This window comes from Macadamia integrifolia, chromosome 14, assembly GCF_013358625.1.
Source record: "Macadamia integrifolia cultivar HAES 741 chromosome 14, SCU_Mint_v3, whole genome shotgun sequence".
NCBI lineage: Eukaryota > Viridiplantae > Streptophyta > Magnoliopsida > Proteales > Proteaceae > Macadamia > Macadamia integrifolia.
The window spans coordinates 22,112,647-22,183,492 of record NC_056570.1 but is presented as its reverse complement, the minus strand read 5'-3'; the positions used below and the strand labels follow the sequence as shown (position 1 = coordinate 22,183,492).

The following is a 70,846-nucleotide window of genomic DNA, read 5'->3' as shown; positions in this document are numbered from 1 at the left end:
CTTAGCCTGCGGTTCCTTGAATTAAGTTCTAATTAATCCAGTCTAAGTCTTAGTCAAAGAAAGGCCAAAGGTGATTAATGCATGTGTGCAGAATTTGAGAGGAATTATCTAGTTGGTTCCAACAATTATCTGAAGTCTTAGAAGATATTATTTCAGCAATAATTCGTTCATTGATGGTTGTGGAAGCTGTTGAAAATGTAAATCAATTCATTAATAATTGTGTGCGTCCTTGAACATTTGTAGTTCATTAAATGGTCAAAGAGTCTAGGAGAAAGTCCCGATGAGAGTACCAGCCACTCTATAAAAAAAGGTTACCTGTAAGTATTTTGAACCAGTTAAAAAGATGCATAAGATTTCTGGTTTTATGCCAATAGCTGTGAGATGAAGTGGAACCTAGCGAGATGCTGGGTTGCTTCGTGAGATACCTTGTTCTAGTTGGTGAGATGCTAACCTTGACCTTGGTGAGAATTCTTGGTCGTATCCCTCTTATCTCTTTCTTAATTTTTCCTTTATTCTGCAATTTTTTCTTCTAAATTTATCCACCTATATGTTCGTAAGTTGATCTCGTAGTTTGTTGTTGTTCTGGCAGATTCCTGAATGTTCTTGGTTGCTGATAATAAGGGACAAACAGTGCTTAAACTGACTTCAGTTTTGTAGTTCTCACCTCCTTGCGATCCTGTCTATTGAGGATTCTGACTTTCAAGGACTGAACCAAGATCCCATTACATGGAACCAACACAGACTAGAATTGTGAAATCTCCTTAAAACAAGCATATACTATTCACTTCTTACCTACCTATAAGCTTTGCAGAAATTAACCACCTACAACAGGACGTAAAAGTAACCGACTGATGCAACACCTACATAATCACATAAACATCATCCTCTAGTTTTTGTTTTAGGATGAGAAAAGTGCAGAAATCTGTTGAAAATTCTTAACCAATTGTCCTTGGCAGGACTTCTGAAAAGATAAATAGTTGTAATACCCTTTCACGATGTCCCTTCTCAACACATGGAAACAGAATAGAAAAAAAAAATGAAGAAAATTCAAAATCTCAAATAATTAAAGAACTATTCAAAGACGAGTACCACTATATAAGTAGTCAATATAAACATTCCATGAAAATTAAAAACCAAACTAATAATCACATTAAGACTAGCACGCCAAATAAAAAACACATATATCAAGACATAAATAACTGAAAACTCATTACGTAGGTGAACTGAAGTTGGGTCTATGGACTTCATAAGCTAGTTTCAGTAGCAATTGGTAAGCGTGATAAGCAAAGCTGAAAATGGGTAGCTCATTTGGAAACATGATTGGGCTTACTGGAATCTCCCTTGAACTCCAACATGATAAATAGAGTTTCCAGGACAAACTAGAGACTATATGACAAGGCAGACCACTCCAAATAATATGTTTGTGTCATAAAACGCCACTTATAACTTCACAGCAAGGCATAATTGAGACATCATTTTCTCCCAAATCCCCATATATTTGTTGTACTAGATCTCCTACTTCACGCTTCAGAGCATTTCCTTTGGCCTATGTCTATGAAAGATAAATAGCAAAACACAGCATTGGTTTTTTGCTATCAAACTAACTACCAAGAAATCAATAGAAAAGATTACAATGGAAGCATAGTGGCCATCAATTTCAGCACCATTGATAATTCAGTCCTTTATGATGGCTCTGTTACCTGTTCATATAGTACAACTACAACTACAACTAAGACTACAAAAGGTCCAGCAGACCAAATAAAATAAAAATTGCATGTTTGACAATGTGTACATCATAGATGCACAAATAAGACATGGTCTAAAGGAGATAATACGCAGCATGGACAGACAAGAGAGAAATTAAAACCGGTCAATTTTAAAGCAAGAACATAACTCTGATAGTAGTGTGTAGACAACTATGACCATAAATTCCTCTAACAAGAAGCCCCTTGATGGGCTTCAAAATCTTTAGTGCAATCTGGTTCAATCAAAATTAAAAGAACTTTTTTATTAAGCAACACTTTATCGTAGGGACGTCACTAACATTGCATTTGTCACGCAGAAGAAACAATATGCTTCATTATGATGGGTAACAGTATTATAGTATCCTCTCATCAGTTATAGACTTAGGTCTCTCCTCATATGTCCCAAAGGAGATAACATCTCAAAATTATGAAAGAGGACAGAACAGGGCAGCAGTTCAGAAGAAATCCTGATAGAACATTCCTAAGATACTACATATGCACAGGAATCACAATCCCTGCCACCTGGATCTTGTCAATGAGACCAGAAGTACTGGAAAAATTTTCCTGTTCAATGAAGATGCCCTCAAATAAGTTGTTCCTTTTTAATGACCAGACATGTGTCTGAGGGCATTCATGCCAATAACAAGCTCATAAATGATTATCAAGTTAATTACAAACTGAAATTGAAAGAGTGTTAAAGCGCATCCTCACTGAACTAAAACCATAAATGGAAAATGACTAGCCTTTGCCTGCATAGATAATCAAATAGCTTTTTGATAAATTGAAACATGATGGTTAAGAAAGAAAACTTATGTTAGTAACTCACTTGTATCCCTGCCACAATTGGCTCTGTTCAACAGCAAGATCTGCATTGCTCTGCTCTGAGAGAATGACCACAGTCTTGAATATCCGCCCATAAAGCAATCTCCATTCTAAAGCAGTGCGTTCCACTGGCCCATTACAGAACAAGATGAGCACAACATTGCCAAAATTCTTCCTCCATCGGATCAGGTTCCCTATCTCGTAATTTACAGTCCCCGTTTCCTCAATGCCAAGGTGCACAGAAGGAAGCTTCCGTGGCATGAAATCCTTTCGATCCCCATGACCTATTGTTGCCCGTGGCCGATCCAATTCCAGCGACATCAATCTCGGCTGCTGGTACCTAACAGCCAGCAAGTCTTGAAGCCAAGCTGCAGTGAACTTCACATCCAACTCAGTCCAGAACCCCTCCTCTGCCATCGCATAACTTAATTGCAAGATCTTCTCGAACAACCTGTGCTTGGAAGACCTCCATGAAATCAAGAATTTAATCAAACGACCCACATTCACATGAAGATCCTTCTCCTCTGAAAATGGGTATGCCTCAATCCTATCATATCGATGAACAGTAGGAGGATAAACAACAGCGTGACCACCAATTTCCCACAAAAGCCTCTGTGCCCAGTAACCTCTCAAGACATCGGAAGCCATTGTACTAACAGATACAGGAAGCATCAAACCCCAAAATGCAGAAGAGTGAAAAATCGTATTGAACGAATTCAGTGGAACCATCATACCTTGTGGCAAAGCCACTTTCGGTGCATGTTCATCAAACCTGATATCAAAAGCTTCCAAACCAGACTTTCTCGTAAAATAAAAAACCGAATCCACATCAGGGAGACCATTCGAAATTCCTTGCTGGATGAACTGCTTACCATCATAAACTTCAGTATAGAATTCCTCGTGTGCGAGCTCTCCAACATTTTCCAATGGCAGACCCCTCGGCCAGACCGACCGCTGCCCGAAATGAATATATGGGTTCACAACCGTTCGATTTGGGTTCTCGTGGCTGTACTGCAAGATCGGCTCCTGCCTCGCTTCCTTACCAGTCAATTCCAAATCGAAATGTTTGCCAAGATCACCATCGATCACTTCCCCACGGTCATCTGCATCGAAGATCGTCTTGGCTCCATGCTGGATTGCGAAGAGATACCCAACATTCTTCCTAATATAGGAATCATAAGGGAGATGATCGACAACTCGGAACCCTAGGTTAGCCTGTTGTTCTAGAGACAGAAAGATTGCACCTTTGAGGTTCCAATCCGAGGGGGTCTTGGAATTGCCGATGGCGAGGACCTGCCAACCCCTGATTTTCACAAGATTGCGAAGCGAATCTGTTGGGTAATTAGAGACAGAGACAACGATCCAACGTTCGGAGCGAAAAGCTGCGTAAGGTGTGGACTTATCTTTAATGGGTCGAATCCCATTCCAGTTAATTTTAGGGTAAGGTATCTTTTCAAGCTCTTTCGCTCTCGCTTCAAGGAGAGTTGCAGAGTTGCCCACATTGTTGAGGAAGAATAATGCAGCGACAGTGGCGACTAGAACCGCAAAAGCAACGATTTTGCAGAAATTCACAGAGACCCATGTTGAGAAATAGAACCTTTTGGGCTCAGAGAAGCGATCTGGATAAGCTCCCATCTGGGATTTAGGTGGTTTTGGCAATGAACGATCTTGAACCAACATTGAAGTACACCGACCCAAACCCCAAACTCAAAACTGAATTGAGCTGAATTAGAACTCTTCACTCTGGGTTTCTTCAATTTTACTCACCAATTGAGCTGAACTGAAACCTCCGCCTCCCCTGCTTTGATCTTTCTTTTTCTGAAGATCTCTCTCTTCTGGGTTTGATGATTGTCTGCCGACAGTTGTGGTTTTGGTTGCTTGCTTGCTTAGTCTTGAATTTAACTACTGGGTAGTTGGTGAAGTGAGGTGGGGTTTCTTTGTTTTCTCTTTCTTTATTTGGAGAATTTTATTCTCTACAATCTTCTTCTACACTTTCAAAGCTGCAACCTCTTCTTTGAGTATTAATTAACCAAGAAGTAATGAGTCGCGAAGAGAACGAAGACGAAAACGATGGAATCTGGTGGGTGACTCACTAACTTGTTTGAAACGCGAAGTGAAGTTTGTTACTGTACAGTGTGAGTATGAAAGTCTCCTGTGACGCTTGTGGTGTACATGGGTCAAATCTTGTCCACTGAATCAGAACCAGATCCGGTTCTACACCTGGGGGGAGAGAGTCTTGTCAAGGTCGGTTTAGTATAATTTCTGATTTTCTAGCTAGAAGTGTTTTAGAGTTTATTTGGGCCATTTGGCCTAGGTGGTCAAAATAGATCCCAAACTGAAAAAACTGATCGGATCAACCGATAAGATGGATCAAAGCCAATCAAAATGAATCGATATTGAAAAAAATCAGAGAAATCGTGATAAAATTATGTTATATTTGACTCAAATTCTTGATCTTTCGAAAATTGTCCCATTCTGACATATTTTGATGGTGATCTAAATTGGATTTTTTTTTAGATCTACGATAGTAGCCGATGGATTAACCCAACTTGGAAGAATATATGATGTATTAGTCTTGTTAAGCAAGTAGTGAAAATTGAGGTTTTTCATATTAGGGTTTATGGGCTAGTTTTCTTGTCCGCGATTTGGGTGCTATTGAGAGAGATCTCCTTTTTAATTTTTCTTCAAAGATAGTGAATCATCTTCTTCTTCGCATGAGGACGTAGCACATTACATTGGTGTATGAATCTCATTAAATCTCTGTGTTGTGTGAAATTGGATTTTTTTTCTTTGTATTTATTGCTGTTTGTTCTAACAAATTCATATATAAATTTCTGGAAAAAGATTGGTATGCTACAGATATATTAGATTTGTGTCTATCTCTCCCCTCTTCCCCTTGAAAATTGAAAAAATTGGGTATGTCGCAGCTAGTATACCCATATCTGTATCTATCTCTCTCTTTCTCTCCTTGAAAATGTCCTCTATACACCTCCAATCCCAACCCTCCTATTGATTGAACCGTTAACTACAAGAAAGTCGAAGGCATACCTAACTCCTTTTTTGTTTTTATATGAAATATGGAGATTGAACTGATAATAGCCCAATAAAAGATCTTTAAAACAAACCGATTGGATCAATAACTCTTCGTTCTGGTTTGGACTTTATAGACCAACAACTAATTAATCTGATTTCGGTCAAACCTTCAAACCCGATATATACAGAAAACCAAAAAATTGAATGAAACCAAACCGAACAAACCATTTGACACCCTTCACTAGCTAGTAGATGTAACTAATGTTACTAGCTTGGTCCCTCTAAATTGTGTAGCTTTCAAATCCTTCAAATTGGACGTTTAACCATCCTGTTATCTCTCTTGTGTCAATTTCCAAAACAGCTCACTAGATCTTGACACTTGTCTTCCACAGAGTTCATCCGCTATTATCCATGGCATGTAGTTTAATTAAAAAGAAAAAAATTGATGAGAGGGATAGGCATGTTACTTGTGTGTCAAATATTAACAGGTGGCACCAATGGGGGTGTGAGATGGGGCATCATACAAAAGCGATAGATGGATCATTTCAAAGATAGATAAATATAGTGCCCACTAAGGTATGACATATCGATCATTTTTCCAAAATAATATTATGATTAAGGTTTTTTTTTGGGGGGGGGGGGGAGGCGGAAGAAGAAAGCAAAGTCATATTCAGTACGAGATTGTTTAAATAACACCTCTACAGGTGTAATTAGCATGTGATACATTTTAATCGATAATTGTAGGTACGGAAGAATTTTTAATAATAACTTGAAAGTGTCATTATCATAAAAATGTCATTGTCTTACACATTTTTTTAATATATATATATATATATAATGGAATTATTTACTTTATTAAAAAAAATATTATATTAAAAGTGTAAAAATAATATTATAATTATTTAAGTGTCAAAAAGAAAATCTCATTAACTATAATAGATCTCAAACCATAAAACCCAAAAGATGCCAAGGAATCTGTTGCTTAATTTTTTTGTTCGTAAATATGATATATGTCTTATAAGAGAAATTATGTGTAAGTGAATGCGCTTCATAAATAATGATATCTTCACGCAAATCCCATGAACAAGAGAGAAACTATATGTAAGTGGTTCGGCCAAAAAAGAATCACATAGTCATCAACAAATACCATGTGAGATTGATTTGGAAGACCAAAAAGCCCAAATTCTATGAATATAAGAGCTAAGGTGAAAATAAGGGAGAGAATCTACACAAAAGATGACGAGATAAGAGGGGGATGAGGGATCACCCATATGGAGACCCTTAGATGGACAAAAGAAAAGACGGAGGGAGGGAGGGAGGGAGGGAGGGAGGGAGGGGGGGTGGGGGACCATTAATTAAGAAGGATTTTCAGTTGAGTAGTCTCCTCACAAAACATTTAAGCCTATTGTAAACTTTACTCATGTGTAACTTGATAGACATGCATACCAAAAAACAAAGATAGACATGCCAACCAAATTTGCCCCATCCTCTTGCCCTCTATCAAATGAAATAGTTCGTGACAAATAAAATGTTATTATAAATATGACAACCTTTAACAAAAACTATTTTGATTAAAAGAGATAATTTGTAAATAATGGGAGGAAGCTTATTAACCATGATTTGAGAGATGACCTTATAATTTAAACTGCAAAGCCTATTAACGATATTCATCATTAATAGAAATAGGAGACTCAACCTTGGGGATCAATGAACAGGTCAGATTTGACCACCTTCTTTTGCTATGGTTCCCTACTTTAATAGGGTCAAGGTAGAAAGCTATGGTATCATAAAAACCAAAAGGCAACAAATAGGGTTTTGCTAGGTATAACCACGGCGAGATCTGGAGCGACTCAACAGATCTACAGTTTTTGATTGTTAATGTTAACATCGGAACATAGCCTTGGAGTTCTGTTCTGTTATTCCTTGAAGTCTATGACACCTTTTTTTATTAACTTTTGTCTCAAACCTACTACCAATGTGATGTCTTTTGTTAAACATATGGCTTATCTAGCCTGACACAAGAGAATGAGTATTTTAGATACCAAAACATTTGATGGTATAATTAATTTCATCTAGCAATAAAATGTCTTTATCTTTTACATAAAAAAAAAAAAAGTTCGACCGAGTTTGACATCATTTTTTTTAATGATAAAATCACATTCCTCAATGGTCAACTAGAAGCACAGAAGCGATGAAAGCATGTCCACTCCCATCGGCTATTACATTGCATCAATGTTGGAGAGAAATTCTGAGAAGTCCAAGCTACCCCAACGGAGTGACGTCTTCTTATCGAGATGAACATGAATAGTCAAGCTTTATAATGAGATCATGTGCCCTAAGGCTAGACTAGTGTATGTATTTTAATTCTTCCAATGAAAGCTTATTTTCACCTTAGTACAATAAAAGATATTTTGATTAGTTAAAATATCAACACAATAATATTAGTTTGTCTCATACAGAAAAGGCTTTTGTCATTTGTGTGAGGCATATGTGGGAGGATAATTAATGTTTATTGTCATTGTGCATGGTTACACAAAGAAAAACCCAACAAAAAACAATAGCCTTGCCTTGCACATTAATTAGATATGTGAATAATAATTTAGGCATGTGGAGCAAGAACCAATGATTGAAATTGTGAGAAGAAGGAATATAGTACCAAAGTTGGGAACTCTTTTTTTTTTTTTCTCTTGCCCAAATTTAAGGACCCGAAAGCTATACAGGATGACCTACTTTAGGGATCAATGCCAAGATAGCCCAAATATATCTAAGTTGATTGGGCCTGGGGGATATAAAGTTACGATGCACTTTCCAATAATGGTTGGGAACTTCGGTCGGTTCAGTATTTAACAAAAACTAAGTCAAGGGCCAATTCAAACCTAAATTAGATATTGGGATTTCAAATTCAAAACTAACACTAGCCTCACCGTGTTAGATTTTGTAGGTTTAAATGCAATGAATGAAATTCAAAGGAAAAGGATATGATAAAGATAAATGTGAGAGGATGTGGATGTAAATTTTTCTTTATTTATCTACTTTTTTTCATAACTAGAGAGGAGTTCTACCACTAGACTCATCACCATGGTTTTAAGAATCGGATTGATTCAGTTTCAGTTATTTTTTTATTTTTTACTATATCAATTTGTTTTGATTTTGGTCCAAATGGATAGTTTTGATCAGTTTTATCAGATCGATAGTTTCTAAAACCAATATTAAATCAATAAGGAGTACGGTCAGTCCATTTTGATTTGATTCGATTGATTCAAATCAGTTCAATCAATCCAACCTCATTTTTGACATCCATGGTGGAATTCATGTGAAAATGAGTTAGCATGAGAGTGAGTGAGCTCAGGTTCAGAACAAATTTAAAGTGTTCTTCTATCTACAAATTAATGGCTAGTTTAGTTGTCAAGAAATAAATAGAAAAGAAAAAAAAAATCCAAAAAAAAAATTTAAATGTGAAGAGAGAGAGAGAAAGAAACACATAAGTCAATCATTGCATCATTATGAAAAAATATTATCTTGATGCAGTGATGATTTATGTGTCTATCATTCTCTTCAAGTTACTTTTTTTGGAATTTCTTCTTTTCTTTCCTACTCATTTCTTGACAACAACCCTAAAATGAAGCCATCCTCTCCATGGGGCAGAAATAATGAAAGTTACAGTTTAGTGTAAGAGCTTCAATTGCTTATCATAGGTTATCACAAGGTCTTGGGATTGAATAACACAATTTAAACAAATATATTTAACGGGTTAAAGAATACTTCTTGGTTGTGCGACCCTATGCTAGCACAAAGCCCTCATGGGTCAATGAGGGAGTGCACATGGGTATCAACGAGGGATGGGTTTGTAGCTTTTCACAATAGTGAGGGCATTATTTTGCACCCTATGTGTCTCGGTGTAGCCATGCGAATGCACATCCTCTCTAGCTGTTGCTGGGACACCCAACACAACATCCGATGGCTGAAAAAATCCGAACACATACCCAAACACATGGATGCATGCCCTCAAGTCTTTTCAATCATCGAATGCAAATTGAATGGCTCAAGAACTGGAGAGGATCTAAGACCCAACCGCGCTAGGGCTCACTATCAGAGAGCATTCATTTCCCCATATTTAATTTTGAGGTTTTATGGCATGAGGAATTGTCTTGTAACGGAAGGTAGGCTGGTGGGTAAGTTGGCGTTGTTATCAAATTAAAGAAATCTCCCATCTTTTGTATAGGTTGATTAGATTCCCTAAATAAATTATTTTTATAAATTAATTGACAATGAGAAACAATAAAAACAAATTAAACGGAAGCTGATGTTGTTAGTTTGTATGTCTCTCTTGTGTATAAATGAGATGGGTGTGGGCCAGCATTCCCCTAATGGATCAACCCAAATCCCCGAACCGAACCAGCCATTAACTCGACTTAACCCAACCAGGGTTAGTAAGTTGCAAAAGAATTTGCTGAGTTGAAATAAGGTAGCACACTATGGGGATGGAATTTTTCATGAATTGGGGTCCATTTGTTTCTAGGGATATAAATGGATAGTCGAAAAATCGTATTCGATTAGGTTCGTATTTGTTTAGGGATATCCATATTCAAAAAATGCATATTCGAAAATTATTCGAACCAATTCGAAAACTAAGCGGATACGAATATGATAATCCTAGTTTCTGACCGATTATTATTTTATTCGTTTAACTATCCGATGGTAAAGAATATCCATATCCATTTCTCTGAATCTGTTTCTTTCATTATAATATTACGTAAATATATTAATTTTTATTACATAATAGTAATGTAGAAATATCATATGTGATGTTCATTAGAATGAATTTGTGTTGAGTTCAGTTGGTCAAGATAGATTTGTGTAGTTATTGAAGTACCAAATGTTTTTTTTTTTTTTTTTTTTAAGATAGATCTACTCTTTATGTCTAATAACCTCTCAACATTTGAATCAAAAACAGATTTGGATTAAGCTCTTAAAACTGGTTTTTGTTGTGATTCTAGGCTATGTGATTCCAAACTAAATTGCTTGAATTGATTTCTGTATTTGTTATGAGTGAGTGAGCATGTGTGATGGCTTTCATTTAAAATTATACATTGGCAAACAAAGAAGTCTAAATTATAATCAGATAATCGGATTCTTAGATTCATATATTTGTTATCCGTTTGTTAAACGGATTGGATCAGATACTATCCGATTACCATTAAGATAAGCGAATTTGAATTTAATAGCATTTTAGATATCCGATCAGATAAACGGATTGAATTCGGATAGGCTTCTATTAAATGGATTCGAATTCGGATAGGCTCCTATTCGAGCCGAATCCGATCCATTTACATCTCTATTTGTTTCCATGTAAAATGATGGAAAAAGAAAAATTTCTGTAAATTAGGATTTCCTATTATTTCTTTTAACGTAAAATAAAAACAAGCGCATTGAAAAAGTAGAAAATTTTGTAAGTGGACTTTTTTTTATGTAAAATATCATCTACATAGGATTATATAACGAAACAAATGTACTTAAAACAAATATTGGGATCGGATAGGTTGGATTCTCCTATGTGGATTAAGACTACGAAATAGGGGTGAAACAGAGCCGGGTTTCTTAAAACCCTAGCCCAATCCTAAGTCCCCAAAAGTTAATCCAGACCCAACCCAATCCTTTCGGATTCATGCATAGGCCCAAGTCTACCAGGCTCATGCCAACCCAACCCGGCCCTAATTGACCCTAATTGGGTCAAGTTGGGCCTGGTTGCCCCCTAATTGACCCTGATCCTTGCTAAGGTCGGGCGGCTAACATTAATTGATCTTGTTTTTACCATGTGTCCTATACATTAAAAAAAAAAAAAATGATAGACACACAATTAGAATTATGAAGTGCAATACAATAATAGATGTTTAGGACACCTAACCATAAGAATCAATGAACCAAATTCCATTATTCAAAATAAAAGGATAGGGTGATAGTCCTAAATTATATTACATAAATCATGATTAAAATTAGGGTTAGATTGGATCGGACTGGGCTGGGCTGGGCCTAAGCCTCAATATAAGCCCGACCCAACCCTAACCAAGGGTTAGTGTTTTTCAACCCTGATCCGCCCTCAGAGTTAGAAATCTTAACCCAAGGCCTTGTTTGGGCTCAGTTCATGTTTAGGCCATAAAGACCAAACTGGCACCCTACTAGGAACAATTCAACAATGAGACACTAAAGCCCATACTATTTCAAAAATTCTCTGGTCTGTGAGTGAGCGTTTTTAAACTTTGAGAGAGAGAGAGAGAGAGAGAGAGAAGGCAAATAAACAATCATCTCCATCTACTCGAACTTCTATTATATGCCATCCTTTACGTAGAAAACTTGTTCTTTTAATTTAAAATGTTCATTCAAGTTTCTGTTTGGTTGTAACGTAAATGTAAATATTATCATAGGAAGTGAAATATATTTTAAGGGAAAAAGAAAGGAATGCTAGTGGGTTACATAGGTATTAGGAATGCTAGCATCTATTGGCCATTAGATTAGATAGATCAGATCTATACCATTGATTATCTAATGGCCAATAGATGCTAGCATTCCTAATACCTATGTAACCCACTAGCATTCCCCTTTTTGCAACTCTATTGCAACTCTTTTCCTTCCCCTTCTTCTTCCTCTTCGTCTTATTTCTCTGGCTCTGGTTCTGGTTCCCCCTCCCCCTCCCTCCTCTTTCGTTCCACCTACATCCTGCGTTTCCCTCAACCTCGCCCCCCTACAGCTCGCGCCAAAATTTCTTGATTAATCAAGCTTAGAACACTAGATTAAGTCATACATAATAGAACTTCTCTAGAACTTCAAAGATGGAAGAAAGAGAATCAATTCAGTTATGTTCATTACAGCTAAGACATCCACTAAGATGAGAAGACCCGCTTAGCAATAAAGGGGATCCATTGAAAATTAGGAAATAATTAAATTCAAAAACAAAATGAGAAATGAAATTGATAGATGGATTATAAAGTTTCAGAAATTTACCGTCACCAAAACCCAAACCCATTTCCATTTCCTAGATACCAAAATCCTAACCTAATCCCGATCACCAAAATACCCTAATTTTTTGGAACCAGTTGCTTCTTTTATTCTTACTATCTTATATACATACAGTTCAGAGTCTACTCTCTACAACCTACCACTTCCGGCGTGGTTTGAATCGTTAGACCATCATAGAACAATTGGAGAGGGGAGGGGAGCATCGGATGATCCCAAAACAACCGAAACCCTATGAAAGTTACTTACGCTGCTTTCCTGTGTGGTCGAAGCAGCGTTCTGTCATGGCTTGAATCATTAGACCGAGGGTGGAGATAGAATTAGGGGAGAGATAAGGTATAACAGTGGTGGATTAAAGGTTTAGACCTTTTCTCTCAATCCAATGGTTATGTTTAGGATGAACAGATCTTACGGTTAATATCCAGCTAGCATTCCTAATTCTATTGTAACCTGCTAGCATTCCTAACCCACTCCCATATTTTAAAGAAAAAAGTCATTAGTGATAGCCGGAAAAATGTAAATTTTCTTGAGAAGTGAAACATATTTTGGAAAAAGGAGTGCTAGCATTTTCGGTTCTCCATGTCTCTCCTCCTCATAGGCAATTAACCTCTATGCCCGAAGAGAGATAAAGAATGGGAAGTGCTAATAAACCCTCTGGTCTCGGGTAGAAAACATCGTCCCATATATCTTATAGGAGATGCACATATTTTCCTTTTCTTCCTTTTCCTTGTTACCCATGCTTGTGCAGTCTCTTCGGACCAAGAAATGGGGTATTTTTGGTATAGGTTGAGGCATTGAGCTAGCCCATCATTTAACTTTGATTTTTTTTTTTTTTTTGGTAGTAACTTGACACTAAATTAAGAGCTATAGAAAACAAAAAGGGAAATGGAAAGGCATACTTATACGCCTAGCCATACTGAAATATCCAAGTTTTTGCTTGATTATTGACCACAGTTTTAAGAATTGGAATCAGACTAAGGCATAGATAAGAATTGGCTGGATTCAATTCCCTAATCTAACCAATTTTTATTCGAATAATTGACCTATTTGCATATTTGGTTTTTAAATTTCATTTTACTTTGCATTCGAAATCCTTTGCTATAAAATGTAAAATAAAAGGTTATATGTAAAAGATATACAGTCACATGGGATGATAATTACAAAAGTTTCTCTTTTAAGTTTGAAAATTTCACTTCCTTTCACTCTAAATGTTTGTTGCAACCAAACAATGCTTGACATTAGAATAGGTGAAGATCGATTCCATTTCCAGTTTCGCTTACTTGAATCTTGTTGTTGATGATGGTAACTAGCATCAAAATTTTAATTACAATTTTGGTTTTTAACTTCACTATTGTACTCATTTGATCTCAAGTTGTCTTAAAGGTGATAGAGAAAGTTTTCCTTCTCCTATATAGAAAGATAGAGGATTCATCCATGATCTAACTGCCACTATTACTACTCCCCCCCCCCCCCCCCCCACATGTATGTCTCTTAAGCTCGAGGTTGGATCAGGTTCACATACGAGAACCATAGTGCATTCCATGTGTACAAGAACCTGATCCACACTCCTAAAGGCAAAAATATCCTCTACAGTGAGTGTAGTGATGTAGTGAGAATCAGATGACCGAGAGGACCTTGGGTGCATGCCCGGATGCTCTCAACTATCTGATGCTCACTGCATCATTGCACTCACCGCAGAGAATAATCACTCCTACTGAAGCTCTCCACATGATAAATGCCAAAAGTAAGTGGGTGGGTGGGGGGAAGAAGGGTCTTAACCTTTAAATTTTTACCCACAAAGAGAGATTAACATAATCCGGGCTTGCCATAAAGCCCAACAAAGACAATTAGTTTGAGAGACCGATGGACCAGACCAAGCCCAAAAAGGGATTAACATAATCGAGCTTGCCATAAAGCCCAACAAAGATTTATCTTGATTTGATAAATCTCTCTCACCCTCTCCATCGGTTGGCTTCCCACCCCTCCAGCTCAAAACTCAAAAGTAGACACTCCCTTACATTCTATAAACCATGAATATAGGTTCATTACACGGAAACTATGTGTTCAGTGCACCACACATATGCGAAAAAGAATATTAGCTTGTTTGTGTAAGTAATCACTGAATGTGCATTGTGAATGGACTCATAGCAGTCAATTCTAAGGATCGTATCCGCATCTTACTAACACTAATAGAAAGCGGCTGTTCACGTCAAGATCCAAAGGAGTTATTGATTCGTTGCTTGTACTTTTCTTTTTTATTCATCGAGATTGGGTTAGTGTTCAGTGTACCTTATTCTATCTAAAAAAATGCATTAGAGTAATATTACAAGATTTCTGTGGCAATTCAAATAACTGTTTAAGGGAAAATTACTATCACTATTATTATATGGTTATACTTGCCCTACATCTACTCAAGCTCCTTACCCTAAATTTCTATTCTGATTTTCCCAAGAAAAATCTTCCATTGTAATCTTAAATTACCAATGGTCCTCTCTTACTCCCATGCTGAAAGGGAGAGGAGGACACTACGGGTAATTTAGGGATTTTGAATTGCTATTGGAAAAAGTGGTGGGAATTTGCTTTTCTAGGGGAATAAATATAGAACAAGGAAAATTTCCCTTTCCCATTATATATTTAAGGGAGAAAATTTCCCCCGCACACAGTGTGAGGAGGAAACAGTGAACAGAGCCTTCATGTTTGTCAGGCAATATAGACACAAGATACTTGGGCCTGAGGCTTGAGTTTGCTGGATTTGTACTTGGTCCTTGGTCCTCACGTACGTACGTGGTGGGTATCACGGCATTTATGATTTTACCCATACAATTAGCTAGACTTTGTACACGAACCTGGCACACATTTGATGAACGTTGAATGGAAATGGCCCATCTCCTATTTAATGGGCCAGCTGACACTGCACGGAAAAATTCATCCACTTGTATTTATGCCAAGAGATGGGTGGGTTAGCATTGTTACAAAAATACCCATATCCTGCAGCTCATTAAGGCGATCCAAGTTGCTCCAACATGTTGGCAGACTTTCTAGCCCAAAGGCCTTCCCGTACACTGGCGGGTTAGCATTGTTAAAAAATACCCATATCCTGCAGCTCATTAAGGCGATCCAAGTGTACGATAATCTGACCAAACTTCAGTCTGTTAAGATTAACAGATATTTATATTCCACCAACCCCGAGTTCAACACAAGATGATCAATAGATCTTTTTTATAAAAAATATATATATATATATATATAAGTATGAAAAAAATAAAAAATCAATTTGGTGCGAAGTACACTAGAGAAATATACCCCCAAAAAAATAGGAGGAAAAAAAAAAGAGTAATGGGTCATTACCCTATGTTTCCCTAGCTTCTTCAAGATCTGGGAGGGGTGAATTTGGAGAAGGTACTAATCTTTGATTTTTTTTTTTCTACCCTTATGTTCCTTCTTTTTACCCAAATGACCTAAATTTTGTGTGTTCTATCACCTATGGCCCCAAGTCCAACTGCAGCTTCTCTTTCAGAATAAAAACTTCACAGCCCCTAAAGTCTATGGTCAATTGTTCCCAAAGCCGTTACTAACATTTGGGGTCTCTCTCTCTTTCCTTTCTCTCCTGAAGCATTTTTGTCAGTTTCTTTCACTTCCTCAATTTCGCATGTGGGCCGAAGGCTCAAGAGGTCTGAACCCGAGACCCACCGGTCACTCTTCACAACCGTGGTTGAGCAGTTCTGGTCAAAGTCAAAGTGAGTTCCAGTGAAGTGGCCATGTAGTCATTTGATAGCCTCTTGCACGACCAACTTCCCACTCACGTACAGCTGCCTTGCAATATCCCACTTCTGAAGACCGGACACTGCTTCCTGTTTGGTCAAAGTAAACGACTCAGTCAATGCAAGTAAAGGCTCCAGCAGAAAATTTTGACTCTCCACCAAGTCCAACGAACTCTCTCTTTTCTTTTCCTCCTTTCTCATCTCTTTCAACAAAGCGTTGCTTGTGTCAATGCCTGCCATGAACAAACCCAATAGCAAAACTAAAATGAATATCAAACTAAATGAGCCTGCTACTGTACTAAGAGACTGCTTTAGGGGTGTCAAATCCTAATCCAAATTGGCAAAACTTGATCGAACCAATCTGAATCAGCTCGAGAATTTTTTTTTTCTTTTAGATGGCTATACTAATGAAAGTGGAAAGTAACAGACAAAAAACTTGAACTCAAGACCTCTTGATGAATGTAGGTTTATGGCATCACAACCTCAACAACTGTGCTACATAATTTTGTTAACCCAAGCTTATTGTATTGACTTTGAATTAAAATATGTGAGAAACCAAATCCAAACGGGAGCACATTGAAACCAAACTAATACCAACCCAATAAAAAAACCCTGTTTTCTTTTTTGAAAATATATATACATGATACAACCAACCCAAATCAAATCAAACCCGATATCATAAGAGAAATCGAATTGACTTTACCCTTATTGGTTTGATTTCAGGTTAATTTATTCTCATATGGAAACTGAAGAAACTGAACCAAACTAACTGATTGGCACCCCTAGACTGCTTCATTTTAATAACTCACCTGATAGGTAGCCGCCATGGACGTAACCATTAAATCTCTCATTCGTGTGTTCTCCACTGAAGAATATTGGTCCGACTGGTGCCTAACCCATAAAAAGAAAATCCAAATCCCATCAATTAAATTAACCAAACAAAGGTTTATAAGTTATAACTGAAGAATTATGAGTCCAGATCCTGTAGAAGTGAAGAGAGACCTTAATGTCAGTGAAGTCTTGTTTGGTGGCTAAGAGGGGGTAATTGCTATAGCTTCCTCTTTGGAATCGGTTGTTCCACCAGCGAGGAACGAGCAACCGGGTTGCATCGGGTATGTCTGGTCCAAACATGTCCCTAAGTACCCCCATGGCCTCCTCCATCGTCTTCTCATCCGATTGAGCCTCGACACGTTTCGACTCGCCATTGGTTAGTGTCACCACCAGAATGTTGGACCCTGGGTAAGCATTCTCCATGTGCTGGTAACGTGCAAGCATTATATGATGAGTAGTAAGTGATGCGTGAATAGATGATTAACTCAAATAAAAAAAAAAAAATCCAAAATTCCCAACACATTATATATAATCTTCATCTTAATTTTAGTTTAATTAACATGTAATTATATAAGCAGAGAATCCATTTCGATTGAATTAAAATAAACAGAGAATGACAATGGTGGAGAAAGTATATCCCTAAAGAAGTCCATGGCAGGCCACGTGTGGTGATTTTATAACCGAGAAAGATGGAATTTCTCTTATCAAGTCGAGCATTCAATATAATATGAAAACGAAAATACAAGACAATCCAATGTATAAAGTTTGAATGAGTCTTACAAAATTTTAAAAATTATGAAAATGGAAAGAGAGGAAAACGATGTGAGACAAGAGATTATGTTATATATTCATAGTGCAGTCAATGTTTTGCCAACTCAAGAGTCCTCTCATCATCAGTGTGCGTCATGGTTAAAAGGAACCTCTCCATTTTTCAAAACCAATAATGCTGCAATTAAAAATGCAAGTTGCCTGTGGAAAAAAAATAATAACCTCTCTCTCTCTCTCTCTCGCTCTCTCTCTCTCTCTCAAAAAATAAATTGTCAAAAAGTCTCTTCCCCAGCACACAATGATGTGATTTTTATCATCTGGGTTGTAGGCAAAATGGGTAATTTCCACAAACTTTCTTTAGGTTTTAAAATAAAGGATACCCAAAAACCTAGTTCAGTAATGTCTGTGCTTTCACAAATTCTTGACAATGGCAATTTCTTAGCAATTCTCAACCATCCTAAGCATTAAACTCTAGCACTTCCCCTCTCTCTCTCTCTCTTTTCTGATAGTTCTGTGCATAGTGTGACAGTCCTCAAAGATTCAACTATTATTGAGCTACTCATTATGTACAACACTGACAAGTGACGGAACATCTGAAGTCTAACAGAATAGATCAACCCTAGTAATTATGGGCCTCGGTTTTCTGAATAGAATCAAAGATGGTTAAATATAATAATCAACAATTTAATGAATGAGATTTGCAACTATTGAGTTCATGAACCTATTCCAACATCAATAGAACAATGTTGAATCCAGAATTCCATGCAGATCAAGTCAAAAGGACCAAACTTGAGCCAACAAAGCTGGCCGACTTCACGGGTGTACCAGGTTGGCAAGATTGTCTTAGCCAGGTTGTACAAACAACAGTTGAGAAGACCTCCATAACGTTAAAAATAAATTGGGTTTCACTTCATTGGAAAGAGACAAGAACCTAGGTTTGTTTTAGTTGAGCAAGTAATTACTTATTATTTCCATGAAAAAAAATTGCTAGGGTTCTAAAAAGGTAAATCTACAGTGAACCCAATCATGCGTTATCATTCATATTCAAACGTAACTAAACTCTCACAGATCAAACACAAACAAAGGTGCACATGAAGAGGGTCAGAGAAAGAAAAGAAAACAAACCTGCCAAAACGTGTAGTAGCCTCTTCTCTCGTGGGCATATATAAAGAACTCAGTGCCTGGCCCACATGGCCAGAACTTGGAGGGGAACTTGAGGAAGATCTTGGTGTACACGATCACATCGCATTTCATTATAGCCTCCGTTTTCCACTTCTGTACATTGCTCAAATCGATTTTTATTTGCCTCAGTTTCAAGTCAGATTAAACTAAATAATAATAATAATAATAATATAGAAGATGAGACAGAGTTACAAACAAAAACAAATCTCTCTAAGCTGGCCATTCCCAACCTTCCTTCGTCCTGAGGTTGGGGATGGGGGACCACTACCAAACTGTGAGAACTCAACTCGTGAAGGGGTCATGGATGCCATTGTAACCAGCTGTCTCCATGCACCAATGGCAACCCTTCACTGTACGCCTGGTGTACCGTACCGTCCAAAATAATAAAAAATCTTGATATTCTATTTTGGAATTAACAAAAAAAAAATCTATTTTGGCATTTAGGCTTGAGTATCAGTCAATCGCGTAAACCCACGTATAACCCGTTTTATAAGAATAAAAATTCTACGTTTTTGGTAAGAATAAATATAGAAATTCTATACATACAGTTATGGCCTCGTGGGATAAAGCCCCAAAGCCAACAGTATCAGAAATCAGAAAAGATAATTATGAACGTTAAAAACGAAGAGGATTCAAAAAAAAAAAAAAAAACTGTTTATCTCTTGCCTTCATAACCTTTTATATTTTGATTATTTAAAGATGATAGCTCGTTTCCCATCACATCAGGGAAATAGGGTCTCTGAACCCAATGCCCCCAATACCAATTAAACAGGTTTGACCCTCTGTCTTGGTCAGGGTCTCAGGGATTTGGACCCTCTGCATCACAGTGGGACCATGTAATCTTGTACCAGCTAGGATTTTCCCACTGGTAGGCCCCATCATTCCGTATTGCGGACTTATTATTAAGGGCCATATGATCAATACTTTATTTTTTTTTTTGGTAAATATGATCAATACATTGGCCTGAAATTCAACTGATTAATGGTCAGTAGCTACATTAACAGTTTATGTAGTCAAAAAAATATATATGTAAAGGAATCTACCAGAGGACCTGAAACGCTTGACCAGCCATTTGAGTGGATTCCTTGCTTATGTAATGGTTTTGAGGTTTAAGAGGGATTTATATTATGGGGTTTTTTTTTTAAGTAATAAAATTTTAAGGAAGAAAATGTTACCTGTTTGCATGTCTCAGTCTCTCTTTACTTATGCATCAAGGTATCAAAATACAAATAAGTAGTGTTCAATAGGACATATATGTCTTTTAATAGGGTGAGGAAGAGAGTGCCAAGTCTGGACAAGCCGGCGGCATTCCAATCTCAACCACTAAAATTTTTTTAAAGAACGGTTTGCATATAGCAGGTCTCATCGAGGAGATATCGGTGAAGGGATCATTGTTCCTTGGCGGTCCCCGGTACCTTGTCCATGTCTCTCAGGGAAGAGACCAAGTGTCCTACCGTGCCTTAGGCGGATACGACGGAACAGATGAAGACATTTTACGGTTAAAAATGGGACCTAAAAGGCTAAATGTGGTCTAATGCAGCCCAGACAACATATATGGTGAAGACTTTGCGATTTGGAGAGAGAGAGAGAGAGAGAGAGAGAGAGAGAGCGTACAGGCAAGGGAGGGCAAATAGAAATAAGGTCGCTTTGAAGAACGCCAACACTAACAGACAAAATCACGTAATTGGCCTCGTAAACGCAACCATCCTCCGTTTTCACCGTAACGCCGTTTCTCGAGTGCTGTAATTCCCGAACAACCTGCTCTCACATGGATCCAATGGAACAATAAATAATTAATCCAAAGTTTATTAGTTTAAGCCCTCAATTTAATTAATAATTAATTAATTAGTTTATAAAGAAAGGATAGAATCCGAGGCCGACAGGCCCTGGACACATCAAATTCTGCGCATAGTCAAACCAAGAACTATGTGGAAACTGTAAACGAATGCTACATTAATATATGACAAAAAACACAAATAAATACAACATCAATATGTGACCAAAACCCAACCCTGCTCTTGTTTTTATTTCACATTTCATGGTGGGATCTCATAATAAATTGCACCTATACGTCGACAAGAAGTTCTATTTCAAGTGGGAGAGATGGCACTGCCCTACTGTTCCCTTGATTCATTTTTTCACTTGACTTCTTTACTCTGGTCCATGGAAGAAGCAATCACCCATTAAATGAGGAAAGTGACAAGACCTCCTACACCCTATTCTATTTAAGCATCCGGTTTTCGGAGAGTGTTTTTTGGACACTCTATTTTACCAAAAAAAAGTTTTTTGACATTGTGGAGTCATCTGACCATGATCTCAAGTATGGTATTGTATTTGAAGTATCGTATCAGTATTAGCTAAGACTAAGTCTTGATTCATGATTGATTTAGATTGGTTATTCGTACTGTTTCAAGGTTAAAACAGTAAAAAAATGTTTTTTTCTCTTTAAATGAAAGGCAAAAGTGATCGATACAAATCAATCCTTTTCAATACCAATCCGGATCCAATACCAATACCAATAGTGGAACTAAATCCATGCATATAAGTACACAAAGTTCCCACTACTGCAGAGTTTGGGAGAGAGAAATATATGCAATCTTACCATTTGCTTCCTAGAAGAAGTTTTTCTAAGTTTTGACTCTGATCAACATGTTGTTATAATACAATTTAACCATTGTGTCCCGAGCAATACCCAATGCCCCTTGAAAGATATTTTAAAAAATACAAAAAATTTAAGAGAGTATTTGTGAACCCAAAGGGAAAGTGATTGATTAACAGAAAAGTTTCTACAATCAGAGAGCAATTTTTTATTATTCCCTTTCATGCCCACAGATTTCAATTTCCCAATTTAAAAGAAACTCATAAACTAGATGAACTCATTAGTCGAACTGCATTTATTTAATAATGATCATCAAGAATGAAAATTTTTCTATAAAAGAGTTGACCAATTGGGTGGGAAGGGGAGGGGGGAGGGGGGAGGGGGAGGAGATCTTTTTTTTAGTGGTTTTGAAGAGAACGTCGTTATCTAAAAGACCAAAAGTCGGTCAAACCCAGCAAGAGAAGAAAGTGCATGCATAAAAAAAACAGTTCACAATCTTTTTAGTTTCCTCTCTGTTTTCTCAATCTGATGTTTGGAAAAGAACTGATAACAGCAAATAGAAAGAGTTTAGAAATGTTACCTTGTTTAGCTTAAGACGATTGTCCACGATTTTACCTTCAGAGGTGAAAAGAAAACTTTCCGCCATCTTATATAGCAAGAATTCGTATCCTCTTTCATCTGCTACAAGAAATTCTCTCTCCCCAAAATCTGTATATGTTGATATTGGTTCTACCTCTGTATACAAAACCCATTTTGTTAAATTTCCAACAAAGACCCACATCAGGAATCAAAGAAAAAGATGAACAAAATTGAGTTGATACTGACGGTAACTGACCTGCCATCTCAAAATCATGGAGGATGAAATCGATGGCTAGCTCTATTGGAGTCTTTGGTGCCCTGAAAACCCCCCAAAAATGAAAGTTAATCTGCAAAACTTAATCTGATAATAAGATGATCAAGGGAGTTAGAAGAGGATTACGATGATGGTTCCGGTCCTGTGGAGAGGCCACTTAGCATAGCCTCCTGATTCCTGAGTTCCTGAATCGCCGAGTCCACGGCTTTATTATACGAAGCCGCAGCTAAACCGCTTGGGAATATCTTCCCACTGAAACCGATTCAAAAAAACCGAGTCAGATACCAAGAATCGTCCGTGTTGTTTGAAACCCCATCATATAAAGAAAAAGAACTACAATAAGAACAGCACGAAACACAATTGCGACACAAACATCGTACGGCCGATGCTCTACTCAAAATATCAAATCGAATGTTTCACGTCGTAAACCCTAATCGTTTCTCGTCAGTGACAACTGGACATATGAAGAAAATGCTAAATTACGCCGGGGGAAGTACAATGGTTGACCATAATTGAAATACTAAACTCCACCTGTCCATCGATAGACATCTCACTACCTCAGAGTAAATGGCGTTCAGGCGTTGTCATGCGCACCTCTACAACCCCCGGCGTACTCTAGCGAAACCCGTGACAAAATAACTCGCAGGAAGAGAACAAGAAAGAAGAAGAAAAAGAGGAAGTAACGAACCTTCGATCGTAGATGTTGAAACGAGCATTACTGTAATCGGAAAAGCAAGTGCGAAGACCTGATTCGCAAGCTAATTCCCAAACCGGATTAGATTCCTTCCCGCCAACGCCTTGGATCCAACCGGCACCCAACTCCACCGACACGTCTCCAAAATCTTCCTTCCGAATCCTCCCTCCGATACGATCCGAAGCTTCGAGTATCACCAAATCATCCACTCCGTTCTCCGCCAATAACTTCGCGGCCGATATACCTTTACACAGAACAAGAACAACAAATCAGATTCAAATTTCAACGAAAGAGAGAAAACCTGACTGTATCGGAGGAGTTTTTCTCACCGGAAATCCCTGCTCCGACGATGATGACGGAACAAGGAGATGAAGAATCCATAGAGCAGCGGCGAGAGAGAGAGAGAGAGAGAGATAGAGGAGAATTTCCGGTTGCTCTGGTTATTAGTTTGTATATGAGAGAGGAAGAAGTAGCGGGAGTTTGGCCTTTTATAGGATGTGTGTGACTCGAATTCTACTACTTGACCTGACGCGTTTGAGGAGGTTGAGCAGGAAAGGGTAGATTGGTCTTTCTACCTCAACAACCAAGTTGAGGCGATCAGTTGGATGGTGAGGTGGAAGGATAAATTTGTAAAAGGGATTAGTCGGGGCTAAGTACACCCAAACCCGAGCCCGAATGTTTTGTTCCTTGTGTGGTCAATGTCGAATGTGGTTAGAACGACTTCCACGTGTCAAATCTATCTTCGTATCTTATCACGTGACAATTATAATAGTGGCCGTGCGAAGCATGTGATGTACAACAAATTGACCCTCCGAGGGTCAGACGTGTGACAAACGAAAGGTGGGCAGTGGTAGAACATACACAAGGGTTGAAATCGTCTGCAATTCCGATCTCGTATAATTTCGTGCAATACCACCTTTAGGTGGTGACACGTGTATTGATACCAATACAATGGTCCAGATCTGCTACAACTAATAAAACATTAAATTAGTAAAGAGACATTTAAATCAGATCTGGACCATTGTATTGGTATCAATACACGTGTCACCGCCTGAAAGTGGTATTGCACGGAATTGTACGAGATCGGAATTGCAGACGATTTTTTTCCACATACACAAACGTTAGTGGTGCTATGAAACATGCTGTTGATGATTTTATGTACTCTCTCATTGGACTTATATCGGTGTAGAAGCCATGCTCTTGAATAGAGAATTCTCTCCTTGGCAAAAAATTAAGGGCTTGTTTGATAACGTTTCTGCTGTTTCTGTTTCAAGAAACGACAGAAACAGAAATTTCCGTTTATGGGAACAGAAACATAAATTTCCGTTTCTAAGAACAGAAACAGAATTTTGGGTGTTTGATAAGAAAGCCAACTGAAACACTACTTAAGGTTAACGTGGGAATAAAGTTCGCTGAAACGCTCAGAAAGCCAACTGAAACACCTCCATCTTTGAAGCTCTTTCGAAGAGGAGCTCCAACAATGGCGGCTGGACGAGAGGTTTTAGTGGTAACGATAGGAGGTAAAGGTTCTTCTCTTTCTTCGTCATCGGTCTTCGCCATTGCCAATGTCTCCCAGGTAAGAATTGATTCTGCCGTCACTGATAAGCTAACTAAGAAACACTCCCTCTCTACGGTTTCTCTAAACAACTCAGAATCGAGATTTCTAACCCTAGAAGAATCTCGAGCTGCTCTTGTTGTCCTACTAAACAAGCTCGCTCTATCCAACGCTAGTATTCGTGACTTTCTTCCCGATTCGATTGTAGAAACCCTAAATGCTGGATTTAACCCCGAAAGCTTGGACTTTGGTTCTGTATTTGCATTTCTGGATTCCTTGTTTGCATTGAAATCGAGGAAGCCCGAGGAGGTTGGGGTGACGGATGGAGATCTGGCTGTGTTGGAAAACTCTTCTGCCGCTTTGGTTGGCATTTCTGCGCTTTTGGATCACTCCTCTTCAGTTTTGTCTACTGTTATTGATGCAGGTCGGAGGCGGAGGCGGAGGCGGAGGCGGAGCGCTGTATGCCTTTCTCAAAATCTTTGTTCTACTTCTACAAAATCGCAGGGGTCGGTGATGACGCAGAGAGGGAGCTTTGCTTGGTTCGTGTGAGACTGAGCGGAGATGAACACGATAACAACAGCGGAGTCGACGAGGAAGATGACAGTGCCTCATCGGAATCTGCAGGAAGAAACCCAAATCGACGACGGCTGACAAGATGGAGAGGAACTCTGTAGACGGAGCTAGTCGGAGATGGTGGTGATGGTAGTGATGCCAAACTCCGTCTTCAATATCGATTTTTTGTGCCCCATTTTTGTTTCGAGAAAAGAGCGAAACAAGTAAAACTTGTTTCGTCATTCATGTTTCTTGAAGCATAAATTGTTATAAATTTCAATTTATGTTTCAAGAAACAAGTGGAACGGAACACTTTTACCAAACGGTATTTATGCCGTTTCTTTGTTTCTGAGAACAAGAAAACACAGAAACACGTTTCTGGTTACATTATCAAACGGGCCCTTGAAGTTGGGGAATAATGTCTACTTCTCATGGTGGTGATATTGCATGGTTACATGGGCATCCTATGTCCGATGACAAGAAAAAGTCAAGGTGTAGATATTGGCAGAAGATAAATTTTGGAGGTGCTACTAGGTTGAAGCAGCATTTGGTTAGGGGGGTATAAGGACGTTGCCAAATGCCCCCAAGCACCATATGAAGTCATAAAAGATATACAACGTAGTCTAGGAGGTGAGAGGTGAAAGGTGAAAGGTTAAAGAAGGCAGAGAAACAAAGGTTGGACCAAGAATTCAATGAGGCAGTCTTAGAGAGTCATCCTCACCCAACAACAGTGGATGTTGACTCTGATGACTCTGATAGTGATTACAACCCAGAATCAGGTATGTCAAGGGTAGAATGGAGAGAATTGCCAAAAGTTAAGGCAGCGAGCTTGGTCTCTCATCAAATATAAAAGGTTAGACGGGTAGAGATGAAGAGAGGAGCAGGTGGCTCTGGTTCTATAGCAACGGCATCAGATGTGCCTCCCACAGAGGGAAGAATAAACGAGAAGCAAAGGAATGTGGATGTGCCTCTAAGGAGAGCTCAGAGTGTAAGGGCTGCCACACCCCCATCACCACCCCAAAGAGATCCTGATGAGAGGCAAGATCCCTTGTTATTTAGACAGCAGAATACATATCAAAGAACCATAAAGCAAGCTTGGGGTACATGGAAACAACAACTTGGGGATGCAATGTCAATTTTTTTTCTATAATAGCATCCCAGCTAATGCTACACAAGGGACATATTATCAGGCCATGATTGACACTGCAGGAAGGGCTGGTCCAGGAACAAAGGGGCCCACTCCTTATGAGCCGATAAATGTTTATTTGCCTCATCAGAAAGAGTTAGATGAGTACATTAATGGCTTGAAGACTCAGTGGACATGATATGGAATTACTGTGATGTGTGATGGTTGGACTGGACCAACTAGATAATCCATCATCAACTTCATGGTGTGTTGTGATGGGAAGACTATTCTTAAAGTCTGTTGATGCATCCAAAGAGAAGAATGATGCAATGTACTTATACAAGTTGTTGAAGGATGTTGTCATAGAGGTGGGGCCTGAGAATGTTGTTCAGATTGTCACAGACAATGGAAGCAACTTCAAGAAAGCAGGGGAGAGACTAATGAATAGGAAAAGCAAAAGCATCCACCTTTTTTGGACACCATGTGCTGCCCACTCCGTTGACTTAATGCTTAAAGAAATAGCGAAGAAGTCTTTGGTAGCAGGTGTGATTGAACGGGCAAGACAAGTGATCACATTTGTTTATAACCATGGATTTGCTCTCTCTTTGTTGAGGGAAAAATGCGGTGGAGACTTGGTAAGGGCAGGTATGACCCAATTTGCAACCAACTACATTGCATTGAAGAGCTTTCAAGATAAGATAGTTGGTTTGAGATCCATGTTTGAGTAAAGAGTGGTTTGGATGGAGGGAATCGTGTTTGCTAGGTGGTATCGCAGCACAAACCACCATCTCTAGTGAAGGATTTTGGCAAGATTTGAAGAAAGTTCTTCTTATATTTGGCACAATTGTAATTGTCTTGAGGTTGGTAGACTCGGAGAAGCAGCATACCTTACCATATGTGTATGTTGCAATGGAGAAAATGAAGGAGAAATTGAGAGCATCTATCCCTAGGGGTGCAAAATCCTACATAAGAATTATTGAGGAGAGATAGGAGAAACCTTTGATGCATCCACTGCAATGTCCAGTTGCTTACTATGCAAGTATATCTATGTTATGTATTTTATGGCTTTATGTTTACTTGCTATGTTGTTACTTGTTGGTTGTTACTTGTTATGTTACATTGTTACTTGTTAGTTGTTACTTGAATGTATGTGATTCATCAATCAGCAATAGGAATTAGAAATTATGGCTTTTATATATTCTAATGATTAAGTTGTGTCAAAATGGTGATTGTGAAAGGTGCATTGATGAATATATCATACTAGATGAAGTGTTTCAAGACTCACCGCATACTTACATAGGGTACATTGTAAAAGAACTATTTTGAGTTTGCTTTTTGCAAATCTGATGTTTCCATTGTGTTTAGAATGGCTTAAATAGGGTAAATACACAGTTTCAGGGCCTACAAAGGCCATATGCCCACCTAGATCTACCAGCGAGTCGACCGCCCAAAAAAATACAAGGTTTTGGCGAGATCTCTTTTTTTTGGGATAGCGAGATGGCTGGCGAGATCGAGTTTTAAAACCTTGGAGAATGGAGGTGGAGAATTGTGACTAACATTAGATCTAAATAAGTGATATGTTTCCAACAATAAATGGTTGCAACAGATATGGCGAAAGAGTCTCAGAATCAGATCTGATTTCTAGTTACTGCTCACATGGAAAGCCAGTGTATGAATTGCCCAGGGAAGGGTAGTGTCTGTCCCAAATTCCAGACCAAACCAGCGAGGGATTTCAAATAGGTGGACTCCTTCGTTGCATCCATTGGATCTGTTCTACCGCTAGTAGCAGCAACTTGATGAAGTTGCATGAATAAAAACAGAGAAGGAATAATAGAAGAAGAAGAGAGAAAGAGAGATCGCAAGGAAGATTAGTGGTAGTGGGGGTGGGGGGACCTCGCACAAACACCAAACGCCACGCAGGCACAACCAACTCAGTTTTCAATTCATTCTTTCAATCTACCCAATGAATTGGGTAACAAGCATATTTATAAAAACAAAATTAAAGTTTCCTAATTGAAGTCCAAACCTGAAAAAGAAATAAAATCTCCTAATTATCTTATTAACCCAAACTATATGGAATCAAACTCTAAAATAAAGAACAGAATGAAACTCTAGCCTAACTCTAATATTACAAGATAAATAAGCAAATAAATAAACTCGATGTAGATCACAGGTTCCAGCACAGGTGCAGCCACGGGAACAAGGCCCAAAAACCAATCCAAAATTGCTGTGGGAGACAGCATGGTTTGATGTGGCCTGGATCTTCAAGCACATTCCAGGGGGCCAGATCTCTAATTTTGAGGAGCAGACCATAAGAATAAGGTAGATTGCATGGGGATTATAATTTCCAGATTCAGCCAGCAGTTTAATAGAAATATTTCCCAGATTTCCATCTTGCTAATGTCCAGATTTCCATCAAGTTGAAGATTAAATTGGCCATGCGTGGAGGAGGGTTTGACAGCCTTACGGGTCCTATATTCTAGGAATTTTTTATACCTTACGTGGCGATTTTATTAGCTAAAGATTAGTTTCTTTTTAGTTGTTAGTAGTTTCTATTTTCAGGTCTTTTTATTTGTTAACTAATTAGTTGGGATTGGGTTTAATTTGTAATTGGTTTTATTAAATAAAGGGGTCTAGATTCCTGTAGTCGATTAAATATCATAGATAAAGGTATGTGGCTGGACAGAATAACCAACGATTTGAGTTTGAGAAAAGATAACATAGCATTATGCTTCGTGTGCTGTGAGAGAGTATGATGAGATGCCATTGGTGAGAGACAAAAATACGATGAGAGGCCATGGGTGAGAGACCCGAGTCTGAGAGGGACTACACTATCCCCATCGTCTTTCCCTTATTCTCTAATTTTCTGTTTTTTTTTTCAATTGATCTGAAGATTATTTAAAGGAGTAAATCTGCTGCCGAACAAGATCCTGCCTGGGTTAGGTCCTTCGTGTCCTAGCTCTACATTAAAACTAATAATATTCTATTAGACCAAAGGCACAAATTTGTCGACTTGGTTCACGGTCAGGGTTCCCAAACAGGCTAGGGTCGATTCATGGAAGCATTTCTATATCACTAACTTAACTGACAAAGACTCTAAAACACTTAACTAAGAGGAATTGGCTTCATAATCTAGAACTCTTAGGTAGCTAGACTGACTAAACTAACAAGGACTCTAAAACACTTAACTAGTTAGAATTGTTGAAGCCTTAAGTCTTCTAGATAACTTAAGCCCCACCTAACTAACCAAGACGAGACTATTTAATGACTGAACTAAAGCCAGCTACTTTACCATATAGACCCACTATTAATTAAATATCTATTTTCGTACACCCCTTTCGACCCCCACTTTTGGGCCTTATAATCCAGGCCATTACAAATAAACCCAAAGAATTAAAAGCCCAGACCCAAGAGACTGAAATTGAATTGAAATTTGGACCAGGCCTCCATTAATGGCATAAGAAACAAGTGAATACTAAAAGACACCCAATGAACTGTATCACACATATTTTCACATCGAACAAATAAAAGTTTCTGGCACAAAAGAATCATCAATTAAACAAGGGATTATCTTAATGACACCTCATAAGGCGTCATATGATTTGTAACCTTACTTTTTTTATCCTTTTTAGTACAACAAGCTTTTTTCTCCAATGAGGGTAAATACTGTCATTTCACATGTATAATTGAAAAATGTGCAAGACAATGACAACTTTTGATAATCACATAATGATAGTCACTTGCATATTATTTTTGAAAACCCTTTTATACCCCCAACTTAAAAAACTTTTGGAAATAAGATAAGGAACAATTAAATGAAGTTGTCAAGTTCTAAATATACCAATAGAGGTGTTATTTAGACACTCCCATTAAACAAATACAAGCAACGGTGAAAAAATTGAATCACCAAAAATTTCACAAACACTTTTGAGTTTAATTAACTCTTTTATGGCAGGTTCTTAAGCAAGCATGACATTATGTGGGTTATGTTTGTATCAGAAGTGAGTTGAGATAGCATATTCAGGAAATGTTATCTGGTCAATGAGAACAAAGGGAATAACCAACTGTGAGGAAAGCTCTACCAAAACATATTTTTTCAGTTTTTTTATCATGCCCTGATTCTACATTGACCCTTGTTATGTGCACCTCCCCCCCCCCCCCCCCAAAAAAAAAGGAAAGCTCAACAATTGACTGAACAGTACGACTTGGATTTGTAAAGCAGGATCTCCAGCTCCAGATCAGGTTGGATAAATCAGATAGAATGATTAATGAAACAAAAGTGTCCTCTCAAAAGTTGCCTCGGTAGAGAACTCAAGAATTGAACTAAACTCCTAGCAATAAATGAAAAAGGAGAACTTGCCTCCGCTAAATACTACCTGATGTAGACTGATTTACGAAGCTAGAGTGTTCTCTTGGAACTTTTGTTTATTCTTCACATGGTGAAGGATTTATCCTTCAGATGGACCTACCAGGAAGTTGGCTGAATAGAGTAATTCAAGAACTAAATGCTACCCAATAAATTAATAACCATTCCTCCAATAGAAGACATAACTGTTTAACAACTAGTGGAAGCTCAGGCCCTATACACTGCCTAGCAAAACAAAATCCAAGCAGCTAACCTCATGCAGTTGGGCTATGGCTAAGAACAACTGAGGTGAGCTGAATCGCATATCAAAAACTTGGAGGCACTTACCAAACTATCGTTTCTTCAGAAAATCTTCGTGTAAAGTCAGAACAAAAACGTGGGATTTTATCTGCAAATTTTCATTTTACATGGCTTTTACCTAAGAACAAACGAAGCCTTACTTGCATCCAATGTCAATGAAAATTTCATCGATGTGCCCCTTATATTGAGGTGAAATTATGTGAGTTAGAACCTATTCAGTGTACTCAAACGGGACATGGTCAAAATGTCTAAATGAAGCCATGGACTAAAGAAGATCAAAGTCTCACTAAACAAAATAAACCCGATTAGCTAATTAAAAACTCTTAAGACGCCAGCATTACACCTAAATTGAACTGAACTGCAGTACCTGCTCTTTCAAAAGTCTCGCGTTCTCCTCTTCCAGCTGTGACACTAGAGACTCAAGCTCAACAGTGTATGCCTAAAGCCAGATAACCACAATTAGAACTCATCTCCCCCGAAGGAAACTAAAATCAAAACAAAAAAGAGGAGCTAAAATTTACCTGCTTCCGTTCCCTCGACCTGGCCGCAGATTCTCTGTTCTTAATCATCCTCCTCTGTCTCTGCTGCGCAACTTTATCAACCGGCTCGTCCACCACTCGCCTTTTCCCCCTTATTACACCAGTTCCCTCCACTCCATTTCCAAATGCAACAATTGATCCATCAATCTGCGGCTGCTGTGGTTGCTGTTGCGCTTGTTGCTGCTGCCGCTGCTGCTGCTGCTGCTGCTGTTGCTGAAACCGATTACTCAACATTGGATCCGAAGGAAAAACACCTTGCACCGGCCCGGCGGCTTGCGTTGCCCTCACATCTTCCTCTCTAACTGCTCCAGCTTTCGCCAGAAAATCCTCTAGAGTCATCTCCTCATACGGTGTGTCCTTATAAAATTGAACATCACTAACACCTCTGACTTTCCGATCAACGCTACCGCCACCCGCACTCGCAACAATATCCTTCCACACTTCTTCAACCGACTTGTTGCCGACATTTGGTATCCCACCGTTCGATTCACCATCCTCATTACTGGCACCGGCAGCAGCATTCGGAATGATCTCAGCCGCCGAGGGATTATCACCGTAAATGTTTTTAAGAAGCTCATCCATATTCATAGATCCAAAATTCTTACTCTGATCGTTCTGAAGCTCAGAGACTGTTAGCGAATATATAGAAGACTGCCGCGCCAGATCCGAATTCGCCGAACTCGAAGACGCCATCACCTTCGACGACGCCATCTCCGCGGATTTCTAGGGTTTTTAAGATTTTAGTTTTTAGTCTCTCTGTAGAAACTGGCAAATCTCCATCTTCACCCCTGAGCGCGTGAGTCTCGCGAACGGTTTAAAATTGAATACAAGAAACATAAGAAGGAGGGAAGAGAGAGAGAAAGGAAATACCGAATGCCTGGAAACATGAAGAGGGGTTACTGAAAGGTGGTTTTGGGCGGTGGAGTCAGGGTTCTGAAAAGTGGCTTTGAGGGATTTATTTTTTCCTATAAATGGTAATAAATAATCGGAGTCAAGGTAAGCGCTTCAAGATGTGTTTGCCGTTTATAGGTGGAGCTCTGACAATGGGGATTTGGAGAGACGTTCACTTTTTCCTGCTTCTCTTACCGTACTACGCTTCTACCCCAAATTATATCTTGCTATTTTAAGTAACATAACTTTTTGGGAATTTTCATGCACGTCCTTAGGGTTTATTTTATTAAATTAATTTCAGTGCCCTCGCAGGTTTCTGAAATGTCACTAATCTCCTTTGAAAATCCAAATTTTTAAAAGTGAGGACGTTTGACTAATCCATCCATTAAATTCTTAACTTCTGTGAGAGATGGAATAATACATTCATGACGGAGATTACTACATTTGTCTTGCCGTCATTGATAATAAATGCACTATGGCAAAATGAAAATTATATTTGTGGGTGATGAGGGATTTTGCTACAAAGGAGTGAAATTTCCCATCAATGAAAGGGGGGGTTATGAGGAGTGGATGTGGATCCATGGGTGCGGCTTGAGAGGATATGTATGGCAATCTGCATAGTGGTATTGTGGGTTTCTTTCTTTCTTATTTTTCACAAGCTTTATTTCTTTGTTAGAGAAAACTGAAAAAGATTATTTATACTTGTTTCTTATAAAATATTATAAATAAGAGTGTTTGTTTATGTGTGATGAGAAACTTAGCAACAACGTCATATACAATTTTTTTCTCACCCCACTCGCTTTCAAAGTCATACCAAATTTGATACTATTCACAGAAAAAATTGATTTATGTCTGTTTCTCTCCTCTATTTTCTTCTTTCTACCACCAAATTTCACCCCAATAAAAGATACTTATATTCCATCATTTTCTTTCTTTTGCTTGCAAAGAAAACCCATAATATGTGGTACCTAGCAGGCTAACCTCAAAAGTTTTCACCCTTTTTTACACTTAAACAAAGAAGGCCTTAGTTACTAAAAATAAAAAATAAAAAAAATAAGGCCTTATGAAAAAAGAACCCTGTCCGAGAATATGGGCTACGCTAGTGTTCTCATGTGTCTATCTCTCTCTTATCATGTAAAAATACATCTTTGTAACTAATTGTTGAAGGGGAGAGAGATATAGATATAGAGAGCAATGGCACAGGCCACGCTCCTACACGGAGAAGCACTTCCATTTTTTCTTAAGAGAAAGTTTTTTGAACATAAAGTGTTTCCTACACCCCCTCACATAAGAGTTTTTTTTTTTTTTTTTTTTTAAAGAAAGAATAAAAGAGTATATTGTGATACAGCATAAGAGAATCATTCAACTTTCTTAATGACCTCTCCTCTAGGTGTTGGCATCAAAAGTATGAGGCATCATGTAATGTTTATATCACACCATGGTCCAAAGATTCAAGAAGATTGAGGGTAGACAACGTTGAGCATTTTACATGGTCGTTGTAAGGAAATCAACAAGGGTGGCTTCCCAATATTTTGTTACAACTTACTAACCTTCTACATCATTTTCCAATTGGTGATTGAATTATGTAAAGATGTCTCTTAATATATTTCTATCGCAACTAGGGTTACCACTTGGGCTTTGTTAGATAACTTAAATCAACTGCTTTATTGGGCTTTTCTCACCCCACTCGCTTTCAAAGTCATACCAAATTTGATACTATTCACAGAAAAAATTGATTTATGTCTGTTTCTCTCCTCTATTTTCTTCTTTCTACCACCAAATTTCACCCCAATAAAAGATACTTATATTCCATCATTTTCTTTCTTTTGCTTGCAAAGAAAACCCATAATATGTGGTACCTAGCAGGCTAACCTCAAAAGTTTTCACCCTTTTTTACACTTAAACAAAGAAGGCCTTAGTTACTAAAAATAAAAAATAAAAAAAATAAGGCCTTATGAAAAAAGAACCCTGTCCGAGAATATGGGCTACGCTAGTGTTCTCATGTGTCTATCTCTCTCTTATCATGTAAAAATACATCTTTGTAACTAATTGTTGAAGGGGAGAGAGATATAGATATAGAGAGCAATGGCACAGGCCACGCTCCTACACGGAGAAGCACTTCCATTTTTTCTTAAGAGAAAGTTTTTTGAACATAAAGTGTTTCCTACACCCCCTCACATAAGAGTTTTTTTTTTTTTTTTTTTTTTAAAGAAAGAATAAAAGAGTATATTGTGATACAGCATAAGAGAATCATTCAACTTTCTTAATGACCTCTCCTCTAGGTGTTGGCATCAAAAGTATGAGGCATCATGTAATGTTTATATCACACCATGGTCCAAAGATTCAAGAAGATTGAGGGTAGACAACGTTGAGCATTTTACATGGTCGTTGTAAGGAAATCAACAAGGGTGGCTTCCCAATATTTTGTTACAACTTACTAACCTTCTACATCATTTTCCAATTGGTGATTGAATTATGTAAAGATGTCTCTTAATATATTTCTATCGCAACTAGGGTTACCACTTGGGCTTTGTTAGATAACTTAAATCAACTGCTTTATTGTGATGTAGAACTCTTCTTGTTTTAATATGTTCCTTTTCTTTCCATAAAAAAAGGGGGAAGGGGGAAGGGGGAAGAGGGAGAGGGGAGGGGGGGAGGGGGGAGGGGGAAGGGGAGGGGGGGACACGCATTTTTTATCAAGGAGCTCGCCCCTGCTCCCAGACACATCACGCCCCTCCTAATCGATGCCAAAGCGCACTCAGGGTTTAAACTTCCACCATATGAAGGTAAAACATAAAATCGGAGAAGAATCTCTCCTTTGGAAAAGTTCCATAACCCCATCTAGGGCTGCAAAAAAGCTGAGTAGTGAGGGTTACCAGCCTTGCCCACCGAGAACACTTTAGGATATGTTTTGTTACATAATTCATTGGAGTTTTATTTTGGATTTGACAATGAGTCCGTAGATAGTGTTTCTGTAGAATTATATTTATTTTTAAGATTTTTCGGAAAATTGTTTGGTTACCCATCTCGATTTTTGTGATTCTTTTGAATCACCACCTAACATGGACTATTTATATGAGGATTAAGATTATGTGTGTCAAATATGAGTTTTTGCTATTTACCTTATATCTGAGATGAACCACATTTAGCTTTACAAGGTATTTCAAATGAATTAGTATTTCTAAGTAGAATCAACTCAAAAAAAAAAAAAGGTTTCACTGGAAAGACTTTCTAATGAATTATGTAACCAAACACATCTAGGCTTGGGCTTGATGTATCCAAGATATCCACCAATCTGGTATCGATATTGGCCACAGTTGATCTGATCCAGATATGGATCGGCCATATTGAGTTGGATTAGACATTTTTTCCCAAGATCATTGTAATTGGGAAACGAATATGTTTAACGAGACCTAATAATAAATTGAAGCTTTCGACTGTTGTAGACTTTGTTTTCAGAGGGGTGTCTGGTTTCATTAGACATTAAAAATACATTTTTCCTAAACAAGTTCTTTTGTGTGATGATTTAACCTATTTCGATAGTGATGGTATAATTTGATTCTATTGTTTCACTTTGAATTGAACTTTATAACTCTCAACATTACAGGTGCATACCTAACTCTACACGTGGAGAGATAACTTGAGGAGGACAACAAATAAACCTGATCCCTAATATCATGTTGGAGGGTCAAACTCAAAATCTTAAGAATTAGGTGAAGATAGATCAAGTATATAAAGACATGCATCAAAGACCAAAATTAATCAATATGGGGCTACACCTCAATTAAGGCCACTTTGGCCTTGCTTTTGATGAAGATGAACCCTCATACACGAGGGCCAAGCCAGACGCATAACTCCTAAAATCTCAACAATATCATCGAAACCTGATATTAATATAGATCAAATGAATCGGCCAACATAGTGGTTCACTTTTATAATTACACCTGATACAACCTGATCCTAGGTAATCCATATTAATATCATCTTAGTATCAGCCAAGATTGATACTAACACCAATATCAATATTTATAACCCTGCTCTGAATGGAAAAATCTTCCCAGTTTCATACCAACATACACCACCACCTTGAAGGGCCAAAGTCACAGCCCCACCCCTGGCATTAAAGGTGAAACAAATGAACATGAAGGACTAGAAAAATATTTTAAACTAAATTAAAAGTGTGAATGAGGCGAAAACCAAAAAGAAGAGGAGAGAATGACAGTGAAGACTGGAGAGTGGAGGGGCGATGATTCTCTGCCGTGGATGCGATTGTGCGATGAGCATCAGACAACCGAGATGACATTAGCACATGCCCCAATACCGTGCCAACCATTGGATCTCACCGTTCCGCCACACCCACGGTGGAGGATTTTTTCGGAGAGTGGAGACCACCACTAATTTTTTTAATTGATGCACGCCGCCTGCAACCCCTCTGCAGGCTCTGCCTAGAGTCTTCTGTGGTGGATCCCATTTGCCCACAGCCTACTGTGCATTGCATCAAGCCATCAACCTCTTACCTAACCCATTTTTGTACTCTTCCCACCCACAACTTCCCACAACTTCAACTAGAAAAGATGGAGAGAAGGAGAGAAGGAGAGAAGGAGAATAAAAGAAACCCAAATGGGGACAAGGCTATCTAAAGACTAAAGCTAAAGTCTACTATATTTTACTGAACTTGTGGTCCCCATAGACTGGCAATATAGAACAGACCCTACCGTGGTACAAATATGCAATAAAGACAATGGGAGCTAGGAAGTGAGAACAAACCCATGGGGCCATCTGCCAAATACCAATCATCAATCTTTTTTCTTTTTTTTTTTTGAACTTGAACTTGAACACTTATCCTTGGAGTTGGAGTTAAAATAATAGAAAGCTCGAGTTTTAAGAGAGAATCGCTTTACACATACGTTTTGGTGCTTGAATGAAATTTTTGAAATTGTGGATCATGTAATTAAGCTGTGTTTGGTAATATTTCAAAAAAATGTTATCAATTTTTTTTGTGCTATATCAGTATAATAAAGATCATGGCCTAACCCAGTTCGGCGGGCAAGATTCAAAAGCACTCTTAGAACCCCCACACAAATAATAAAGGAGAATGCCTCTCTAAAGGGCTTGTACCCTTAATTAACAAGTCTATATATATACCCACACTTTCTCTCCTCTATTTTCAATGTGAGACTGAACAAGTTGTCATTTTTTTTTACTTTTGCTTTTGTGATTTGAATTTTTCATTCAAATCTCCCCTCCAATACTTTTGAGCTCAAGACCCAAAAGTTAAAGTGAAAGTAAGAGTAAAAAGTAAAACAAGTGGACATGTCACAATTTTGAAACTTTATTTTATAATATAAATATTAGTACAACACGTAGTTCCGCCATTCCAGTTTCGTTTTAAAAAAATGGCATTTTGACATAGAAAATTGAAATTTCCTATTTTTGACACTGACTGTCGTTTCTGGAATAGAAACGTTACGAAACGCAACCTTAATGTTAGGTTTGGTTAGGCTTTGTTACCTTTCATGTATACAACATATAAAATTGTTTATGTTCATAAAATTATCGTACGACACAAAAAAAAAACATTTATGCATGAAATATATATCGAAAATAAATCAAATGCACACACAATAGATAAAGGATTTACATGATTTGGTAAAATTGCCTTTGTCTACAAAATGTGCTATTGGTGAAAACCGACATACATATCCAACACAATCTTCCACTAAGAAGAACACAATCTTATATTTGATTTCCAATCTCAATTCCCTTGTAGAGTACCTTTTCTCCCTTCCCCTTTTTTACTTGGTTACACGTTAACTTTTTCTCTACTTAGAGAAAAAAATTTGTTGCTACCTGGCTAGCAAGAACTTTCCTACTACCCATGCTCACACCAAAAAAAAAAAAAAATGATTCACTTCCTCTTGGGGTTCACAAATACCTTCATAGGTTATAGTATGTTGCTGCCGAAAATCCGTATGAGCTGATCCTACACAAACACAGAAGGCAGAGGCCCGGAGGTTTATCCGAGATTATTCCTCCGATGCCCAAATTAGAGATCGGCCGCACAGCTTTTCACAAGGGTAATGGTGTGGGTCTTTTTTGCTTACCCTTTTTTCCTCCTCTCGGACCCTCTCTTATAGTCCTTAGGGTTTAGGGTTTCTGTTTTCCTTGGAGGAGTCCTCCTTGGGTCCGCCTCCTTTCCTTTTCGAGTCCTACTCGGATACGTCCTATCCCCTTCATGGGGAATATTCTCTTCACGCGGTTGACATGGTCAGAATCCTTGTAGCCTTCATCAAGTGGGTGGCATGTGTCCTTTCCTTAGATACCACGTGTTCTTACCATACTGGGCAATCAATTTGGTCGTATTAGTAGCCCCCTTACTCCCACCAAGAGGCTCTTCCTGTGAGAGTAATCAAGTTTTTCGTCATTTTCTCTCATTCATACGTCCCTTAGGCCTTATTCTTTCGACTCCGGCTTTAGTTTTTCTTGCGATCGGGACCTTTGGTCAGGTATGCTCAGGCCTGACCTAAGCCCCCAACCAAGGTAAGGACCCTCAGTCAGATCCGCTCGACCTTTGCCTGAGCCCCCAACTGAGGTAACGACCTTTGGACAGGTCCTCTCGGCCTTGGCCTGAGCCCCCAAGCAAGATAAAAACCTTCGGTCAGGTCCGCTCGGCCTCTGCCTGAGATCCCAACCGACGTAAAGACCTTCGGTCAGGCCAGCACAGCCTTTGCCTGAGCCCCCAACCGAGGTGATGACCTTTGGTCAGGTCTGCTTGGCCTTAGTCGGTGCCCCCAACCGAGGTAATGACCTTCGGTCAGGTTAGCTCGGACTTTGCCTGAGCTCCCAACCGAGGTAAAGACTTTCGGTCAGGTCAGCTAGCCCTTTTCCTGAGCCCCCAACTGAGGTAAGGACCTTCGGTCAGGTCTGCTCGGCCTTTGCTTGAGCTCCCAACCGAGGTAAGGACCTTCGGCCAGATCTGCCCTGGCGTAAATCTTGAGGGGTGGTAATTGGTGATGTGACGGCGCCGTTAATGCTCGGGCAGTCATATCATTTTTCTTCTATTTATAGTGTGGAGGTCCATTTGTGGGTCACTTTTGTTTTTACCTCGGAGAGCCTTCCTTCGATCTAAGTGTTCCTTTTCCTTTAGCGCTTCGTCTTCACCAAAAGTAAGTACGATGTCTTGTTCGTCTGGGTACAGTCCCTCGTCCTCCGAAAGGACATTGTCTAACCGTAGGTATCGGAGTCCAGGGGGGTCCGAGGGATGTCTTCGGACTCTTCCCCTGATTTTCCCTCTGCTCGAGACTCATCGTTCGTAGCCTCGCCATCTGGGTCCAAGGGTGGCTCAAACGGTGAGGGATTCAGGGTGAGGGTGCTTGAATCCCAAGCCCAGACCCAGGACCCCCTTGAGGTGGAGGCTCTCCACATCATTTCCACCATTGATGAGCTGGAGCTGGGGGAGCTAAGGGCCTCCTTCAGTATCTCGGACGTTTTCGAGCTCTGGCTACCAAAACTGACCGACCGAGCCAGCTATCGAAACTCTGAAGAGCTGTGCTTATATAAGGAGGCGTTTAAAGCCGACCTTCGGCTTCCCCTCCATCCTTTCTTTGCCCGAGTGTTTCGGCACTACGGGATTTGTCTGACCCAGCTGACGCCAAACGGATGGCGGCAGATGCTCAACTTTGTCGTCCTTTTCTCTAGGCACTAGAGGCCTCTCTCCCTCCCTCTCTTCATCAACTGCTTCCTCCTTTAAGCCTGTAAGGGGCTTTCGGGCTCGTACTACTTCAGCCCTCGGAAAGACCTTCAACTGCTGAACAGTTACCCAACATCGATCCACGGGTGGAAGGAGAAATTCTTCTTCGTGAGGTCGTCCGAGGGGGTGCCCTTTTGCACCTTCTGGGATATCCCCGATCTAAGGATGGTGAACTCCACCCCTGCCCTTCTTGGGATAGACACGGAGTCGATGGCAATGGCGAGGCGTCAAGACACCTACCCTCCAGTTGAGTCCGACAGCCTTAAGTCTGATGCCATTTTGTTCAGATTCGGGCTTAGCTCGGGTGAGTCTTAGGCCAGCCCAAGTTTACTTGCCTCGGGTATTTGTATTTCATACTAACTCCCTTCGTCTTCATGCAGTGCAAATCTCCAGGGCCAAGGCTAGGGCTGTAGCTGCGGAGAGGTAAGTCCAGATAAGGAAGGCCAGGGCGCAGGATGCACAGCAGTAGCAGAGGCTGAAGAGGAAAGAGAAGAAGGGGCCCCCCTCCTCCGAAGCTCCCCCACCAAAGAAAAGGTCCAGGGCCGAAGGACCCAGTACCGAAGCGGTCCAGGCCCTCGCTGCTCCGGGCCATAGCTTGTCTGCCCGAGACTCTTCCCCCGTGGCAGACTTCAAAAGCCCGAGGGCTGGGAATGTGAGGGCCGAGGTTGGCTTCGTCCCTCGGTGGTCGGTCAGAGAAGACGACACTCTGTCCGTCGGGCGTGTCGCTCATGAGTTGGTACTGAAGGCAGTCTCCCTCAAGATGCTGTCGAAGCACAACTACGAGGGACGGCGGCCATGATAACAAGCGCCTACATCTTCATGGCAATGGTAAGCTTCGGTCCTCCAATCTTTAATTTATTATCATTGCAACATACTGACCATCGGTGTCTTTTACAGGCCCAAAACCAAGTGGGTCAGCTGGCGATCCAGGCCGAAGCCATGATCGAAGACCTCGAGGCTTCTGAAAGTGAAAAGTCAGCCTTGGAGATTGAGCGTTCGGTTCTCCTTGAGAAGGTGGAGCACCTGGAAGCGGACCTTCTTTGTACTCGTCAGGAATACCATCAGAAGCTTGCGAAGCTGAAGGCACAGATAACGGTAATGGTTCAGGAGGCCGAGGCCGAGGCCCGAGGGGCTGAGAAGTATAGGGCCTCTGAGGGCTTTTGAGAGGAGATCAAGCGCGTCATGGCCCTTAGGTTCACAATGGGTGCTACTGAGGTCCAAGACTAGGTCCTCAAGCATTACCCAGAGGTCTCTTTCGAGGACAGCGGGCTCATCTTCGAAGAGGAGTGTGTTGAGGCAGCCCCAACAGCCACCGAGGTTGCCGACCCCGACGGCGAAGGCTATAGCGAGGAAGGTGAGGTTCAGCTGCAACATGAGGTGCCTCTAACTCCTGGTCACGATGGCTCCGATCGAGAGACCCTCCACCATGCCAACGACGAGGCCGTGAACCCGATGGATGCCCCCTGAAGCCACCCTGCGTCTTACCTCAGCCTTCGAGCACTCTCTCTCTCTTTTTTTGTGTTGTGATCTTTCGGCCCTTTTCATGTAATGTCGGCCTTCGGGCCTTTTCAATGAATGAATATTTCCGTTTCTTTGGATACCTTTGCCTTTTGCTTTTTCGCATTTTCTTTATGATAAGGGATCTTTAGCCCGTAGGTAGGTGCAAGAAGGCCGAACCCCTTGGCGGCCCAAGGATTAATACGCCTCTACTCTAGTACGAGGCTTGGTTCTGCTCGATCAGCCTATCCGAGAGGTTTCCTAAGTCCGAGGGCCGTGGACTTTAAGGGATCCTGAACAAGTAGGATTTTCACCAAGTGTTGTGTTCCCCTTCAGCTCCAGCCGAGGGGTTTTTTAACCTCTGGTCCTGGGCTGAACATCCAGCCGAGGGTAGCTCCCTCGGCCATCGACACATAGGTGAGGACCTTCGGCTGTATCCCTTTGGCAAATTTCCTTCGGCTCTGCCTTGATCAACAACCGAGGTAATGACCTTCGGCTGTATCCCTTCGGCAAAGCTAAAGCCACCAAACAGGAGAATTCCTATCAATTGCCGTAAACCAGCTTAACTATTTTTCATAAATAAAATCCTCCGGAGAGCTTAGGATGAGGAGTTACAACTTGAAAGTTCTTAGGAGCAAAAAATTACAAAATGTGCGTGTGCTTGCTACTTCACTACTGGTAGAATTTTCTTAAGTTCTTTGAGTTCCACGACCAAGGTACATTTTCTCCCCCCGTAGTCTCCAGGTGATAGGACCCTGGTCGTATTACCCTTGAGACTCTGTAAGGACCTTCCCAATTTGGAGCTAGCTTTCCTTGATGCATCGGGTCTGATACTTCTGCCCTGCTGAGGACGAGGTCACCCATTCTTGAACTCGTTCTTTCAAACTTTGGAGTTGTAGTGCCTTGCAACCCTCTGCTGGTAGGCGGCGATCCTTTCTTGCGAGGTGTCCCTGACTTCGGTCAAGAGGTCTAAATTCGCTCAAAGTCCTTTTATCATTTTCTTCTTCATTGTAGTACTGAATCTAGTGGGTTACGACCCCTACCTCCACCAGAAGTATAGCTTCGGTGCTGTAAGTTAAAATGAAGGGTGTTTCTCTGGTGGTTGATCTCTCAGTTGTGAAGTAAGCTCAGAGGATGTTGTACAACTCATCTACCCATAACCCTTTGGCATCATCCAGTCTCTTCTTTATTCCTTGGAGCAGGGTACTGTTGGTTACCTCTGTCAGCCCGTTGGTCGATGAATAATTGACAGATGTTTTCCTATGGTCAATGCCGAGGGCATCACAAAACAAGCTGAAAGTCGGGTTGGCGAACTGAGTTCGATTGTCCGTTACCACCATCTGAGAGATTCCAAATCGATAGACTACCACCCTCTGGAAGAAGTTCCTTACATTCTTTTCGGATATCGTCGCCAGTGCTTCGGCCTCTGCCCATTTCGTGAAGTAGTCTACCGCCACCACTACAAACTTCCTTTGTCTCGTGGCCAGGGGGAATGGGCCCAGGATGTCCATTCCCCACATGACGAATGGTATTGGGCTTGATAGGGATGAGAGCTCGGTAGAGTGCTGCCTGGGGACGGGGGTGAACATCTGACACTTGACGCACTTCATGACTAACGATTTTGCGTCCTTCCTCATTGTCGGCCAGGACAGGCCCTGCCTCAGCATTTTATGTGCCAAGGCCCGGGCTCCCAGGTGTTGGCCGCATATCCCTTCATGCACTTCTCGGAGTGCGTACTCGCCATCAACGGGGTTCAGGCACTTGAGGTATGGCATGGTGAACCCTATTTTGTACAGCATCTCGTCCTTCAGAAGGAAACGTGCTGACCTCATTCATACCTTCCTTGCCTCATCCCTATTCTCGGAGAGTGTTCCTTCCTTTAGGTATTCGGTTATGGCATCCATCCAACTATGGCCGTATTCGCCTACGGGTAATACCTCTTGGGGTCTTTCGGTACTTGGCTATGGTAGCACTTCAAAATACACCGATCGTTCAAGGTTTGTGAAGTCGGAGGTGGCCAACTACGACAGTGCGTCTGCACTAGCATTCTCTTCTCGTGGCACCTGCCTTACCTCGAGTTCCTTGAAGGTTGTTATTCTTTCTTGCACTGTCTTCAAGTACCCAGCCATGCTTTGTTCTTTGGCTTCGTAGTCTCCATTCACCTGTCGTACCACGAGCTGTGAATCACTATGCACCACCAACTCTTGTACCATCAAAGCCTATGCCAGATTAATTCGAGCTATTAACGCTTCGTACTCTGCTTCATTGTTGGAGGCATCGAAGTCGAACCATAGGGCGTACTTGATCTTGAAACCTCTGGGGATGACCAATATGATCCTTGCGTTGCTTCCTTGGTCCTCGGAAAACTCCTGGGGGAGCGTCGTCTTAGCTATAAAGTCTGCGAGGGCCTGTGCTTTTATTGCGGTTCTCAATTTGTACTGGATGTCGAATTCTCCCAACTCTATGGCCCAGTTTACCAAGCGACCGGACATATCCGGCCACTGCAATATCTTTCTTCAGGGGCTGGTCTGTGAATACGCATACCGTATGTGATTGAAAATAGGGCCTCAGCTTTCTTGTCGTTGTTACCAGGGTGTATGCCACTTTCTCTATCTTTCTGTATCTTGTTTCGGCATCTAGCAGGGTTCGGCTGACGTAGTATATTGGCCGTTGTTACCTTCCTTCTTCCTTTGTCAGTATTGTGCTTACCGCCACTGCTGATACAGCAAGGTACAACTACAAGATATCCCCGGCGTCTGGCTTTGTCAGTAATGGGGTTGCGGCCAGGTACTTCTTCAGTTGTTCAAAGGAATTTTCGCATTCCTCCGTCCATTCAAACTTTTTGGATCCCTTCAAGGCTTTGAAGAAGGGGAGGCACCTATCAACCGACCGAGACATGAATCGCCCTAGGGCGACGACTCTGCCTGTTAGCTCATGGACTTGCTTCACATTCTGGGGTGACTTCATATCTCAAATGGTTTGTATTTTCATTGGATTGGCTTCAATTCCCTCTTTGAGACAATAAAGCCAATGAACTTTCTCGATGCTACTCCGAATGTGCACTTTGTCGGGTTCAACTTCATGTTGTACTGTCTCAGCACCTGGAACGCATTTTCTAAGTCTTGAATGTGTTGTTCCGCCTTCAGGCTTTTTACAAGCATATCGTCCACGTATACCTCCTTAGTTTTGCCGATCATCTCCTTAAAGATTATATTCATCAACCTTTGATAGGTGGCCCCTGCATTTTTTAGCCCCGAAGGGCATGACTTCATAGCAGTACAATCCCCCCTCGGTCACGAAGGATGTCTTCGGGACATCACCCTCAAACATCTTGATTTGATTGTACCCCGAGTACGCATCTATGAAGCTCAGCACCTCATATCCTGTCATGGCATCGATGAGGAGGTCTATTTTTGGCAGGGGGTATCCGTCCTTTGGGCAGGCCTTGTTCAGATTGGTGAAGTCGATGCAGATCCTCCACTTTCCATTTGCCTTCGGAACCATCACCACGTTGGATATCCACTCCGGGTATTGGATCTCGTGGATGAACTGGGCCTTCAACAACTTCTCTACCTCCTCATCTATTTTCTGCTGCCTTTCGGGGGTGAAGGTCCTCTTCTTCTGTTGCACCGGCTTCTATGCCAAAGTAATGCCTACTACCAAGAAGTTGGTCATGACTGTTACTTGGCGATCTCCAATGCCGGCTCTTACCGGTAACTCAATCGATCCCTCCAGTTTTACTGGGACGCCGGAGAATCCCTGCAACGGGTGTTCGACTTTCTTCAGCTTTTCCACCAAGATCCTCTTCACTCTACAATTGGCTATGGATATGGTGATTACCAGGGCATCGTCGTGTGGAGTGTGCACCCCTTCCAGATCATTGTCTGAGAAGGAAATAACCATCCCCGTCCTCGCCTTCTTGTTCGACCATTCAGCCACATGTAAGCTTCTCGTATAGGCTTTTGCTTTCCTGGCCAAGACTGAACTTTCTCCAGTGGCTAGGCCTCCACAGATTGTCACTATAACCCTAGTTGGGCTTTTATTCTTGCCTCGGAGGTGATGGTCAGCTTCCTCGGGTGTCTGATCCCTCTGCCGTTCTTGATTGCCTCTATGGGCTGGCCCCCTTCTTTCATAGCGGCCTCTGCCATCTCTATGACAGTTGTCCCTGTGGTCATTACCGTCTTGGGCATCCTCCTTTTTGTTGTCCACGAATCGGCCTAGATATCCTCTTTGGATCATTCCTTCTATTTCCCCCTTGAGGTGCCAACAATCTTCGGTGTCGTGGCTGTGGTCCATGTGGAAGTGGTAATATTTGTCCATATTGCGTCTCTCGGGGTGTCGTCCCATCTTCCCTGGCCACTTCATGGCTCTGGCATCTTGGGAGTCCTTTATCTGCATCAGTACATCCATTCGTTTTCGGTTCAGGGGTGCGTATTTCTCAAACTTCCTTGGTGGACTGGGTGCCCGACCATGCTCGGATTTTCATCTTTTACTTTCTTCGGAAGGTTTGTCGTCGCCTCTTGAGATCCTTTTCCTTCCTGTCTTCCCTTCAGCTTCTTCATCGGCTTGAAGGGTTTCTTCCATCTGGATGTACTTATCTTATCGAGCTCTCAACTCAGCCAGGTTCCTCGGTGTATGCTTCGCCAAAGACCTTTTTAGCCCCTTATCCTTGACGCCTTCCAGCAGGGCTGTGAACTCTTCTTTCGGGTTTAGATCTCTAATCGTGATCTTCTCTTGTTGGAAGCGCTTCATGTAGTTTCGCAGTGATTCTCCTTCATGTTGCTTGACGTTGGTCAAGTTCAATGTGGTCTTTTGAAGGGGTTGGCTACTGGAGAATCCCTTCACTAAGAAGTAACTTAAATCGCTGAAGCTGTGGATCAACTTCATCAACAAATGGTTGTACCATAGCCTTGCAGCTCCTCTGAACGTCAATGGCAGGGCGCGACACATGATGTTTTTCGAGACTCGATGGAACTGCATAGCAACCTTGAAGCCTTCCAGATGATCGACGAGGTCCCCAGACCCATCGTAGGTGTCATACTTTAGTAGGCGAAAGCCAACCGGGAGCGGGTCCCTCATGACCTCATTAGCTAGAGCCGTGTCATTAGTGAGGTCTGACTCATGAGCTCCTATCTGATTTTCTGCCACCTTCCTGATCTCATCTTTCAGGTCCAGGATCATCTGCTTCAACCCCGAGTCCTCGTGTCTCTGTTCGTCTCCTTGGCATGGTTCCCCATGCCTAGCCCCGGCAGCACGTCGCGTCCTTCCCCTGGGTGTGGGACTTTCCCTCATCGCTCAGTTCCGAGGATTATGACCAGACCTTATCGATCCTATCCGGTCCTTGTCTCGAGCTTGCTTGGGCCCGATATGGGGGCCTCGCGGTGCTCTACCAGTCTTCTGAGAGACAGCTTTGGAGACCTCCTTCATTGCCTCGGCCATTCGGTCATATTTCTCCTGGAGCGCTTCGAACTGCTCCCTTGTCACATATTCCTGTGCTTAGGGGTGTCAACGGTCCGGGTTGGTGCGGTTTTGGTCCGGTTCCACCGGTTTCGGTGTGACTTTGGAACTAACCGAAACCGCCCCATTAAGGAATTATCGGTTTCGGTTCGGTGTCGGCTTCGGTGCGGTTTGGGTTCGGGTTGTACCGGTTTGGATTTATCAGGTTCATTTCGGTTTGGATCGGTTTTTTAAACCGGTATGGACCATTAGCTTGGGCACTTGGGCTTGGGCGCTTGGGCACTTGGGCTTGGGCAGTTGGGCTTGGGCACTTGGGTTTTGACAGGTTGAACTTGAATAGTTGATAAATGTTGGGCTTGGGCACTTGGGCTACTGTTGGTCCAGTTGGACACTTGGGGCCTTGGGCTTCTCCCACTTGAGAGTTGGCCCAGTTAGATTAATGAGTTTTAACTTTTAAGTCCGGTTTTATATCGGGCCGGTTTGGATCGGTTCCGGTTTCGGTGCATATTTCCGATGTTTCCGGTGGCCCAATGGTCTAACCCGAACCGAACCGAGACCGGATTCAATTTTAAATACAAACCAAAACCGGCCCGATAAGCCACCGGTTCGGTTTGAATCGGGCTTAATCGGTTCGGTCCGGTCCGGTTTAGATATTGACACCCCTACCTGTGCTCTAGGAGGGGGTGGAGGATTACTATCTTTGAGCACCGAATATCCGGTCGAACGCTGGTCCCTCGTGGAACCTTCCCGATCATCGTTTCCCCTTCCTTCTCCGATTTTCGTCGAGGGAGGGAGCCCTCCTGAAGGTTCCTCCTCCCCTATGTTTATGTTCGATGCTGCTCTAGTCTTCTTACGATTGTAGGTTCTCCCCACCATTACTGTTGTTCCCACGGACAGTGCCAATCTGTTGCTGCCGAAAATCCGTATGAGCTGATCCTCCACAAACACAGAAGGCAAAGGACCAGAGGTTTATCTGGGGTTAGTCCTCCGTTGCCCAAATTAGAGATCGGCCGCACAGCTTTTCACAAGGGTAATGGTGTGGGTCTTTTCTGCTTACCCTTTTTTCCTCCTCTCGGGCCCTCTCTTATAGTCCTTCGGGTTTAGGGTTTCTCTTTTCCTTGGAGGAGTCCTCCTTGGGTCTGCCTCCTTTCCTTTTCGAGTCCTACTCGGATACGTCCTATCCCCTTCATAGGGAATATTCTCTTCACGCGGTTGACGTGGTCAGAATCCTTGCATCCTCTATCAGGTGGGCAGCACGTGTCCTTTCTTTAGATACCACACGTTCTTACCCTACTGGGCAATCAATTTGGCCGTATCATAGTATTTTCCAAAATAGCATTTGAGATTCTATTTCTTTGGTTGCAAGCCCAGGTAGCAGCAAAATCTCATCCCTCTCCTTAGTGTCTCTCCATCGTTGGCTTCCCGCTCTTCTCTCTTAATAGATACATCTCACCTTTTACAAGCTCCTCTTCCTTCATTCTTTGAAAGACTCCACTTTCTCTTGGAGACTCGAGTCACTTGGAAGATTCAACACTTTGAAGGATTCACCTCCCTCGAGAGATTGAGAGAGAGAGAGAGAGAGAGATCGAGGTTAAAAAAAAAAAAATTACTTTTATTTGGTACAAGAGGTTAACAATTCAGTGACCATAATCAATGACTTAATAAAGGATAACTGGAGAAGTGTCTTATTTCAATATGGCAAAAGAGAATGACTTGTTTACTTCAATAATCCAATTGATCCCCGAAATCCATATCAAATCACTGTAGGTGACTTCTTGTCTAGGCTCTTTTGGTGTTGGTTTTCATAGAGAACATCCCTCCTTGATTTTTCCAAAGAGAATGCCAAGGGATGTTGACATCGAGAAGCTTAGGTGGTCTTTTTTTTTTTTTTTTTTTGCTAGAAACTCTCTTTCTTTTTGGTAAAACAAAAAATGGGGGAAAAATTATGTAGCAGCTGCATCAAGCATGGCTGCTTAGTTGAAAGGCGGTCCATGGCACATACATAGAGACGCGTAAATAATCTATATGAAAGTGGTTTTTTTGGGGGTTGAAATATAAAGGTTGTGTTTTGCATAGCTTAGGCTGTTTTTGATATATGTATATTCTTGAAATAAGCGGGTCTACAATGCATTCTTAAATCCCAACCTTATCGAGCACAACCTTAATTTTCATGGTCTAAAATGCATTCTTAAATCTCAACCTTATGAAACACAATCTTATTTTTCATAATAGTTCAAATGCTTGAGTATGAAATTCTGAGAATATCTTTTTTTTTTTTTTTTTTTGAAGTACTTTATCAAGCAAGCTGGCTCCTTGTTGGAATGACAATCCATAGTTACAAACTTTGAATTGGAATCTCTATATCTAGTATGGAATATGATGCTCAAACTACTGTAAAATGTCAGAAACTGCTATAATAGTGCAGATCCTTCATTTTTCATAAGGTGTCCATTGATTAGCGAGTTGAATCAGTTTTGGTGTAAAGATGGGTGATTCTGAAGTCAAACCAATAAAGGAATACGGTTTTGATACAATTTTTATTTCAATACCAATATCATATTGACTTGATATAATTTTTATTCAGTATATACAGTTTTTTCTTCAGTACGAATATAATTTCAATAAGATTCTATTTGATACTTTTGTTTTTTTGTTTTTTTTTTCCCTTCCACGTATATACAAATTCGATAAAAGTGTCAATCAATAGGTTTTAATATTTTGATACAATTCAATGCCTACAAAATGGTTTTGTCTTAAAAACCAATATCGCAGTTAGAAATATACCATTTTGTCACATCAAAATCATAATAAATCTCCTTCAGTACAGTTTCCATATGATAATTTGATACAATTTCTTTATCAACCATCAGTATCCGTACCAAAGTGACACCACTGGGTTGGTAAGTGGTCAAGTAAATTCTCTTATTTCATTGAGTATAGAAGCCATTTTGCACATCTGGACATTACTCACTTCCAATATGACGAAGTAATTGAGATTTTTTTTTTTTATAAATAAAAATATATAAAAACCCCAAAGAAAAGGAAAACAAAAACCAGATAGAAAACCATTGGAGCTCTAACTTGAGATAATCAGTTAGTTAACTAACGCGCTCTGTTGACGCCACTGTCCCTAACAAGCACAACTTACAACCCACGTGGAGATCTACTAAGTCATATACGTTACTCGATCTAGGAAGGAGTGAAGGAGTGAAGGAGTGAAGGAGTGAATGAGCCTTCTCAACTTTTATATACATATATATATATATATTTTTTTTTTTTCGAATTAAATTCCTTTAATCAATTTAAACGAAAAATCCAGAGATAAAGTCACAGGGTAAACCGGTTCTTACTTTCCCGGTCTGCCCATTAGCATTATGAAATAGATAGATAATCACCAATTCCTCGCCTGGAATCCACCTTTCTTCCCAAAAAATGAATTTTTGGGTTTTGGTATGTCGTGAAGGTCCATGACTTGAATCTTTCTTTGCTTTTTCGCTTCAGAAAAAGACAATCCAATCAAATAACTAATTAGAAACCCAAACAAGTAAAATTAATACTAAGACGAACAACAAAATGTAGAAGAGATTTAGAGAAAAAAAGCAAACCATTCTGGGCTTCTTGGTAGTTTTCTTGAAGTCGTCTCCTTGCTGAAGCTAGCCTTTCAGGATCAGCAATGGTGCTCTCCCTCTGTTCTCTCTGTTTCTGCATATCCCCATAATTTCGAATCAACAACAATGGGGGAGAGAGACAGAGACGGATAAAATATTAAAAAGTTGTAGCTTTGGTTTTCACACATTTGGAGTAACAGAAGTAGTTGCAGAGGCAGATTGGGGTGTCTTAATTTGAGTTTCCCTCCTAGGATTAATGGCTTTTCCTTTCAACTCTGACTCTGAGTGATTCTTATCTGAACCAGAACTTCCATCTGTGATTAAATTAAAACATGCTTAGCTAAGAAGGTAAAAAGGAAATTGAATAGAATTTGTTCCATTTGGACTCGGAGTCTTACTGTGTGGATTCGGAGAGTAAGCGAAATCAGGAACCTGAGAATGATAAAATTCTTGTCAAAAGGTAGCACTTTTGAAGACCTGAAACGTGAAGGATAATCTAAGTAGGGTCTTCACCTGGTGATGATGAACGTTATGATTGCTTTTTAGGGTGTTTGGTTGAGGGGAGTCTCCATCAGCTGCCGCCATTAAGGAGCTTTATTCGTTAAGCATTGAAAGTGATTCTTTTCTCACTTTATGATAATAACAGGAGAAATTTAAGAAAAAAAAAGATGAAGAATTTCCATTTCTTGTACCAATGAGTGCAGAATTTGCTGTTTCTCCTGGTTTATTCAACTTCACCCATTCGTCAACAAGATCCTTCCATCTTCTGCAAAACCGCAAACTCAATCCATGTATTATCTTTCCTCAATAGAGGAAGAAAACAAAATTTGGTTTTGAGGATCTCGAACCTGACGAGTTGCTTAACCAATCGACGAACTTCGTTGGATGAATGCTTTCTCAAGTGGTTTACATGCCTTCCGATGTCCGTCTCCTGAATAATAAAGAATTAGGAACAGAAACTACAATTCCAATTAGTAAACAAAGGAAATAATTCGAAGAAATGAGAAGGAATTTGTTTACTTGCCTTGAGAGCTTTGAATGTTATATCCATGTCTGCTAGGTTTTGTAGCAGATTTATCACAGAATCATCCGACTGCTAAAAAGAGAAATTTGTCAATGATAGAAATGAAGAAGAAACTGACGAGAATTGAGATTAATAAGAAAAGACCTGATCGGGATCTTCAAGATGATCCCTGATATTGAGAATCCTAGTCTCCTCGTCGACAATCGGCGAGTGTTCATAGCTCTGATCTAGGTCTTCATCCCTGTCAAGTGACTGCGGAGTCGAAGGAAAACCTCCCTTTCCTTCGGGGCTGCTGCTTTCCTTTTCAATTGAAGCCTCTGCTCGCGATTGTTGCTGCAACTTTTTACTCTCTTTATTCGAATCAAGATCACAATTCAGACACCGACGAACCATTGGTGTGTAAAGCCGTTCAATGATTCCATCCCTTCGATCTTTCAATTCGTTTCCGTAATCCAAAGATGCAACAGAGATTGCAGTGTAAATGAAAGTCCAGATATCCACCCCTGAATCCCTCAAAATCGATCTAAAATCATCATAATCCATTATATGAAATAAAACCACGGCCGAAAAACTCAGGAGAACCTCCGATCCACAAATTTCACCTCTTGAGTTTGGATTTCATACAATTTGCAAATCGATCAGATCTAAAATCTTAAAAGTTACAGAAACAAAACAAGCAGATTTACACTATTATCTCTGATTCTCCCAATACAGAAATCTTTCCACCAATCTGAAAAGATCATAATCGCTGTTGATATCGACAAACCAATCCAAAATTGAGACATGCGTAACAGTTGGAAGAGCATCAAGCATCAGAAAGACTAGTTATGAAATGCAAGAAAAACCACAAAAAACAAATCCACAAGAAAAAAGGCCGACTCTTTAAAATCTGACCTTTAACTGAGAAAGCTAAATCAGCTTTCCAGTTGTTAAAATTCGGTTCCTGATCTAATGGAAATTTCAGAGAATCTCTGAGAAATCAAACCACAGATAAGCCTACTTAGTAATAATATTAAATGATACTTGAATTTTTATTTTATTTTATTTTATTTTTATTCTCTCTCTCTCTCTCCTGAGTTTTGCAAAATTACTGCTGACCTCAGACGAATAGATGTGGATATACCCTTTTCATCCAGAGCGAGTGAGACAGCGATTGAGGAATTACCGGTTTCGATCCATAGGATTAAATCTAGGGCATTTGTTCGCTTCGTATATTCTATTATTTTTTTGGAAATGACGAGAAACCCATCCAAATCCACTCGTCTGGGACCTGGATCTAACAGGAAAGGACCAACCCCGTTTAACCCAGTTTTGGTCAGACCTAGGGTCGAAGCATGGAGGACATGTGCCATATAATGCTTCAAAAAAAAAAAAAAAAAGTATAAAGGGGTAGAAGTGTGGGCCCCTAAAATAACATCACTTTCTTGGACATCAAGTTTAACAATTTAAAATTACAATAGGGCGAGTGGTGGCAGGACTTAGGTAGTGTAATCTTATTTTCAATTTCTTTTAATATTAATTATCCACTTAATATTAGATTAATTTAAATCATCTATTAGTTTTTTATATTGTAACTGATTCCTAATTTTTAGGGTAGAAAGATGACGGACATGGTTACTTAATTTATTTAATATATATATTTTTTATATAAATAAATAATAAAAATCCAATATAAGCAGACTCTTCTTTCGATTCTGCTGGAAAATCTCAATTCTCTCACTCTCTCCTTGCTTCTTTTTCAACGCCGTTCCTTCTTTTTACAGCTGGCATCATCATCATCATCATCTCTCTCTCTCTCTCTCTCTCTCTCTCTCTCAAAATAGGATGAGGTAAGAAAAAATCAACATAACTATTTTCAAGCACTGAGCACATGAGAGAGTTGGCCACACATATCTAAATACTATGTTTACATATTAATCATTAGGGAAGGGATTTGGACAGTAAAACTTGCATGTATGACAAATGACAAATTTGAATTTAGCACATGAGAGACTTGGCCACACATATCCAAATACCATATTTACATATTAATCATCAGGGAAGGGATTTAGACAATAAAACTTGCATGTATGGTAGAAGACAAATTTGAATTTATAAAGTAAACAAAACTCTTGAATATCTATGATTTTATTATTATGTCTTGGGTAGATATTATTAACATATGATAATTTACCATGGATGCAAATCTTTAGTGAGATCGGTAAACAAAACTTCAACTAGACTGAAGAATGCTAAAAAAGGAAGAAGAAATATGGAATGGCCTTGAAGAAAAAGCAAGGAGAGAGAGAGAGAGGATCGAGATTTCTAAGTGGAAATCAAAGGAGGACTCCGCTTATATTGGGATTTTATTTATTTATATTATTTAAATATTAATAATATTAAACAAGAGTTGTAATTGTTTATAACTCTGTTAGCAGAATTAGCATAATTAACACGTGTCAATCATGTCACTCACATGTTCATTCATGAACATTCATCGGGCTCCGGATGTTCTGCATTCCTATTTTTCTGTACGTACGGCGACCATTTTGCCTGCAGAAATAAACCTTTTAAAGGAGAAATAAAGGATTGAAAATAAGAATATATGATATGGGAAAAATAACTCTGCCCGTTTGTATGGCTCTCAAGACATAGGTGGACACAAAAATACTGTGTCATTTCCCGTCTTGATACCATTACGAAGTTTGTCGTCGGCCTACATATTGATTGTGCAAATGGACAAAGTTCTATCGCCCCATATGATGTACATGGAAAAGTATATGATTTTTTATTTTTTATTTGTAGTAAGAAAAATAATATGACTTCCTAGAGTCTAGAATCAACTTTCGTCAATCCATATTATTTCTTAGATATCCATATGAATGATAATAAAATACCACCTTTTCATGTGACAAAATTTGATTTCAATCTAAAAATATTCTCAAAACTTGTAGTCTTACAGATCTCTATAACATTTTTCCAAAAAAAATTAAACTCTTGAATGATTAAAAAAAAAAATAATGGTATTCAACTCTTATTGAATGCTTTATGGACTATATAAGTCCACCAATTTGATTTAGTTTTCGGTCTTAGGCTATGGGCAGATAAAGTTAGAAAAAAGGGCATGAACTAGCCAGTTAAGAACGATTCATAATTGTAACTCTCACCCCATGTGTTTTTCTTGTTATATTGAATAGATTTATTGTTTACCAAAAAATATTCAAATCCATGTATAATGGGACATAATGGTAACAAAAATTGACATGATCCACTAACTCGAGATGGACATGACCTGATAATTCTGTTACATGTACTTTTTTAGAGTTTGGATCAAATTTAGGTTGAATCTGAATGTCACTGAAAGTTTTTTAGATTGTGGTTAAATTGATCCACCATGACCCTAAATTAACCTAAAATGACTTGAAAAATATTTGGTAGGGGATATGGTAGCAAATATAATATATGTGAAAAAAAAAAAAAAAAAAAAACCTAATTACTCTTCACATATGGGGAGAGGATTTAGATTCCATATATTTTTCAAGAAATTAAAGAAAGACATAAAACTTAATTTAATCAATAAAATAATATTATGACTCACCTAAAGAGGGATAAAAGCATAGGTTCACACACCAACATTTATGAGGATCAGTGTTGAAAAAACGTTCCCATAAAAGTCATGGTCGGAACTCTGATCTTGATCTTGGAATCCCATCAATTTATACAATTAATGTGATCTATGAGCAATAAAATTTAAATTAAATAAATGATCAGTTAGAAATTGAACATACACTTTATTAATGGATAATTTTTTTTTGGCACTAAAAACCATAAAATCGTAGAAACAGAATTCTATAAACTATGTCGAAGGTAATGGAAAAACAAGAACAAACAATGTACACAGGTTTACGAGGGTCGACAAGATTATCTATGTCTTCGATGAGATAAGATTCTGTTTCACTATTAATGGAGAATAGGTTTACAACGCTCATCCTCACACCTCTCAGAATTACTTACAGAGAAATTAACTCTCATTACAAAAATACAGTTAAAAACCCTAATACCGGAAAGTACAAAACAACCCTTAAATAAAAAATTCAAGTGGGCGGTTGCGCCTCTTATACCCCCGCTATGCAAGGGAGCTTCCTGCCCTTTGCAACCCCAATGGCCCACTTACCAATAAATGAGACCATCATGCTGTCCTGTTGAGACACTTGTATTAGTACTCCCTGAATTAAACTGCGACAGAATACAAGACATTATGATTGAATTATAGATTTATTATTAACTTCCCTATCCAACCTGGTGATAATGAATTTTTAGCTCATTGGCAGGCAACAAAGGCAATTGGACGATAGTATAACGTAAGTCAAAGGAAAGAGATTAGTTCAATTAATCCAGTTACCTCCCTTTTTCTTTTTTTTTTTTATCCAAAAAACATATAACCCTATTTTTGAAAAATAATAGTAAAATATTCAGTGGACAGATCATTGTGTGGCCTCTCACTGAGTCTTGTCTAATCTAATGGCCATTGAATCCAAAAAACGAAAATTCTTATCCTACCCCTATTCTATTATTGAAGAGATTTGAATATGACCAATATTTCTTTTCAAGAACGAATTTTCAAGATAAAAAGAGAGTGGGACGAAGTAAGTGAGGACAGAGACGGAGTTCTGAACTCATACCTTCCTTATTTTTATAAGCGCCAGGATTGCCCAAGAATCAACTCAATGACCGTGCTAGCTTCTCTTTGACCACACTCAGATCGAGCATATTTGTCTTTTATTAAATGAAAGGCTTAGACCTTAGTACCAAGATATGCAACGTGTCAAGACACATCAAGAACCACTTTAATTTAAACTAAGCAATGATGTTGAATTAGAAGGAGGATCTTATGCAAAATCAGAGAATTTGCGATGGGATGAGCATATTCAACTGAGCTAACTGATCAAAGATCACCCTTCGTATGCTTGAGTACTTAGCGGTTTTTTATCGTATTCTATAGAAATGCAACCCTAAAAGTGATGCAGAAGGTAATGGAAAAAATAAGAACAAATAATGTACACATGTTTACCAGGTTTGACAAGATTGTCTACGTCTTTAATGAGATGAGATTATGCTTTACTATAAATGAAGATTAGGGTTATAGCACTCGTCCTCACACCTTTCAGAATTGCTCAAAGAGAAAGTAACTCTCACTACAAATATATAGTGAGAAACCCTTATATCAGAAAATATAAAATTGCACTCAAATAAAAAATTTGAACAGGAGCTACGCCCCCTACACCCCCGCTATGCAGGGGACCTCCTACCACCCTTGCAACCCCCATGGCCCGTTTACTGGCAAGCAAGACTATTACTCTGTCGGGGTCTTTACCAGTACTCCTTGGATCAAACTGTGACGGAATACAAGACATTATACACCAACATATCTTATTTCTGATTTACGACTACCCTTATTAAAGGTGAGACGCCCAAGTCACCCTTAAAACAAGCACTTGGGTGCATTGTTGTTTTTCAGATGGGCACGCTAGTGCACTCTGACTTGAAAGCCTATACGATTGCTTGTTTGACTAGTTCGTATGCTTCATTGTTATTTATACAATACCTAAATTTACTTACTAAGGTAAACATAGTTTGTTTACTTGAGCTTGTTGGTTCGCTTCATCGTGATTCATACATTATCTGAATTTACTCACGTGAGAAATCAAAACCGATTAATAAAACCTAGTTTTTTATTTTTTCGTCAGAATATATTAACTTATCTGAGTGGCTTTAAAATTTAAATGTTATGTATGCCATATTGCTCAAAAAGCTCACTTTTTTATAACCATGTGTCATATGACTGATTCCATCGGATCGTAATAATCGATAGGTTTTGGTTTTAAAGTCTGATAATAAAATTCAGTTTCAGTTTTAACTGAAAAAATCGCACTTTCTAATTAATAAACCATTTAAAATCTTTTAACAGATAAAATTGATTGCATATATCGAATATTTCTTATCAAGAACGAATTTTCAAGATAAAAAGAGAGTGGGACGACGTAAGTGAGGAGAGAGACAAAGTTCTGACTCAGGATTGCCCAAGAATCAACTCGATGAGCGTGCTAACTTCTCTACGACCACCCTGAAATTGTGCATATTTGTCTTTTATTAAATGAAAGGCTTAGAGCTTGTTGCAAAACATGCAACGTGTCAAGACGCATCAAGATCCATTTAGATCTAAACTAAGTAATGATGTTGAATTAGAAGGAGGATCTTATGTAGAATTAGAAAACTTGCGATGGGGATGAGTGTATTCAATTGAGCTAGTTGATCGTAGATCACTCTTCTTGTGCTTGAATACTTAACAGTTTGTTTGTTTGTTTGTTTGTTTGTTTGTTTTTTGTTTTTTGTTTTTGTTTTTTTTTTTTTTTTTTTTTTTTTTTTTTTTTTTTTTTTTGTTTTTTTTTTTTTTAATATCGTATCTTGTAGAAACACAACCATAAAAATGATGCATAAGGTAATGGAAAAACTAAGAATAAATAATTCACACAAGTTTATGAGGTTCGGAAAGATTGCCTACGTCCTCGATGAGATGAAATTCTGCATTATGATCAATGAAGATTAGGGTTACAACAGTCATCCTCACATCTCTCAGCATTACTTACAAAGAGCAGAGGTTGTGCCACCTACACCCTTACTATGCAAGAGGACCTCCAGCTGCCCTTGCAACCCCCATGATCCGTTTATCGATAAGTAAAACTATTATTTAGTTAAGGTCTGCACCAGTACTTATTAGATTAAATTGCGACAGAATACAATACATTATATATCATCATATCTTGTTCTTGATCTACAACGACCTTTATTAAAGGTGTGACGCCCAAGTCTCCCTTAAGACAAACACTTGGGTGCATTGTTGTTTTTCAGGTGGATGTACCAGCGCACTCTGACTTGAAAGCCGACGATTGGTTGTTTGACTTGTTAGCATGCGTCATTGTTATTTTTACAGTACTTAGATTTATTTACTAGGTAAACCTACGTTTGTTTACTTGAGCTTGTTGGTTTGCTTCATTGTTATTTATAACATTATCAGAATCTACTCACGTGAGAAATCAAAATCGATTAATAATCTATTCAATTTTCAGTCTAGTTCCTGTTTCTTGGACGGAACCGGAACCAAACCGATGTACGTACAATCCCATCCAACCGATAAGGGACACGTGATTGAAATAATGGACAGTACGGATAGGTTCATCTTTGATTAGATCTTCAAGTACGACATTTTCTCATTTGGATGTTAAAGGTGGTCGCTCACGGCCATTGTTCTTTTTTTTTGGTAAAACGGCTATTGTTCTTGCTTGCTTGTCACTCAGAGTCATGAGTCATGACTCATGGGTTTCCTTTGTGGCTTCTAACCTGATGCTTTTCGGGTGCTGTTCGCTTTGGTTTATACATAAATTGTTTTGCCTTTCCCTTGAAACAATATTCAAATCCACGGAACACAGAGAGGGAGAGAGAGAGAGAGAGAGAGAGAGAGAGATGGAAATAAGTGAGGACATAGTGATAGTTGGGGGAGGGATCGCAGGATTAGCGACTGCATTGGCCCTAAAGAGAGTTGGGATTAAAGCTTTAGTTCTAGAGAGATCGTTAGAGTTACGAACAACTGGTGCAGCTCTTGCACTCTTCCCCAATGCATGGCTTGCTCCGGAAGCACTCGGTGTTGCTCACAATCTCTCACACTTCTATAGAAAATAAAAAATAATAAAATAATTATAATAAAATCTTTCACCCCATTTTGGTTTGACTAAGTTTTAAAGTCGTTACTCTCTCTTTAGTTTTTAAGGTGAACATGCATTGTGGGTGATGTGAGTCTAGCTGAATTTGTGTTCAGTCCCCCTTTTCAGTCTCTTTTTCTTTGATTCAATTACTTGAGTAATAGGAAATGAATTTAGGAAAAAAAAAAAGGCTAAATATAATATTTTTATCTTTAAAATTTAAATTTTTACTTTTTATATCATTTGTATGTTACGTACATATGATAATTGATAGATAATATGAAACAAGTATTGCAAATATCAAAAATAACATCTGAATTTTTTGTCTGTTTTTTATTTTTATAAATGAATAATTCTCGAATCTAAATCTGAACTCAAATTTTATTATCTCCATTTTCTTTACCGATATTTTGATCGAATCATTGAATTAATAAAACAAATTAATTTGAATAATTCTTCATCCTAATAATTTTCGAATCCAAATTTAATAAATACGCTTGAGACTAGAATTTGTTCAATCGTGTACGCCCTTGATCCTGGAATTTGAAATTCACTAAATCTCTCTATATTTAATGGATTTTTTTTTTTTTTTGTGAACATTTTTAATGGATTCCGAATGCTACGACTAGACAGCCTTGTGCGTAAATCTCATCCGGCCTCGATTTAACCCAGCCGCCTTCCCTCCCTTTGGCTTCTCCTCTTTAACCTTGCGTTCTCGTCCTTCCTTTGTGTACGACCTATCCAACAGTTAAAAGGGTCACGTGATTGAAATAATGGACGGTGACGATAGGCTCATCTTGATTAGATCTTCAATTGGGGCATTTTCTCATTTGGTCTTAAGTCATGTTTGGCAGCTACAGCCGTGAGATGTTTTACTTTTGCTGGCCGCACCTTCGATGTCAGTCAGACTGGTCGCCGACGACTCTTGTTTAAGACGTCTATGCTGGCGCTTCTCGGGTGCTGTTCTTTTTCGTTTATATATATATATATATATATATATATATATAAATTGTTTTGCCCTTCCCCTTGAATCAAGATCCAGATCCACAGAACAGAGAGAGAGAGAGAGAGAGAGAGAGAGAGATGGAAAAAAGCGAGGATATAGTGATAGTTGGGGGAGGAATCGCTGGATTAGCGACGGCATTGGCCCTAAAGAGAGTTGGGATTAAAGCTTTGGTTCTGGAGAGATCACCAGAGCTGCGAAAAACAGGTACAGCTCTTTCACTCTTCCCCAATGCATGGCTTGCTCTGGAAGCACTCGGTGTTGCTCACAAACTCACCTCCATTTATTCCCCTCTCCGAAGGTAATTGAAATATTTTCTTCTAAATTGAGATCAAAAGATACTATTTTTCTTCTTTTTTCCTCCACTGATTTGGGAATTTTTGATAGGGGATTCGTCACAAATGTTGCCAATGGAGCTATTCAACAATTTACTTATACAGGGATTAGCGAGTGAGTAGTTTCTCTCTTCTGTTATATCTTCAGTGTCCTTTCTTTCATCCCGAAGCGACTTCTCGTTATCTCTACAATTCGTGTAATTAATATCGTATCAGGACGAATTAATTGACCGAGGAGAAATTAATTTGTCCTGAAATAGTTGCAGAAAAATTGGATTTTTGAACATTTGAGCCAATGGAATGAGATGATCATCGTCGTCGCATTAGGTTACAAGGCTAAAATAGTTGAATTTAAATGCGGGTTCAGGAAGAACATCGTGAAGAAATTATAGTTTTGGCAAATATACCAAATATTAATTGTTGGATGCAGGAAGTACAGTGGACCTATCACAGTGCACAGGAGAGCCTTGTTGGAGACACTAGCGGGAGAATTGCCCACTGGTACCATTCGTTTCTCTTCAAAGCTTACCTCCATCCGTACCGCCGCCATAGATGATGAAGGTTCTTCAGGTGTTATCTTAAGTCTAGACGATGGAACGGTCATCAAGGCCAAGGTGTGTACGTAATGACTTCTTATCTTATTACCTCAAAAAATATTTTTTATTTATTTGATTATTTAACATTATCCATCTTTTAGTTGATGGGCAATATTACATGATTACCCATTTTTTGATTTCTCTTAACAAAATTACCCATAAAAAGTATTAGCTAACAAAAATACCCAAAATTAGGTTTGAGTTTATAAATTTTTTAACCCAAAGTTTTAGTTAATAAAAATACCCAAAATCAGGTTTGAGTTTACAAAACTACCTAAAATAATGATTCTTCATCTTCCACATATAATCATGTATTTTTTTATGACTAAAACTTTAAGTGGGTAGTTTTGTAAATCCAAACTCAATTTTAGGTATTTTTGTTAATTTAAACTTTAAATGGGTAATTTTGTAAAGGAAAACCTAATTTTGGGTATTTTTGTTAACTAAAACTTTTGATGGGTAATTTTGTAAAGAGAAACCCAAAAGTGGGTAATCATGTAAGTTTTTTTTTTTAAAAAGAGAATTTCTTATAGTGATTAAAGGGTGACGCTTAGATGGGCATATTGATTGGATGACCATTGAATAAGGGCCTTGCACCGGAAATGACTCATTGAGCTATAGCCTTGAGTCCAATACGTTTATTAATTTTTTTTGGTGAAACAATACGTTTTTTAATTAGGCCAAGCCAATTTGAACTTTAAATGGTTAGACTCAATCAGCCATGCCAGGTCAGGCCAAGCTTGACGCAGAAAGAAGTGGTCTATAATAGTCATGTGTCAAATTTATTAGTTTTTGGACATAATCCAATCAAATATCATTGTCTAGTTTTGCTCTATTTTTGCATGGATATTGAAAATTTTACTTCTTTTTGGGGTGTGCGACAGGTCTTGATAGGGTGTGATGGGTTGCACTCAGTGGTAGCCAGCTGGTTAGGACTCAAGGAACCAGTGAAAGCAAACTGGTCAGCCATACGTGGTCTGGCAGTATTTCCTGAAGGCCATGGATACAAGAAAGAGGAAATCTATCAGTTCATAGACAAAGGCAAACGAGCTGGTTTTGTTCCCCTCACTGATAAAGAGCTCTATTGGGGCATGAGCTACAGTTCTACAATTAAAGGTGATTAAAGCATTTTAATTTCAACTAATTTTGTATTTCTCAAACTATCCATTGGTTCATCTGATTCAGTGTTTTAAGATCAAGATTAGTATTGGTCGAGGCCGATCCCAATTTTAGTCAATTCAGATTAATCGATACAAATTGGCCAATGGCTGATTGTCTGTGCCTGTACGTTGTATAAGAGTTTGGATTTACTATATGTATATACGATCACCTAATCGTATATGTGAACATCAAACACTTGTCTTACTTCCTAAATAATTGTATCATGTTATTTTAGACAATTTTGCTCTCAATTTAAATAATAAAGAAACTCCTGTTTTGGACAAATTTACCTTAATAAGAATCGTTACACCGATACTAGATCGGCTAAGCGTCAATATCTGCCTTGGCCAACATTGAAAGAAAAAAAAAATACATCTGCCTCGGCCGACACCAATACTTAACTACATCGATTAGGCTTCAGTCTCATATCATTTTATGATTTATATTTCAGGTGAAGAGACTGCAACAGACCCCAAGTCACTACAAAAGGACGTAATTGAGAACTTGGCCAAGGACTTCCCTCCATCATATTTAGAAGTAGCTCAACATGCTGATCTGGCAACAGTTTCATGGGCTCCATTGATGTTCAGATATCCGTGGAACCTATTATTTGGCCAAGTGTACAAGGGGAGCATCACGGTTGCAGGTGATGCGATGCATCCAATGACACCAGATCTGGGCCAGGGTGGTTGTTCAGCACTTGAAGATGCAGTCGTCCTTGGACGACACTTAGGCAATTCTTTCCTCCTAAATGGCCGACGGATTGTGGCCATCGAGGCAGCTAAAGCTATAGAAGGGTATGTGAAGGAAAGGAGATGGAGAGCTGCAACTTTGATCACAGGGTCTTATCTTTCAGGTTGGGTGCAACAAGGTGGTTCTAGTTCGATCATGAAGTTCTTGAGGGATACCATCTTCTACAAGTTTCTTTATCGTAGGGTTTTTGACAGCATAGGATATGATTGCGGGAAGCTTCCCAGTGTTACTTCGCCTTCTCAATCAGATGATGATCAGATTAAGATTGACTAGGGGCTGCTTGTGGTGTTTGTTTTGAAAAAAAAAAAAACCGAAAAGTTTTATATACAATTCTTTTAAATCTTAGGTATCTCAGGTTTCTCAATCATATGATTTACCATGTATTAAATTTATTTTATTTATCAAATAATTTTTATTTTTATATCTTATCTCTTAGAATCTTAAATTGTTGAATAAGGTTTGCTTAGCTATTTCAGCTGACACTAATTTGATGGATAAAGTACCATGTGAGTTGATCATCAATCAAGTTTAAGAGCCAATCCAACCATATGGCAGCCGATCATGGCGTGTTTTTCTAGTATATAATGCAAGATTTTGACCGAGATTCTCTTGTGAGTAGATTTGGCAATCCCAATTATTGGATGGATAAAACACTATATTGATTTATCACATCTCACATTTTGAAGTAAAATAAAAGCATCCATGGTACCCCCTATGTGTTGATGACATTTGCACCTTGTGTTTCTAGCCCTTCTTCTTCTTCTTCTTTCTTTCTTTCTTTCTTTCTTTCTTTCTTTCTTCTTCTTCTTCTTCTTTTTTTATTTTTATTTTTATTTTTATTTTTAATTTTTTTTTATCATGTGAGGCATTTAATTGGCGCACAAATTTCATAGGCATGATGCTTATTTAATTAGTTGTGGTTTCAATCCATGGGCAGTTCCATGTATTGGATTATAAAGCTATATAAAATAGCTAGTTGAAAAAATGTTGTAGCTAGTATGGTAAAATAAATAGAGACCACACATATGGAATTTATCATAGGTGTTCTCTTTGTATTAATACCATGTGTATGGAATAAGATCATACAAAAATGATTCTCGTACGAAAACCTAATCTGCTCTCATAAATATAAAGACAAAAATTCAATTAATAATTAGCCAAAGGGGCTATAATTTATGTTTATCCACTAGACATCCACTTGGTTGCAGAAGATATCATGATCGACTTGAAGGAAAGGCTTTCTTCAATAGTGGGTTTTCAAATGATATTTTATTTCTTAAGAAAAGTTTACAATTCTTTTTTTTTTGTTTCTGTTTTTGTTTTACTTTTTTTTTTTTTTTTTTGCATGTGAATTTTCAAACCTTTGTTCTAGAATCGACCAGTCTAGTAGAGTTTTTGAAGCTCTATTAATGGGATACTAAGGAGAAGTAAAGGGTTTCAACTGAAAAAAAATAAATAAAATTGAAGCAAAGGGAGTTCGAATGAATTTTTCATTGTTAATACGATTTCAAGAAAATATATTTTTTCATAGAGTGCTTGTTGGAAGTAAAATGAAAAGAATTTTTTTATTTTACTTCATGTTCTCCCACTTCACTTTAAACAAACATGTTTTATAATAAAAATAAAATAAAATAAAATAACTAAAATGTTGTGAGCATCACGTGTTGATAGAATTTGACCCCACTCTAGTTGATGTTTTACATGAGAAATATTTATTTATTTTGATAAACATATGAGAAATATTAGAGCCATTCATTATAAAAGACATACCCTCCTTTTGTTTAATTTATTTTCTAATGAAATATTTCTTAGATTATCCCTCATTTTCACCTGTGATCAATTACACTTTTTTCAAATTCCCCTCCTTTTCACTTGTAACATATTACACTTTTTTCAAATTGATTGATTCAAACTTTGAGTTTGTCTAGTTTAATGATTTCCTTGCCCACCAAAAAAAGAGAAAAACAAAATAAAAATAAAAGAAGATGTGGAAGTGCAAGAGAGCATGGCGCTTGCAATGCAAAATATAGATAAGCAAGAGGCATTATAAATCTCTACAAAAACGAAAAGCAAAAATGGAGCCAAAAGACCTGCCTGATCCAATAAAAGAGAGATCCACAATAGTACATCAAGCTCCCACCCCCACCTCAAATTAAAGGGAAAAATTGGAACTGTACAAGCAATGTCATGCATTGTCAGAATAACCTCAGCACCCGATTATTTAGTCACGAAAATCTTACGATAAGCACCACATCAGATGATTGAATCAGACACTGAAAACATGAATCAGATGATCATGTATCCCAATGGAAAACGTTTATCCAATCAAAAATAGAGAACTCCCCAAAGATCTAATGAGAGAGTGAAGCATTGTCTCCCAAAATCTCATTTTGAGACAAGTTCCTTCAAACCAATTCAGATGGCCAAAATACGGATAATAATTTATTTTAAGATTGCGTGCTCTTCACTGGTATTGGTTTGAACCTGTCAATCTAAAAAAAGTGTAATAGGTTACACGTGAAAATGAGGGTTAATTTTGGTATTTAAAAAGAACAGGGGAGAAAGAGATGTAAAAATAAAAAAGTGGGGGAGTATCAGGAAAAAAAAAAAAAAGATAGGGGAGTTCTAGTAAATATAGGCCAAGTGTAAAGGAGTGATAGTATCCATCCATGGGTTGCCCAGATGATTAGGGTGAATTGAAGCTTCTGTGGATAGGTGCATAGTGTTAGGTTCAATTCACCATTTGTGCATCTTAAATGTAGTTGATTGATATTTTTATTATAAAAATGCTTTTATTTATCGTAATTGTCATGATTACAACTTACAATCAAACATAACAATTTTTTTTTTTTTTAAATTCATTTTACTTCTATGGCTCCATTTGACTCTACTAATATAGAAACAGAGAAAAAAACCCTCTGCATGGCATAGGCAAAACGACTACTCCATCCCTAAGGATTGCGAAATTTTTTGCCCATGTCAATGCCCCAACATGCACTATAACTGGCTCATGTATTGTTGTAGCGCCACGTTGCTGGAAGGATAAAATGACTATCTCACATTGTGAAATAAAGAGTGCCAACTCAAATGGATACCCCATGCATTCTTTCATTGGCCTCGCGTTGGTGCAAGGCTACGTAGCTTATATATATATATATATATATAAATTGTTGTTTATGATCATGACCATTGAGATGATGTAGGTGAAGGGGAACTAGGTCCTTCTGGTTCCGACCCTAGATTCCCACCTTGATTACCTCGGCCGTCTTTCCCCTTCTCCTCGCCTAGAGGTTGATTCTCCTCTACTGGCTATTTCTTGACAATTTCACCTGCCTTGATAACATCAAATCCATGCATTTTTGTAGCATTTTTTTTTTCTGCATCTGATATAACCTATTCGTTAAATTTGTCTCAAATTTTAGAATTGTTTTGAAAAATGATCATCTTCAACATATTTAGGTGGCGATCCGAATGGAATTTTTTCTGAGATCTATGATGATAGCATTTGACCGTGACCTAATGGATCAACTTGCAACTTGGAAGAGTATATAATATACTTTCGTCTTGTTGAACAAATATTGTAATTTGAGGATTTTTTGAGTTAGGTTTCTGAGCGAGTTTTCTTATCGTTGTTTTAGGTGTTCTTGAGCGATCTCTACTGCAACTTATTTTCTACATAGTGAAACATCTTCTTCTTCATTTAAAGATGTGACATAACATATCAATTTGTGAATCTCATTAAATCTCTATTTATTATGTGAATTTGTTTTTGTTGGCGTCTGCTATCACACTATCCAACCGATAAAGACCCACGTGATTCTAATAATGGACGGTAAAGATAGGCTCAACTTGATTAGCTCTTCAAGCAGGACATTTTATTATTTGGTCTCAAGTCATGTTTGGCAGCTGCGGCAGCAGTGAGCTGTTTTGCTTTTGCTGGCCGCACCTTCGATGTCAGTCCGAGTCTGGTCGCCGACGACTATTGTTTAAGACGTCTATGCTGACGCTTCTCGGGTGCCGTTCGTTTTCGTTTATATATATATATAAATTGTTTTGGCCTTCCCCTTGAATCAAGATCCAGATCCACAGAACAGAGAGAGAGAGAGAGTGAGAGAGAGAGATGGAAAAAAGCGAGGATATAGTGATAGTTGGGGGAGGGATCGCAGGATTAGCGACGGCATTGGCCCTAAAGAGAGTTGGGATTAAAGCTTTGGTTCTGGAGAGATCGCCAGAGCTACGAACAACTGGTGCAGCTCTTACACTCTTCCCCAATGCATGGCTTGCTCTGGAAGCACTCGGTGTTGCTCACAAACTCACCTCCATTTATTCCCCTCTCCGAAAGTAATTGAAATCTTTTCTTCTAAATTGTGATCGAAAGATTCTATTTTTCTTGTTCTTTTTTTTCCTTTACTGATTCGGGAATTCTTGATAGGGGATTCGTCACAAATGTTGCTAATGGAGCTATTCAACAAGTAACTTATACAGGGATTAGTGAGTGAGTAGTTTCTCTCTTCTATTTTATCTCAATTGTTCTTTCCTTCATCCCGAAGGGACTTCTCGTTATCTCTGCAATTCTTGGAATATGGTATCAGGATGAATTAATTGACCGAGGAGAGTTGCTTAATTTGTCCTGAAATAGTTGCAGAAAAATTGAATTTTTGAACATTTGAGCCAATGAAATGAGATGATCATCGCCCCTGTATTTGAATGTGGAGTAATTGTAGTTTTGGAAATTATTGATGGATGCAGGAAGTTCAGTGGACCTATCCCAGTGCACAGGAGAAGCTTATTAGAGACACTAGCAGGAGAATTGCCCTCTGGCACCATTCGTTTCTCTTCAAAGCTTACCTCCATCCGTACCGCCGCCATAGATGATGAAGCTTCTTCAGGTGCTATCGTAAGTCTAGACGATGGGACGGTCATCAAGGCCAAGGTGCGTTATGGCTTCTTATTTGATTATTTATTTTGAAAATGATTCCTAACCGCAAATGGTAGGAAGTTACTCGCATACATCCACCATCTTTAATGATACGTTCGTGAAAAACTCAAATCTCTTCAATCGAGATGAAGGGACTCAAGATTATATCAATTCACATCATGATTTGAGAATTCAACCAAGTGTGACTCAGATCAGATAAAATTACCCATGCTTTTCATTAAAAAAAACTTTATAAGATTATTTTACCCTTCATTCGTATTGATATATCGATGTAGTATCGGTCAAGAATTGAGATCGATCAAAGTCGATGTTGATCTGACTGATCTGATCAAATTCCTCAAACCACGATATATTTGGAAATTGATGGGGGATCAACCACCGATTTGGCTAAAATGGGACCGTAACATTACTACTTGGACAACTGATCATGTGGTTATACTAGCCGTTGGATAAAAAGATCATCATGGTTTAGCATTTAGGCTTCAGGTATTGGATCGGCCGATAATGATACCTGGCTGATACCAAATCAGTATGGTACGGACATGGGGTATAATGGTCAAAATATCCTATGGTATCATATCGATATTTTTGAGGGTAAAACTATCCTATACTATCCCATATCCAATCTGTTATTGATACATGCCCTCCGATACCTTAAACCATAGGGCTCATGGTCTAGGTTAATCATGTGTGAAATTGATTAATTTTACGGATAATCCAATTAAATACAATTTTGTATATTGGCATGCATCTTCATTTAGACTCCAGGCATACCTATAATACTCTAACTGCTTTTGCCTACTCTCCTCCGATGTTGAAATTTTTTCAAAGCTCTATTTTTCCATGTGGTAAATTCCAATTGAGCTTGGTACCCTGCCAATGTAGTGCAGATACCGTAATGTTTTTATTAGGATTAATTGTTTGTGAATTCATTCAACTGGAAGAAGGAACCTATAAGCTTTATAGTGTTTTCTTTCTTTAGTGGTGCTTCCGGGTTTCTAAACCTTACCTTAGGTCTATCTGTCCAAAAATTTTATTTCCATCCAATTTTGCAAGCATTGAGCCACTAGCAACCAATCAAAATATAAACCTCAAAATACCCTTAAATTGAAATTTATAGTAAGGCCATATTCGTTCCACTTTTGTATTGATACCGAAAATATAATAATTCTTTTTGGGGTGCGACAGGTCTTGATAGGGTGTGATGGGCTGCACTCAGTGGTAGCACGCTGGTTAGGACTCAAGGAACCAGTGAAAGCAAACCGGTCAGCCATACGTGGTCTAGCAGTATTTCCCGAAGGCCATGGACATAAGGAGGAGGAAGTCTACCAGTTCATAGACCAAGGCAAAAGAGCTGCTTTTGTTCCCTTAAATGATAAAGAGCTGTATTGGTTCCTGACCTACTCTTCTACAATTAAAGGTAATTAAAGCATTTTAATTTCAACTAATTTTTTATTTCTCATACTATCCTTTGGTTCATCCACCTTTGTCATCGGTTCATCTGATTCAGTGTTTTAAGATCAAGATTGGTATTGATCGAGGTAGATCCCGATTTAAGTTAGATCCAGATTAATTGATACGAATTGGCCAATGGGTGATTGTCGATACTTGTATAAATTGATGTATCAGAGTTTAAATTTGCTACATGTATGATCACCTGACCGTACATATGAGCATCTAACATCTATTCATTTTTTAAATCAGCTGTATCGAGCTGTATTAGACGATTTTACGTACTCTCAATTTAACAATAAAAAAACTCATATTTTGGACAAATTTACCTTTAACAAGACCGATACTAGGTTGGCTAAGCTTCGATTAGGCTTCAGTCTCTTATCATTTTATGATTTATATTTCAGGTGAAGAGACTGCAACAGACCCCAAGTCACTACAAAAGGACGTAATTGAGAACTTGGCCAAGGACTTCCCTCCGTCATATTTAGAAGTAGCTCAACATGCTGATCTGGCAACAGTTTCATGGGCTCCATTGATGTTCAGATATCCGTGGAACCTATTATTTGGCCAAGTGTGCAAGGGGAGCATCACGGTTGCAGGTGATGCGATGCATCCAATGACACCAGATCTGGGCCAGGGTGGTTGTTCAGCACTCGAAGATGCAGTCGTCCTTGGACGACACTTAGGCAATTCTTTCCTCCTAAATGGGCGGCGGATTGTGGCCGTAGAGGCAGCTAAAGCTATAGAAGGGTATGTGAAAGAAAGGAGATGGAGAGCTGCAACTTTGATCACAGGGTCTTATATTTCAGGTTGGGTGCAGCAAGGTGGTTCTAGTTCGATCATGAAGTTCTTTAGGGATACTATCTTCTACAAGTTTCTTTACCGTATACTTTTTGACAGTGTA

The 70,846-nt window shown here is 39.1% G+C and overlaps 6 protein-coding genes across 6 annotated transcripts in view; 2 read left to right on the top strand and 4 right to left on the bottom strand.

The window, feature by feature from the left end:
• The window catches only part of LOC122062172 (probable glycosyltransferase STELLO2), a 7,011-nt gene extending 2,324 nt beyond the window's left edge, over window positions 1-4,687 (bottom strand). Inside the window, exon 1 of the mRNA XM_042625878.1 lies at window positions 2,572-4,687. Within this exon, the coding sequence (XP_042481812.1) occupies window positions 2,572-4,247 (1,676 nt within the window). The 5' untranslated portion in view covers window positions 4,248-4,687. The remainder of the gene's footprint in view (window positions 1-2,571) is intronic.
• A 10,523-nt stretch (window positions 4,688-15,210) lies between these two features.
• On the bottom strand, window positions 15,211-23,747 carry LOC122061271 (polyamine oxidase 1-like). The gene is made up of 10 exons (XM_042624490.1): window positions 23,629-23,747; window positions 23,294-23,543; window positions 22,732-22,857; window positions 22,588-22,649; window positions 22,333-22,487; window positions 20,768-20,911; window positions 19,097-19,246; window positions 17,375-17,629; window positions 17,182-17,263; window positions 15,211-16,605 (listed from the first exon to the last, which is right to left on the bottom strand). The coding sequence occupies exons 1-10, from the start codon at window positions 23,678-23,680 to the stop codon at window positions 16,376-16,378; spliced, it is 1,506 nt and encodes a 501-aa protein (XP_042480424.1). The 5' UTR covers window positions 23,681-23,747; the 3' UTR covers window positions 15,211-16,375.
• Window positions 23,748-31,485: 7,738 nt separating this feature from the next.
• On the bottom strand, window positions 31,486-32,796 carry LOC122061264 (ABSCISIC ACID-INSENSITIVE 5-like protein 5). The gene is made up of 2 exons (XM_042624481.1): window positions 31,720-32,796; window positions 31,486-31,637 (listed from the first exon to the last, which is right to left on the bottom strand). Exons 1-2 carry the CDS (start codon window positions 32,446-32,448, stop codon window positions 31,542-31,544), a joined length of 825 nt encoding a protein of 274 aa, XP_042480415.1. The 5' UTR covers window positions 32,449-32,796; the 3' UTR covers window positions 31,486-31,541.
• Window positions 32,797-50,400: 17,604 nt separating this feature from the next.
• LOC122061154 (probable mediator of RNA polymerase II transcription subunit 26c) lies at window positions 50,401-53,018 on the bottom strand. The gene is made up of 9 exons (XM_042624358.1): window positions 52,109-53,018; window positions 51,965-52,033; window positions 51,789-51,871; window positions 51,633-51,706; window positions 51,454-51,515; window positions 51,339-51,372; window positions 51,127-51,254; window positions 50,938-51,034; window positions 50,401-50,827 (listed from the first exon to the last, which is right to left on the bottom strand). The coding sequence occupies exons 1-9, from the start codon at window positions 52,505-52,507 to the stop codon at window positions 50,724-50,726; spliced, it is 1,050 nt and encodes a 349-aa protein (XP_042480292.1). The 5' UTR covers window positions 52,508-53,018; the 3' UTR covers window positions 50,401-50,723.
• Window positions 53,019-60,699: 7,681 nt separating this feature from the next.
• On the top strand, window positions 60,700-63,976 carry LOC122062047 (monooxygenase 2-like). Its single transcript, XM_042625682.1, has 5 exons — window positions 60,700-61,004; window positions 61,091-61,153; window positions 61,469-61,652; window positions 62,519-62,750; window positions 63,247-63,976. The coding sequence occupies exons 1-5, from the start codon at window positions 60,784-60,786 to the stop codon at window positions 63,819-63,821; spliced, it is 1,275 nt and encodes a 424-aa protein (XP_042481616.1). The 5' UTR covers window positions 60,700-60,783; the 3' UTR covers window positions 63,822-63,976.
• Window positions 63,977-67,478: 3,502 nt separating this feature from the next.
• Window positions 67,479-70,846, top strand: part of LOC122062087 (monooxygenase 2-like) — a 3,589-nt gene continuing 221 nt past the window's right edge. The window contains exons 1-5 of the mRNA XM_042625728.1: window positions 67,479-67,889; window positions 67,981-68,043; window positions 68,298-68,481; window positions 69,676-69,907; window positions 70,347-70,846. The exon at window positions 70,347-70,846 is cut by the window's right edge and continues 221 nt beyond it. Coding sequence (XP_042481662.1) covers window positions 67,669-67,889; window positions 67,981-68,043; window positions 68,298-68,481; window positions 69,676-69,907; window positions 70,347-70,846 — 1,200 coding nt within the window. The 5' untranslated portion in view covers window positions 67,479-67,668. The remainder of the gene's footprint in view (window positions 67,890-67,980; window positions 68,044-68,297; window positions 68,482-69,675; window positions 69,908-70,346) is intronic.

What these genes read in the sequence shown, in the direction of transcription:
- LOC122061271 (XM_042624490.1), bottom strand. Translation starts at nt 23,680, where the DNA reads ATGGATTCTTCATCTCCTTGTTCCGTCATCATCGTCGGAGCAGGGATT. An exon ending in CCATGATTTTGAGATGGCAG is followed by an intron (nt 22,488 to 22,587) that starts GTCAGTTACCGT and finishes TTTTGTATACAG; the next exon opens with AGGTAGAACCAATATCAACA. An exon ending in CCATGGCGGCTACCTATCAG is followed by an intron (nt 16,606 to 17,181) that starts GTGAGTTATTAA and finishes TGTTCATGGCAG; the next exon opens with GCATTGACACAAGCAACGCT.
- LOC122061264 (XM_042624481.1), bottom strand. Translation starts at nt 32,448, where the DNA reads ATGGCGTCGTCGAAGGTGATGGCGTCTTCGAGTTCGGCGAATTCGGAT. An exon ending in GGTCGAGGGAACGGAAGCAG is followed by an intron (nt 31,638 to 31,719) that starts GTAAATTTTAGC and finishes ATCTGGCTTTAG; the next exon opens with GCATACACTGTTGAGCTTGA.
- LOC122061154 (XM_042624358.1), bottom strand. Translation starts at nt 52,507, where the DNA reads ATGGATTATGATGATTTTAGATCGATTTTGAGGGATTCAGGGGTGGAT. An exon ending in ATCTTGAAGATCCCGATCAG is followed by an intron (nt 52,034 to 52,108) that starts GTCTTTTCTTAT and finishes TCTTTTTAGCAG; the next exon opens with TCGGATGATTCTGTGATAAA. An exon ending in TTACTCTCCGAATCCACACA is followed by an intron (nt 51,255 to 51,338) that starts GTAAGACTCCGA and finishes ATTTAATCACAG; the next exon opens with ATGGAAGTTCTGGTTCAGAT.
- LOC122062047 (XM_042625682.1), top strand. Translation starts at nt 60,784, where the DNA reads ATGGAAAAAAGCGAGGATATAGTGATAGTTGGGGGAGGAATCGCTGGA. An exon ending in ATTTATTCCCCTCTCCGAAG is followed by an intron (nt 61,005 to 61,090) that starts GTAATTGAAATA and finishes AATTTTTGATAG; the next exon opens with GGGATTCGTCACAAATGTTG. An exon ending in ACTTATACAGGGATTAGCGA is followed by an intron (nt 61,154 to 61,468) that starts GTGAGTAGTTTC and finishes TGTTGGATGCAG; the next exon opens with GAAGTACAGTGGACCTATCA.